General features: G+C 41.0%; 1 protein-coding gene and 1 long non-coding RNA gene across 2 annotated transcripts; both read right to left on the bottom strand.

Moving 5' to 3' along the window:
* Positions 1 to 28,620: 28,620 nt before the first annotated feature.
* LOC148010513 (sm-like protein LSM2) lies at positions 28,621 to 56,120 on the bottom strand. Its single transcript, XM_087671910.1, has 4 exons — positions 55,910 to 56,120; positions 29,681 to 29,733; positions 29,225 to 29,383; positions 28,621 to 28,948 (listed from the first exon to the last, which is right to left on the bottom strand). Exons 2-4 carry the CDS (start codon positions 29,681 to 29,683, stop codon positions 28,829 to 28,831), a joined length of 282 nt encoding a protein of 93 aa, XP_087528036.1. The 5' UTR covers positions 29,684 to 29,733; positions 55,910 to 56,120; the 3' UTR covers positions 28,621 to 28,828.
* LOC148010514 (uncharacterized) lies at positions 41,252 to 42,073 on the bottom strand. The gene is made up of 2 exons (XR_015689612.1): positions 41,630 to 42,073; positions 41,252 to 41,494 (listed from the first exon to the last, which is right to left on the bottom strand). It is a non-coding gene; the product is annotated as an uncharacterized LOC148010514 (long non-coding RNA).
* Positions 56,121 to 72,089: the final 15,969 nt, after the last annotated feature.

Genomic DNA, 72,089 nt, shown 5'->3' on the forward strand with positions numbered 1-72,089 from the left:
GTATATACTCTGTATACAGCAGTTCAACCTTCTGTCCTAGGTCTCTGTACTCTGATTTTAGCTCATAACAGAGCTCCAACACAAGCAATGGCTTCTTGTAACCTTGAACTACCTTTCAATGTATGCTCACAAGCATTTGATGACTTCTTATATAGTGCTCATGTCAATTTTGCTTCAGCAGGAGTCATGCCTTCATCAGGCGCAAACACGTAGGTCTGTCAGGAGTGTACAGCAGCACCATTTGATGATAATGATCATGATAGGGCCCACACTAATTCTCAATCAAGCCTTGGAAGACTCCTCAGCAAGCTACAACTCCTCCTTCAAGCAATAGGAATCCAATGCTTCACAGTACATACCTCTGTGGGACCATTGATGAAAATGACTGTCAGTCCTCTTCCTTTTCTAGCTCTTCAGGTCACTCTTCAAGTCTTCTTCTTGAGTGCATTCCACCAGTGAGCCCATTCATGGCTCTGATACCATGTTAGATTTCATGGATGCAGGAAGGAGAGCAACACGGAGTGAAGCAACATGCTTCCTCTGTCTATTCTTCTTATTATTCATTTAGCACACACATAGTGCATATACAAACTAAGGTCATAAAGACCATTCACACTAGAAGTAGAACGCGACTTATTTAATATACCTAACTGATCTAGCCAGACTAGCTGTGTCTGGCTCATGTCGGTCAAACACACATGTACGAGCTTGATATTCTAACAGGAACCACCTGGTAGTCGAGTGTCAAAACCCTAGGTCACAACCTTGTGCTTATTGTGGTAGGTTCAGCCATAATGCCATGCATTGTTGACTACCCCGAAGACTTCCATACTCGCAATCTTATGGTCAGCCCTACCTTGCGAAGAGGCCATCGAACTTCTTTGGAAGGGGAGCCCTGTTGACCCTCCTAGCACCTAATGACACTAAGCCATCCATCTCTAGGATGGATATAAACCCTATGGGTATCCCTAGACCACCTGAACCCTACGTAACTCATCCACTGAGTGACACTCCAGTCCACTATGTGGAGGAGCCTGAACTGTGATGGTGAGGCTTATGTACACCCTTATGTATCCTACAACAAAGAAGGCAATGTAGTCCTTATGGACTACCGACTGGTACCGATGATGGCGTTAGGTAGAGGGAGAGGTGGAGGTCTAGGGGGACAGACACAAGAGCCAATTGTGTGTTGGATTTGCGGTCAGCTAGGGCATGTTTCTTTGCACTGCCCCGAGAGGGAGCAAGCAAATAGAGATAAGGCTGACCTAAGTTGCGCCGAGTGTGGAATCACACATCTCTTCGTCAATTTCCCTAGATGGAAGTCATCCTCTAGTTCAGCAAATGATCCATTGATCCCATTGGGTGTCGAGACACTTGATGGGGAGGCCAGGCCTATACTATTAACACAATATTAGTGAGTTTGGGAATCTCCCAATTTCCATTTTTTGAATACTAAAAATGTGACACCTGGATAACATGCCCAAAAGTTTCTTAAAACCATATGATATGACCTATCATTGGAAAACACTTGAAAAATGGAATCTATTGAGCTATAGAGCACTCGATTTGGAGTTATAGTATTCAAGGTATGACAAATCCAAAGATTTGACCACATGTCCCAAACTTATGGGAAATTCCCATATTCCCCAATATGGTGTTCATTACATGTCATGACGTACGTGCAAACGAAGCAAGCTAATATATCATTGCTAGGGCCTAGCAATCTCAATGCAACCTCAATCAAAAAGAGGAGCCGGAGATGGAGGAAGAAGAGACTAGATGCTAAGGTCACGCTCAAAACTAAAAGTGACATGACACTGCATGCTGAAAAGAAAGTCACTGATGTAGAGGCAGAAATGTCTGCTCCAAAGACATCTAAAAAGGGAAATGCTAAGGTCTTCCGGGAGTAGCCCAATCCAAAGTGCCAACTTGAAGCCATCAAGAAAGTGAAAGAGTGGGTGAAGGAAGCCTAAGAGCACCTAAAAGATGCTAAGCCCATGCTAGAAGACGAGATCCATGATCTCTCAAGCATAAGCATGGCAGTCTCACCCCCATGACCAAAACCGAGGGATGCAACTGCACCACAAGTGGTGGTGCCACTTAGAAAATTTCTAAATGCTATTGGTCAGCAAATTAGTCAAGACCATTAGCCAAGAACCACGGAGTTGGGAATGAGGCAAGCAGCTACCAACCTCCTTAATACATTCATGACCACCCCTGTGACTCTAAGCTTACGAGACCTGCTTAGGTAGCATTCAATGCTATGGCAAGAGCTGAAACAATGGGTCAAAGAATCAAATGAGCAAGCTGCCACAAATTTTCACGAGCATGATGCACAAACGCAAACACCAAGCTTGACACTGCACTCCATGCCTAAGTCCTTGCACATCAATGCCTTCTGGGAAGGCACAGAGATGCATGCAGTCATGTTGGTCTTAGCTCTTGTAGATGATGTCACAAGGAAAGGAATCATAGACACGAGAGCAGGAGTTAGTGTGCTAAGCCATACAATACTCCAAACTTGGGGTAACCCGTCGGTCGAGATTGCTAGGTTCAATGTCACACTGGCCAATGGAATGAAGGTGAAACCATTCGGCATGTTAAAGAATTTTCCAGTGAAGATCACAAGAATCCAATTCTGTATTGACTATATAGTCATGAAGTGAGTGGACTAGGACATCTTGCTAGGCCGACTAGATGCGCAATGCAAGAGTCACAGAAGACTGGGGCAATGACCTCATCTTCCTAGGTAATCGAATGGAGGCTGTAAGAGTAGAGATGGACACCTGGAAGACTAGGCCGGTTGACCAAGTTGCCATCTCCACCATGCTGAAGGGTGATGGTGTCGGAGTGTTTTGGGTCGAAAGTCTACCACAAGGGTAAGAGACAACAGGGTGAAGGGAGATTCAAGGAGAGGAGTAGACGAAAGAGAAGGGGCTCAAAGAAATAGAAGATGTAGAAGAATACTCAAAGGAGAGAAGCCTATCAATTTATTTTCGTATTATGAGGAGATAAAACTCTTGTAGAAAAGAATGTGCATAAAATAATACCTTCTTCAATGATTCTCAAACCGCCAACCTGATGCTTCTATTGGCTCTGAAAGGGAGGTAAAATACCAGGACACCTGGCCAAAATTCTACCAGATCACTCCTTCTTCATCTCCGAGTTCAGAGTGTTGTTCATTGCCTAAAAATTGCGATTGCGCATCGTGTGATTTCGCCACTCCTTATTTTTACATAAAATCCTCCCAAAATGGTTGAAAGTTACATGCTTTCTTTTACATGTCATCCTATTCTATAAGCTTTCAATAGTTTTTGAATTTTTTATAAGAGACAATATCTAAAATATCAAAAATTGGCTAAACTTGTCCAAAAATCTAATATTTCTAGACCATCCACATTACAAACATTGACATTAATGACTAGTATGGCATTGGCTCTCTAGATCAATAAGAATCCTTTTGATGATGCACTCTAGAGTTTTTCACACTATGTACGTGTGTAGCGGAACGACAATAACCAAATTAAGAAATCCTATGGGGCCTTAACTAAGTATATCCCGTGTCCTGAGACGTGCAAGACTAGAAGCATGTTCTTGCTACCATTGACTTGCCATTCTCGAATAATGAGGAGTACAAACAAGCCATCAATGATTGGCAAGCCCAAGGACACACCCTCAATAGTACCAGTCTACATGATGACTGGAAGCCTATGCAAAAGACCCAACCCTATCACATTCCAAGTCCCAAACAATAGACGAGAGCTCCTAGAGATCCTAGGATATCCAACTGACAAGTTGGCTAGCAATCCAACAATGAATCTCAAGCCACTCCAAGATCTCTTGGATAAGCCTAAGTGGTGATGGTCCAAGGTGCATGATTTAAACTTGATGTACAATTGGGCCCTAGTCAAGAGAGACACCCTGACATGTCTTTATAGCCGATGACTTGACTGAGGAAGAGAAAGAAAGTCTCACTACTCTCTTACAAGAGTATATAGATGTCTTTGCTTGGTCCCTAGAGAAGCTCAAAGGGGTAGACTCGAGTGTAGTCACTCACAACATACCCATGGCACCTGACACAACACCGGTCAAGCAGCAACCGTGTCCTATGAATCCAAAGCATGCCCACGCCGTCAAGGAAGAAATTGACAAGCTAATGAGAGCAGTTCTCATCTACGAAATTGAGCACACAGACTGGGTTTCGCCCATAGTCATCGTATTGAAGAAGAATGGAAAGATTAGAGTATGTGTCAATTACAAGAAGGTAAACGATGCTACGAGGAGAGACAACTATCCATTTCCATACACCGAGCACATACTCAAGAGAGTGGCGCAAAGAGGTCGACAGTTTCCTGGATGGCTTCTCTGGATACAATCAAGTGCAAGTGCATCCTAAGGATAGGCATAAGACCGCATTTTCCACTGAGTGGGGCGTCTTTGCCTACATAGTCATGCCTTTTAGGTTGACTAACATGCCAGCCACCTTTCAACGACTAATGTGCACTATATTCAAAGATATGCTTAGGAAGGAGTTAGAGGTCTTCGTGGATGACTTGTGTATTCACTCTACTTGGACGGAACACTTAGACAAACTCCAAGCAGTCTTTGAACGGTGTTGACTATATCATCTCTCATTGAACCCCTTGAAATGCTAGTTTTGGGTAAAGCATGGATGCATCTTAGCGCACATAGTATCGAAGAACAACATTGCCACACAAACTTCTCAAAGGTCAGGATCATTGTCGATCTTTCACCCCCAACTAATTACAAGGGCGTTCAGTGCTTCTTAGGACATACAAGGTATTATCGACGATTTGTGATGAACTTTGTATTGATGGCTAGATCTCTATACAAGCTATTGATCATATTTGCATGGGCCGAGGAATGCCAATGCATGTATGAGGAACTGAAAAAGGCTCTGACCACGGCACCAATCCTATGAGCCCTAGATTGGACACTCACGTTCCATGTGCACATTGATGCTTCGAAATTCATCATAGGAGCTATGTTGTGCCAACCTAGTGAACACAACCTGGATTACCCAATGAGCTTTGCTAGCAGGAAACTCATTGAGACCGAAATAATTACTCAACGGAGAGGAAGGGCTTGGCCATGGTATTTGCTATAAAGAAATTTCAGCATTATCTTTTGGCTACGCCTTTGACCTTCTTTGTTGACCATCAAGCCTTGTTATATATTGTTAATAAACCTTATGCTACATGACGCATTGCTCGATGGCTACTTCTACTTTTAGAATTTTACTTCTCTATGGTGGTACGTAAAGAGAAACGGCACTACATGGCTGACCATATGTCTCACATCCCCATAGGAGAAGCTGTTGGACAAGGCATTGTAGACAAACTACCAGATGCACATCTATTCAACTTCTTGTCAACGAAAGGGATTTGTTTAGAGCCGACATGATACCGTATTGGGCAGATGACATAGTTCAAGTGCTTGAGTACGGACTATCTGAATGACCAATAGAAAAGGCCCGACTTAGGCGGCTCATCCCAAAGATCCAACCCTATCAGTTAATAGTAGGACAACTCTACAGGTTGGGGCAAGACGGATTGTTGTGCAAATGCATATGTGAGCATGAAGTCCATGACGTACTTACAAAGGCACACGATGGAATCATAGGAGGACACTTTCATGGAGATATAACAGCCCGCAAGGTGCTGCAGTCCTAGCTGTGGTGGCCCCCTCTTTTCTAAGATGTAACACAATTCATAAAGCATTGTGATGAGTGCCAATGGACTAAGATCCCTATTTCAAAGAACCACATGGAGCTAACCCCAATCGTTGCATGACAACCCTTTGAGAAATGAGGAATTGACTTTATCAGACCCATTAATCCCACTGCATAGTATTCACAAGCTAAATACATCATTGTTGCCATCGATTATCTAACAAAATGGGCAAAAGTATATGCTACAAGAAGAAATGACTCTAGGACCACTGCCAAGTTATTATGGAAGCAAGTGATCTCATGATTTGGTTGCCCCATAGAACTCGTTAGTGACCAAGACACACACTTCATCAATGAAGTGATAGCTCATCTCCTATCCACCTTCCTAATCATCCATCAAAAGTCTTTGCCTTATTACCCTCAAGAAAATGGCCAAGCTGAATCCACAAATAAAATCTTAGTGAATGTCCTAACAAAAGTAGTTTCTACTTCACGCAATGACTGGGATAACAAGTTGATGGTGGCCTTGTGGGCCTACCACACGGCCTATAAAATGGCTGTGGATCAAACACCCTTTAAGTTGACCTATGGAATCGAGGCAATTCTACCCTTAGAGTTATTTGTTCTAGCCTAAGGATAGCCCTTCAAGAGAGATGGGATGGGAAGGAAGCATAGATGGAACGCCTGGTTGAGCTTGAACGCTTATCGAAAACTCAGATTCTAGCCATCCATGCTCTAATATACAAGAAGGCAAGATGCAAAAACTGGTTTGACAAGCATGTCAAGCAGTGATACTTTGAACAAGGTGACTTAGTGCTGCTATACTCAGTCAAGGGACATAAACAGAAAATGAAGTTTAGGGGGTTAGGACCTTTCAGAGTTTAGGCCATCAGTCGAACTGGCAACGTAGAACTTGAAACCCTAGAAGGTGAGGGCATAGGCTTCTTCAACGGCAGTTGCATAAAGAAGTACTGCCCTCCCATGCACCCATTGCATGAGCCCCCAACACTAGAGTCCCCTATCAATGTATGAGTACCCACTATCACTAAGATCAATGATGAAGATGAGGAAGCTATAGAACCAGTTTTCCTAAGCATAACAGTCACTACCAAATACACATGCACCTTCAATGCATTGATCCATGAGGGAGCTGACTTTAATGTCTTAACTCACAAACATTGGATCCAAATTAGCAAACCGCAGTTATGGTTCACCAATGCTAAACTCAACCCATATGGGGGCTGATCATACACACTCTTGGGAAAGTGCAAGGCTGCAGTCAAATATAAGGCCCATGAGCCAAAGTTTCAATGGATGCCTAAACTGCAAGGACCGCCTAGGAGTAGACACCAATAGCCCCGCAAGGCTAGAAACCCTGCCTCACGCCCTAAGAGGCCCATACACAACTACAAACATTGACGCATGGTCCAGTTGCAGTGGGTCCCCAAGACCCTCTTGCAAGCACAAGGCTATTATGAGGGTAATGCTTGGAAATGGATTCCTAAGGCCAAAACAGCCAAAGGCACTACTCGAATGCCACCCTCAAGTGCGACCACACAAGCCTACATGATACATCCAAGGCCAAGGCCATAAGAGCCTCTGGACTCAAAACCTTCAGAATTACAACACCCAAACTAGTGAAAACTAAGCAAGTATGTTGACCCAAACCACAATCTACTACCTATACACAGGTCATGACTAGTCCTACAGCTCATGGACCGTCACCCGAATGTCACAGCACATCATCCAAAGCCGCAATCAAGAGCCTACTATACAAAAAACCCAACCACAAGCTCAAGAACAACCGAAGCAGCCATCATCAGCTGCTAAACTCTCTAGTTTTGTCAAACCCCACCCCCCGCTAACGTTCGACCCTCATATGAGCAACGGTCAATTCTAACTATGTCCCTGGATTTAGCAGAGAACACTGGGATGACTTGGCTGCATGTCTTCAATGCCTAGATGCCACCTCCATGTCTCTTGCTACAAGCTATGACCGCTTGGACTTGGGACTCTTGGACAAGTCTATGGCAATGGAAGTACAAACACTCCCTTGTTCTTAGGAAGAATCAGAATTTGTGTTTGTCAAGGCTTCCGAGGCAGCTCAGGAGTTGATTGCCATTGATGTTTCCCGCGAACAAGCATAGAAAAAATGCCTCATCACTTCATATGACAAACACACAATTTGTTGAGATTCAGCAATCACACTCACTGACAGCCTCTTTGTATGGAGCTTCAGGGCCAAGGACATGCAGGCTTACCTATCCCATATGCATAGTGGTGCCTACTGCAGTTTCCTACTTTCCTATAAAGCATTGTACTTGCTTCCTTTTCTTAATGCAATGATAGTACTCTTTTCTTATCAGTAAAGTGTCAGTGTCATTTTCCACATACACAAGATTGTGTTTATGAGTCCAAGTCTCAATCTTGGAACCTAATTCACTTGTGTAACAAACAGTGTCCTTGTCTCCTCCATCATGAGTTTACTCTTCTCCTTTCATCCACCATAACTTACTGCCATGTCCTAGATCCAGCTCATTCTGACATGGTATTAGAGCTCAGTCGGGCATGGCCTAGCTCATTTCACTCCTCTCTCAGCTTCTCTTCACTTAGGTCAGCTCAAGTCCAGCTCAGTCCCAGATAATGAGCTCATTTCTAAACTCTATCTCCACTTGACCTGTGGTAGCCATAGCCAAACCTGCACCCTGCCTCCTTGGAGCTTCTTGATCTCCCTCCATAGTCAATATTTAAAACACGTTTTCTTCTGGAGATATGTTCCTTGGCTCATGGCGCTACCTCTTGTCACGTCAAACTTCAACATTGCTCATCGTGTACTCCAGGATTGCATGAATACAAGCTCACTGTCCAGACTGCGCCATCTGTTGTTCGTATGTCGAATGCCGCCTGCACACGTCGCGATGCTGACGAAAGTCATAGGGCTTTGATAGGCCTTGGAAAGAGCTAAATTTCCATAAAAAAAGTTTTGGAAACCACAACTCCTGCAATCTGCAAAAAACCAGGCCCCTGTCTGAAACCCTAAACTGTCAGCCATAGCCAATTTCATCAAAGCTCAAAAATCTCGTCATTTTTCTCTCTCCTACCATCTGGAGCAGCCCACTGCCACTCTGATCTATTGTCCCAACACCAAATCAAGGAGGGGAAGGACCTGAGAAGATTGAAGAAGGATCGACGACCCTGAGCAAGGAAGATTCAAGCTCAACATCAAGTCTCTACATAGTGTGTTTTCACACTACCATTACTTGTGTCTCTTGACACATTGTAATCTGCTCCTTCACATGTAACATCTGAGAATCTTGGAGTTGATTTGCTACTACTTCAGCATCCAATATGGGAAAAGACTCTCCAAGTGCTCGGTTCAAGGGAGTTAGGTTTCACACCTGGCAAACCCGCATCAAGCTCATCCTGATGAAGAAGGGTCTCTAGGCCATCACAAATGGCAAAGAGAAGAAACCTCGAGATGCGGACCTTGCAGTTACTTGGCAGAAGAATGATGACAAGGCACAAGCCATCATTAAATTGGAATTGGATGACAGCTATATCCATCATGTGGATGCGTGTGACATGTCCCATCACACTTTGGACAAATTGGATACCATATTTGGTGCACAGTCAAAGTCGTCTAAGTATGGTCTATTAATTGAATTTTTCCGACTTGATATGAAGCCTCATACATCCCTAGCATCCCATCTGAACTACATGGAAAGCCTGCTTACTCAACTTGCATGGATAAAGCTAAAAATGGATGAAGATGTTTGTATTGGTGTCTTGTTAAAAAGTCTGCCTCTTGCCTATGATAATGTATCAACCACTCTAACCAATATGCCTGATCCTCAACTTGTTGACATTAAAGCCTCTCTGCTAGAGGAAGAAAAGAAACTTAAAAGCAAAGAAAAGCCTAGCACTTCAAAGGATGAACAAATGTTATATGTAAACAACAGATACAAAGGTAAAAAGGAACCGCTCTTCTGTGACTTCTGCAAAAGAACCAGACACACTGAGTGTCAAGAATCACATGGTGGGGGGAATTGCTCAAGATGCTACACCGAACAGACACAGAATGCACAAGGAGAAGCTCACTCAAGAGACAAGAAGAGAGATGGAGGCCAAAACGTTTTCTTGCTAAGTTCTTCTTCTTCTTCCACACACTTTACAATGTACACAAAGTATAGATAAGATACAACATAAAGGAAAGTGGCCTACTAAGTCAAACAATGCATAACTGACTACACTAGTCGAGTGGCACTATAACTATGCCAGCTATAAATAGGTATAACAACCTGAATATAATAAGTAATGAGTCACTGGCCATGTGAGAGTCATAATGACCACCGACGTGCTAAGTGTAGACGTGTGGACCCATCTAACCAAGCGGTCCATCATCAATGTCCACATGTGTTGAGCTTGTCATCTCAACACTCCCCCTCAAGCTCAACTGCATCTCTACAACTCCAAGTAAGCTTCGAAACTTTTGAAGCTTCTCTGTATCCAATTCCTTCGTGAATATGTCAGCTATCTGATCCTGTGTGCTAACATACACCAAGTCAATCTCACCTACTAGTACCTTCTCTCTCACAAAGTGGTAGTGTACCTCAATATATTTTGTCCTGGCATGGAACACAGGGTTCCTAGCCAACTATATACTGCTCATGTTGTCACAATAAATGACAACTGGACCTTTCACCTGCACATCCAAATCAACCATTAACTTTTATAGCCATACTACCTCACATGCTGCAACAGCAGCACCTCTATACTCAGCCTTTGTACTCGACAAAGCAACTGTAGATTGCTTTTTGCTGCTCCAAGCAACTGCTGCACTACCAAGAGAGAACATGTATCTGCTGATAGATCTTCTATCAGACATACTACAAGCCCAATTTGCATCTGTGTATCCAAACACCTGTACATCTATACCTACCTCATAGAAAATTCCATAATTTAATGTGGACTTCACATATCTCAATATGCGTCTGACTGCATCCAAATGTGGCTTTCTAGGTGCTTGCATAAACTGACTCACAAGACCAATAGCATAGCTCAAGTCTGGCCTTATAATGGTCATGTAGATCAAACTCCCCACTATCCTCCTGAACATAGTAGGGTCTTCTATCTCATCCCCAACATCAGCACTCAACTTTACATTCTGCTCCAACGGGACTGAAAGTGGTTTGCATGTAGTCATACCATACTTGGACAACATATCCAAGCCATACTGTCTTTGGGACAGCCATATACCATCATCACATCTGATCACCTCAATGCCAAGGAAGTACCTTAGCTCACCTAAATCCATCATCTCAAACTTCTTCTTCAAGAGGTCCTTGACTTCAGCAATCCCACTATCAATATCACCTGTAATAATCAAGTCATCCACATAGATGACTATGATGACCGAACTTGCATCTCCCTTTCTCACATTCCCCCACCTCTGTCAATTTCTACAATCCACCTCTTTACTTCATATTGCGTGCTCAGCAACCCTCTTTGAGATAAAAATCTTTATACATTAAAGCTATGTAGGTGATCAACTTACCTTTTGATCAAATCTACATCTTGTAGCAAGGTAGCTTAGAACATAAATTGAATAGCCTAAGAGGAGCTAGCTCAAATGCTAGGAAAAAGGTGTGATAAATTCAACACAAATCCAAGAGACATTACATAAACCAATATTAGTACCTAAGACATAGATTGACATTGATGTAAATATTTAAATGTATCTTGGCACATGGAATGTGGTCATTATGCACGCTTATGACATAGTTTATGAAGCTTTGCTTGCATGTTGACTTTCCTCTTCTTCTCAAGTTTAGGAAAAGATTTCAATACCCTTTCATGTGCCTTAGTCCACTTTTGTGACTTTGAAAGATTTTGCTCTACAAATAGCTTTGAACGAATTACCAAGTACCAAGAACTATCAAAAAGCATCCAAGGTCTCAAATACATAGATGCAAACAACAATCCATATCAAGCATGTATCCACCATTGACAACACACTAACAATGATAGGTATAAGGTATCCATTAGGGCCAAAACAAAAAAGTTCCTTGTAAGAAAATGATTAAGTTGCGAATTAGTTGAGATTTTGGAAGAACGAAATCGCCAAATTTAGTTTCTCATGTGTGATTAATGAGATAATATTTGGTTCATTGAAGGGGTCATCCATTAATTGCTCTCATCTTTTCATTCATGTCACGGTCACATTTTCAACCAACTTTGTCTTGAAACTTGAGAGATTTTGTATTTTCGAGATATTTGCACTAAAGTCACATTCATTTGCTTGGACATCTTTTTTTCACACATTATTTCGCCATTCTCTTTTTTGTGCTTACTTTCTTATTACTATGAGATTCATTTATGGTTGTAGAGGCAATCAACCGCCAAGACCCACGGACTACTTATTGTTTCAAGTGTTTCAAGCCTAGCACTAATGGCTACCTCTCACATAGCCGATGCGCTATCCATCTCTACAAGTGTAGTGAGCTTACCTCCATGCCCAATCGAGTTGCCTCCTCTCCCAAGCACTCCGAAAGCTCCACGATCGAAGTGCGAGCTTCAAGAGAGCTCCAAGCTCCATTGCCGCGAGCAAGACAAGAGAAGAGAATAGAAGAGAAGAAGAGAGGAGAAGATGGAGAGCTTCTCCACCATGGTCCCTCACCCTCACACACTCACTCCCTCACACTCTCACACTCCCTCTCTCAAGCACAAGCAAGCAAGAACAAGAAAAACAAGAAGAAGAGGAGAGCTATTTTTTGCCACACAAAAGAATGAGCTTTTTGACCACACACAAGAATGACCTTAGCAAACTCTAAGCAAGCTGAGAGTATTGTCCTACACTTGAGGACCCAAACTGTGTATATATTGTGGTGCAGATATTATGTGAGTGCACATGCATACTTAGATATTACGTAGTTAGAATATTGCTAGTCTGGTTCCTCGTAGCAATGGGTGGATGAAGCAAGGGTTCGATGGGGTGGGAAAATTTATCAATGTTGAGGAAGTACACTTGAAGGCTTCTTGAGACATCATTTGTAATTTTGACAACACGATGTAGCATAGTTGAGCTCGTTGGTGCTTTAGCTTTGGTAGCTGGGGCTACTAGTAGTGGTTGAAGAGTACAATGTACTTTCCATGGTCTTCCATGCCTTACTTACCACTGTTGATTGCAATGGCATTGAGATGGAGTGCGAAAAAGACTTGTGCAAATGGTTCAAGGTGACAGGTCGAGCACCATGGGCAAGACGAGCTCCCTAGGTATGTCCTGCCCTTAATGTGCCTTGAACAATTGTGGGGGATGTGTAAAAGGGCTAGGGGATTATGGACGGAGTCGGCCGACCACATGGTCATTGGACATACCTAATTTGAGGACCCCTAGGTGTTGTGCTGTGATCGTGGGTGCTTTTTTCTTTATTTATTTCTTTCTTTCTTTCTTTCTTTTCTTTTCTTTTCTTTTGCTCCTTCTTTTGTGTGGATAAAATCAATACAACCATTGCAATACATTGAGGCTATCAACCTTTCATTTGGATTGGGAAATGTCGAGATCCAAAGGCTGTGAAAAATGGATATTATAGAGATGATGGTGTTACTAGCCTAGATGCTAGAGGAACAGTTGTTGAGATGGAGAGATACACTTGATATTTTGCAAACCTATTTGTACTATGTGAGACATCAATACAATTGAGGTAGAGACTGTAGTAAGCTATGCATGGACAAGGGATAGAGCATCTAGTGGTGAATTGCATCTTGGTAGACGAAGAATTGTTTATCATTGTTGAGAGTATGGCTCTTACCCGGATGTTGAGATTGGCCAAGAAAGAAAGAATAGCCAATGACTATGCTTTGGGCCATGCTCAAATGCACTATGTGCCTTTTGCATGGTTGATTTTCTCTTCCAACGGGGCTTCCATCATGGCTCTTTGCTCTTGGTATTTCTTTCACTTTCTCTATAATGGTTCTTTGTGGGGTTGGTGGTCTTGTGGTGACTTGGACCTTGAACACTTTTGTACCGAAACCCGTATCATCCTACATTCACCTGGCAACTCTTGAGAGTGTATGCAAGTCATATGCTTCAACTATAATCAATAAGTGCAACTCAAAGAGACATCACTTATCTGAATCCCATGGTGTTGACTTCGATGTATATCACATGTGCTTGATTATCATTGCTTGTGTGTGTGATGGCTTTGTTTTTCATGTGCTATCTATACACAGCCACAAAACACATTGTTTATTTATATACATGTTTAAAAATCCATGTCATTTTGTGAGGATAAAAACCAATTGTAGAACCCAGGATTGTACTAGAGTGTGGCACATGCATCTAGTACTCGTGGCAACCTACTCAATAACAACAGATATTTTGCAACATTGAGTAGCATGGTACCTTGTCCGAGTCTACTGGCAACATGTAGCTCCTCCTCAGTGAGAATATTTATCAATCAGAGAGTTCTCTTGGCTAGTTCTGACTAAGTCCATATCCTAAACGGTAGTCAATACTCAAAAGGAAGTTGGTGCCACGTAGGTCGAGTCTCTTTCAGACCGCCACATTGTAGCATGGTTTTCAAACCAACATTTTTCAATTTGACTTCGACCCTCTAATTGTCGCTTTAGCTGCTTCGTATAGGAGCTTGTCATAGTGCTCATTAAGATATTCTTGCTCTTCCCAAGATAGCAGATATGGAAAATATTCCCAAAGCTACTCCCTAGGGAATGTGCCCATGTCTGCAAGGAGATAGACATGTGCAAATGATTTGAGTTTAGCATCCAACTCAATCAAGCAATCTGTGACACTTCTATGTTCAATGAGGGCTTTCTCGGTTGTTATCTCATGCAAGGTTTTGGGAGTTTCCCTAGGCTTTAGCATAGCTAGGGGCTTAGGTTCAGATGAGCAAGATTGGTCAATGCTAGGATTGCTTATGTCGTCGTCAAGGTTTTCATGTTTCTCCTCTTGAGGCTTTTCTACTATTGTATCATGGTTTCCCTCGAATGTGGCTAGTATAGTATTGTCAACCTATTGTGACAGTGTTGTATCCACTCTTGATAGGTCAATGTAAGTTATGTTGTTGGTGGATTGAGTGTTACAAGAAACCATTGATGGTAATGGTTGCCTTGACTTATCAGAACACACAAACTTGTCTGAGGTTTCACCGTTGTTAGGAGAGATGGAAATGGGTTCATTCATGGGTGGACTCAATGCTTCATTCCCAAGCTCTTCAGCACTCTTGTTCTCAATCTTCTTGGCGTCTACTGCCACTTGCAACAGTCGTTGTTTTCGTTGTTTTCTCCTCTTTTTCTTGGGAAATTGAGGTGTATCCTTTAAATACTCAAGTCCTTGAACCACACCAGCTGTTGATGTTCTTGGTTGGGCCTCAACATTCTCTTCCTCTAGTGTGTCCTCGTAGGACATAGCTGCGGCCTGCTGAACAACCTTGCTAGGTTGTGAGGGTACAATTGCCTCTCTTTTTGGAGATTCTAGCTCTTCAGCTAATTCCCCTCCATTTAGCTCCTCATCTGATTGCATTGGAAGTTTCTCTTGGTTGGGCATTTGCTCTAGATTCTTGTCCTTACCCATTGGAACATGCCTCCATTGCTTCTTATCAGTGCAAGTGTTGTGTTTAGAGCTCTTTTTCTCTTTCTTAGGAGGTTTGGTGACTCTAATGTAGAACCAAGAGATAGTCTAGGATTCTTGTCCAGTAATTTTGGATGAAACCAGCTAAAGAAGTCAGGGTTGTATTGATGGGAATCATAGAGATCTAGGATTGCAAGGACTTGAGTGAGGCAGAAGACATATGCGCTAACATCAAGTACCATGCTCCCTACTCCTAACCTGCAAGCCACATGAAGATCTTCTTCTAGAAGCAGTTTATCACACAACGGATGTTTTTGGACAGTGGGCAGAAAGATGGACCTCATGGACCATTGCCAACACTCTTAATGAGGTTAGGGCAATGTACGTGGGATCATGTATTGATGTCCAAAGGGCTTTCCTCTGCTTAGCGAGTGTCATTAGTATGTGGCCAATTTTGGCTACGCGACTCTGATTTGAGTATCATTTCTGCACAATGTTGCCTTGTCCTTTCCCTTTTTGTTTGATTGCTTCTATTTTCCTTGTTTATCTCACATTGATTAATATAAAGTGAGGGTATCAAGTACAATTCTCTAGTTGTGGCCTTTGGGATGCCCTTTATGACTTCTTCAACAACAACTACATAGCGGGAGCAAACATGTTGTTGCTCATCCCAAGTCAGGGGTTCGGCTATGAGCTTTGTGTGCTCTAGTGTTGGCCTTCCGATATCCAAATGGATGTACGCAAATGTGATGGCCATCGGCTTGTGATCAAGCTTCATCATACACTTTATCTTTGGTTCATTGGTTAGATGCGCCATCTCCTTGGCCAAATCTTCGAGAGATTTGTCCTCAAGCCTAGGCTTTAGGTGCTTTAAATGTGCTAGAGGTGTCAAGGATGTTGGTTATGACATCTCTTGTGCAACTAAATTGCTAAGGACATGTTCTGCAAGGGGCATCATCATGGCCAAAGGCTGTGATTGCTGTGATTCCTGATTGGACATAGTAGTAGCTAGTTTAGTGGACCGGCTACTATTAGTCGACTGCAGTGTCAGGTCCTTAGGCACATTGGAAGTTGTCATGTTTTTTGTTGCCCTTTGAACATTCATTTGTGCAGATCAAGCATTAGTTGGAGCTAGCCACGATGGATTGCATAGGCATATCCCTAGGTTGAGAATTAGGATTGCTATCATGTCCCTCATCTTGGACATTTGGAAGCTCAAATGGAGATAGAGATTGGGATTGAGCAGTTGTACTTGACAACTATTGTGCTTCATATGTCCATTTAGAGAAAGAGGGTGTAGGAGACTTGGAACTCCTAGGTGGACTTGGCATTGGCTGAAAATTTTTCTCATGGCTATTAGATGACTCTACCATTTGCTTCATTGAGTGATTAGCCTTATCATGAGCAACATTGCCCTTGTGGTGCTCATTATCCTTTTAGGAAGCCAAAGGCTCCTTGGGCACTGGTGGCTTTTGTGCACACTCAACGGTTACATCTGATATCCACTTGTTAAGCACGCTAGTAGGCTAAGGATCTACCCTTCGAATAGTCCCATTTGGTTTCTTGATTTCAATCATGAGGGGTTTGGTCACTCCAATGTTTTTGACTCAAGACTTGTTTTTTTGTTTAGATTTTCTCATGCACTTCTTTGCTCTTGATACGTCTTGGCCTTCAACTGACAGAGGTGGTTTAGTAGGGGATTTTGGTATCCAAATCCATTGGTTACTTGCATAATACCCTTAAGCACGTAGCAACGCTTTGGATTTCCATCACGGCATTGTGCTGGATCTCCACCATCGATATCTTCGTCTGTAAGGCTTGCCTTCTTTTGTGGTCTTCTACGATATTTGTAAGTCCAAAGCCTTTCCTTGGCATTGTCTCCTGACCTTCTTGTTTCAAGCATGGCCTCGCTCACTGGTTCTCTCTGTTCAAGATGAGCTTGTGTCAACTCTTTCAACAAGTCCTTGCTCTTGTTACTAGGCTTTCCTTGTACATCAAAATGTTCCTTGCCTTTTCCTTGAGGTTCGATAAGGTCACCCTTGATATCTTGGGTGTTCTGTTCAATGCCGTTCAAGGTGCATCTATCATCAGGATTGTCATGTCTAGTCATCCTCGCAGTTGTAGCTTGATGTTGTTGCATTTCGCTTTAACTAGATGTCATCCGAATGCAACCTATATGTTTTTTTGGTGTGGCCTTTTTGCCCTTGTTGGCTAGATTAGCCCATTGAGGTTCTAGGGTCTCTGTTTGTCTTTGTTTGGGTATGGGCTTTTGGTTGTTGTTTTGCAAGTGAGATTCTATGCTTGTGTAGAGCCATTACTACACTAGGATCTAATTTAGAGGAGTTGTCACGGTGCAAGTTTTCTCTCCAACCTACTTGGTGGAGGTGTAGAGAGACAAAGCCCCCTCTGTGGGGGTCCGGGGATGGGGGGAGGGGGGGTAGTTTAAAATACCATGTGTAATTTGAAGGACCATTCGTAGCCAAGTTTTGAACTACTTGCTCTAGATTTTAGCTCGATGATAGATCTATGATGTGCTTTCAACTCTATATGGTCTCTCAATCGGTTTCAGGGCTTAGATGTGTCAAATCTGTATTCTATTCACCTGTCTGATTTTGACGGTTTTCTATCTGATTCTCAGAGGTCGGATTTTCAAGAGTCCGATTATCAGAAGATGTCTGATTCTAGATTGGTCCAATTGGCCAATTTGATAGTCCAAGTATGATTTAGGTGGTCTGATTTTGGGTTGGTTCGATTGGGGTACATCTAATCAGACAAGGCTGCTGGTCCAATCGTCACAATCGGAGGTCCGAGTCCAAGTGGTCTGGATGGGTCCGATTTTTGTATGTCCAATTCTGGGAATTGGACGTACGATTACGGGGTGTCCGATTTTTAAAATCGGACAAGTTATGTCCTATCGGACGACAGGATGGATTGGTCCGAGTCCAAAAATCGGACCATCCGATTCTAGGAATCGAACCGTTAGAGTCCAATTCTGGGAATCGGACTCTGATAATAGTGTCCGTTGATGAGTTTCTAGGGATGACGAAAATCACTAGATTCTAACAATTTTGGTCACAAGGGGTCGCGCAAACTTCTTGAACAAAAGAATGGACCCTAATGAAGGATTGTGTATACTTGGAATAGCAAATAAACTCTAAAATACAAATCGGAAAATGAATCAAACCCTCTTGCTCTGTTATGACAACAAAAACCTTGATGCTTGTTTTCCTTCTTTTTTCTTTGTTTTTTCCTACCCTAATGCATCCAAATCGCAAAGAAAGCACCTACCCTGATCCAACCTGCTTTTCCAAATCAAAAAAACCAAAAACCTACTTGCTAAGGAGATCGAATGCCTCTTCAAACTCCCTCTCTTCCTACCTTTCTACCTCAAGCACTGGTTCAGGGAAAACCGTACTTCAATGCTCGATTCGAAGCATGCAAGTGCTCAAGGCTTGAATCCGTTAGTCCCAGCACAACAGAACCAAAATGTAGAGGCAATCACCTGCCAAGACCCACGGACTGCTTATTGTTTCAAGCATTCCAAGCCGAGCACTAATAGCTATCTCTCACATAGCTGACGCACTATCCATCTCTACGAGTGTAGTAGCTTACCTCCATACCCGATCAAGTTTCCTCCTCTCCTGAGCACTGTGAAAGCTCCATGATCCAAGTGCAAGCTTCAAGCAAGCTCCACACTCCAAGCTCCATTGCTGCGAGCAAGACAAAAGAAGAGAATAGAATAGAAGAAGAGAGGAGGAGATGGAGAGCTTCTCCACCACGGTCCCTCACCCTCACACACTCACTCCCTCACACTCTCACAAAGTTTTCATATTTATGGCTCAAAACTTATAATTGTGGGAGGCAAATAACTCATACAAGAGAAAGTGTGTTTAGCTCTTTTTCCAATTGTTTTACCATTGACTTTGAACTTATATCCAAGGGATGTATTGTCTAGCAACTCCAAGGTATCCCTTACATCCTTTAGACTCCAATTGGAAGTAACATTTGCCTCATTTTCTTATTTATGTGCTATAACTTACACCTTAAGTTCAAAAGGCATGCAATTTGTATCAGAATCTAAGGGAATCCAAATACCTAGTTTAAGTTTTTATCTCCTATAATCAAAGCCCAAAGTAAGGGTTCGTCAAGTGATGTTGTAAGAAAAAGCCAAGAATTAGGTACACACAGTACACCTCATAATATCGCCCTTATGGTCATACTCTCTAGATTTTCAAAGCTTTCCTATAATCTTGTCCAGTTTCTCTTCTGCAAAATTTCTACTTAGCCAAGATTCCTTTGTCCTTTGTAAATGTACTATTTTGAAGCACACCACAAAGATATGTAAGGATATAAACCATGATAGGTGTATTCTTCTTGAAATCCTTCCAATTGTCATGGACTTTTGAATATATTGACATATTTTGAATTTAAAACTATGCATCGTTGCCTTATTAGGAATCTCCCAATTTAGAGATGAAAGACTTGGCAATGGCAATTCCTCGATATATCCATATGTACCTGCTCTAGAGGAAACCACATATTGTGCATAATATATAAAAACCCTACCCTCACTAAAAGAACCCATAGTCTGATCAACATAGATAATGTCTACAAACACCTTATGAATCGCATAGAAGGTTCCACTTAAGCTTTCCACATGTTGCCATATAGTACTAGTTGAAGGAAATATGTCTACAACCAAGAATTCATTATTAGTACTTGATTAAATGAAAAAAATATTATATACGTTATCAACTAAAGACTTATAATGTGTTTGCTGGGAAACATGTTCGTTTGGAAGCAAGTGCATATCCTTAGTCATGTAAACATGTTGCACTTTGATAAACCACCCTTTAAGCATAATTTTGAAACCAATGATACGTCCTTTCCATTGATCTTTTATATCCTGTTGTTTTCTTCTTTTTACCTTGTAAAAGCCCTTGGAAGAGGAAAGCATGGTAACCCAATCATTTATGCTAAAGGTTTTGGGCTCCCGATTTCTGTCAGCTCCTTGGCTACAGATGGTGCAAGAGTTTACTAAATGAGAAGGGTGCCTTGTGGATGTCATACATTTAATTTGTAAGCTCAATGGGAAAGGTGAATGAACTAAAAAGGAATATTAAGAAGACTAATGAAAATATTTGGGTGCCAAAAATATTATTTAAAGCTCTGGACTTTGAAAAAAGTCATTATTAACTTCATCTTTATCATGTCCTTTGTTAGATTTTATAAGTAAATAAGGACTTTGGGACTACCAAAACATATTAGACTTTGGAGATTTTGGCTAAAAAGGAGGAGAGATTCACAAAGCGGACTCTGCGATTTCCAAAAAAGAGGAGACAAGAATAGCATATTCTTGTACACGTGGCAAACTCTCTTTGGCCCTTTTCTGAATCCCATGATTATCAAAAGTGCATTTTTTGAAGTGTTTTTTGCCCTAATGTCAAGCTCAAAAGAAAATCAGTCCACAGTCATGAATATCCGCAATGAACAGCATGGCATAAACCCAAAGAGCATAAAGAGTATCCCATTGACTTAGAGAACCAAGCCCTACAACATAAATACAAATGGCTTCCATTGGAAGCTAATCTAAAATGCCTAAGAGCACAACAAGGCTCAATACATAAAGCACATTAAGAAGCATAAGCTCATCAATGATACATCTTAGACTACATACATCTAATATGTCTTCAACTCGCTGAAAAATCACTGGAAGAAAAAAATGGCTAACACCCAAATACATCCAACAAAGCTCAAATCCAAGCTTCAAAGGTAACCATAAATATATCCAAGCATAAACATCAATGCTGAGCATCAACATAAGCATATAGAATGTTCGAATAGCATGTAGGCATGTGATACATAAAGTTATGTAACCTATAAGCTTGTTGTCCAAACCAAAACTATTCTATTATGCAAAATAGAGATTTGAAAACTCAAATGGACTAAAATGGGGTTGCCATGAAAGCTATAAGTCAAGCTCTCTTCCCAAGTTGAATGCAATGTCGATAAAGCTCCTCAAATGCCTACTTTGATACCAGTTGAAAGGTGGAGCAAGAGTGGAAGCACAAGCAAAAGCAAGAGCTATGAAGGTTCAAGCAAGAGAGAGAAAGACAGTATGTGGAAACTCGAGCAGTCACAATGTGTGACCTACCTTGCCTTATTCTATTGCCACTGAAAGAATAAAGACTAAAGTGACAATGATGGGTGCTCTCTAGGTACAACGTATAGGTATGCAACTAGTGTACAAAGTAAATACAAGTAGTGAACAAAGTAAATGCAAGTAGTATACCCTCAAGAGAGAGAGTGTGTGTGAGTGAGTGAGTGAGTGAGTGATAGACAGAGAGGGGGGGAGGGCGGGGGGTAAGAGAGATAGATAGAGTGGTGGTGGTGATGGTGGTGACGGCAATGGTCGTGGTTGTGGTCGTGGTCGTGGTCGTGGTCGTGGTCGTGGTCGTGGTCGTGGTCGTGGTCGTGGTCGTGGTCGTGGTCACGGCAATGGTGGTCGTGGTCGTGGTCGTGGTGGTAGATGTGGAAAGGGAGGTGGATATACTCAAGAGTCACATAAGTGAACTATGTGAAATAAGAATAGAGGGGCTGCCCAAAAAAGCTTGCCCAAAAGCTCACTCAAAAATCTCTCTTCTTGCCCTTTTCCAAGTCTTTCATGTCAAATTCATCGTTAAGCATCTTCTTTTCTCTTGCAACCTCTTCAATCTCACTTTTTGTGATGCTAAAATCATCTATACAACTCACAATTATAATGTTGCCAACGCTTGTCTTCTTCACATACATTGAATGATAATCTTATTGACTTCAACCCAATATTTTTTCAAAAAGTATTGGTTCTATATGTCCATGCACAAGGCTCTTGCTTTATTCCATGTGAAGCCTTTTTCACCTTAGATACATAATTTGGAAAATTTGAATGCACATAGCTCTCTAGTTGTTACGTGCCTTTTCCCTTTTCCGCCTTGCACCCTTTCTCATGTTCTCTTTTTCCATTTTCCCGCTCCTCTGCACTACAGTAATCAACTGGATCCCCATATCGAGACCCCATACAAAAGTGCTAGTGTGACTAGGGTATCGAAGAGCCATAACTTCGTCCGAGATTCTTGCGCTTACAATTTGGAGTGATTTAGATTGGGCTGGCGATGTGGACCACAGGAGGTCCACGGACAGGATATTGCTTTACTTTAGGTGTAGGTGTTATTTCTTGGAGTAGTAAGAATAAACCCACCGTTGCTTTATCTTCTACTACATGCGAGACAATGTGGCTTTGGAGGTTATTAGAGGAGCTTGGTTGCCCAATACAAGAGAAATTATGTACCCCTTCTGTCCAACAGAAGTACACAATCCAAATCACATGGCACCATAATTTCCATCCATTATCTAGAATAGGATCTTCCAACGCCCTAGACGTTGGGCTCACAGCAGTCCAAAAGTCCATTCCAAACTAGGCAAGGGGTGTCCAGTGATGCCAAGTGGCCTAGGAGTGAAGCACAACTTCCGTGGTTGGCCTTTTCACCACTCAACCTTTAGCCTGTGAATCGAGCAGTGCCCTCTCGGGTTAATCTGTAGTGCGAACTTGGAGATGATCCACCCATGCAAAATATCCTTCCTTAATTAATCTATTTAGGGATCAAGTAGCACGAACAAGGCATTCATCCCTAATATCATTGTCCAAGAAAACATTCCTTTATTTCCATGGCAACTTGTCATCACGGACCCTTGCCATGCATTTACTATCAAGCACTAGTACTTGGAATAATCATCCAAATCACATCCAACAATCAGTTTAATGCAAAAGCATTTAGGACATTATTTGATCACACAACAAAAACAATGGTATCCTTTTCTAAACATTGCAAGAATAGTCGCGATAACTGTTCCATCGTGTATTTGCTCTCCCCCTTGGGATCAGGAGCAGATCTATGTAAGATTTACTTAACACACCCTTCTTTCGGCTGAGGCATATGTTAAGGTTTCAAACATTGTACTAGACCTAAATTCTATTAATCACTTACATTGATCGATAACCCAGCCTTCTTCAACAAGTACAAAAGCATCAGTCTTTCCTTTTTGACTTAGGGTTTCCTAATTCCATGAGCTCTTCGTTTGCTCTAGAGTTTTTGTTGCATCTAGCCCAACCCCGAATAGGATTGATAAACATAGTCACTATCAGACAAATCACAAGCATCGTAGTTTTAATCCTAATGATTGTCATTTGTACTAACCACACACAACTTCAAGATCCCAATGAATTAATAGTTCATGATATTAGCAAGACTTTAATACAAGATCAATTTGTGTACCCTCAATGTATGTTTCATATCATATTTCCCCATGCATGCACTGTTTATGTGCATAACTCTTAAGTAACATTATATGCTCTTTATGCTACGTATGATTTTGTCGCGTAGCACTGGGATGCAATGATTGTATTTGGATACAAGGGTTTGTGCGAACCTCAATGCGTCATATGCATGACTCTATACAAGGTCATCTATGATCACGGAAAGAATTATGCTAAAAATCCCCTATGAGTTCATTAACTATTGAAAGATAATTTCCGATACTTATTAAAATGAACTCATGCGCATGTCAAGGCAGTATAATCTATGTCACAATTATTACCAAAGATGGCAAATGATACCTGGATATCCAAATATGAATTATCCATACCCGACGTTGTGTTCGTATTAGTGATATAGCCTCCATTGTTGGATGCAGGATTACCATTGGTGCGTGTCTCCCTCCGTTTGGGGGCCATACTTTCGGCTTATAAATCTCTCTCTCTCTCTCTCTCTCTCTCTCTCTCTCTCTCTCTCTCTCTCTCTCTCTCTCTCTCTCTCTCTCTCTCTCTCTCTCTCTCTCTCTCTCTCTTGTTGGGAGAGGTAGCATGCCGAGGTTACTCTCCTCTATCGCGAAGGGGGTTAACCTGTGGAAAAAGGGAATAAGTTGCGAGGGGGAAGAGACGGAGTGTGTGGTCACCCTCTAAGGAGGGGAAGAGAAGGAGACCCTTTTCAAAAGGCTCTCTCCTCTCTCTCTTTACCTTTCTTATTCTCCTTCTTCTCTCTCTATCTCCCCTTCAGTGTGCTACTCAGCATGTTGAGCCCCTCCAAGGCTTCTTATCCCCCTTACGATGAGGGGGGAGAGTAAGGTGGCACACGTGTGCCCCTCCCCCCATCAAAATCATCATCATGTCTGTAGGTATAGCTCCTCCACGTCATCTCCCCCTTGACTGCTATTATGTTCCCCCTCCCTCCTCCAGCTAGCAATGTCGCCAAGGAGGGGGTCGTAAAAAAAATTCACTTTTAATTGATTTAAAAGGTGGGTAACAACAAACGGAACATTACATCGAAATGTTACAATGTGACTATGTTTGGAGAAACCCCCTCTAGTTGCATTCTTTGTAAGCAATGTAGTGCTTGCTCATAGAAATCATGTTCAACATAGCCTGCATTTAATGCAATCCATGCAGAAAGTAGTGTAATATGGGAGTGTATCTCTTGGATTGGTAGCTCATAAAAAATGTTACATGCCTCATCAATAGATGTTCACCTCTTGTAGCTTGCCATTCAAGAATGCAATCTTTGTACCCATTTGCTACCTTTTGATGCATCCATAGCAATCATTGCTCTTATAGTCACCATTTTATAGTAGTCATTTCTCTTATCATTGCTCCTCTTATAGTCACTATTTTTGCAATAGGGTTGAAAGTTCCATTATATTCTATAACATAGATCTAAGTGTTAGCAATTAGTCTTGCTTTGTTCTTGCTCATTGAACCATCTCTATTATACTTTATATTGTACACCCAATTATCTTATCATCCTTCGAGCAATCCTACGAATCATTTACATATAAACTATATATTCCTTCATCCATAGCTATATCCCATTTATCTTTACCAAACAACCTCCTTAAAGCGTGCTAGTTCTTTGTCTTGTATCACTTTAACCAAGATGTCCACTTAATACTTTACATGACTCGAATTTTATAATTGTGTATCATTGTTTATTGTAACTTTTGCAACATGTTTTTTTATACACCTACTGATTTCTAACTAGGTATTCCAAACCCTTCATCCAAGCTAACTTTACCACTAGAATGTCTTGCACTTACATCAAAATGTGGCATGGACTTATCCATCTTTTTCTTTCCTTTTAGGTAATTTTATGTCATTTCCAACACTTCCAATCGAGATATTTGGTGAACCATTGTTGAACCATTGTTTGACCTCAATCTACCCAATCATATGTTTACTTTTGTAGGACCACAAGAACTTTCACCATGCCCACATAGTGTACATGACTCAAGCTACAGTTCATTTGCAACATATTTTTTCTACAAAGAGCCATACTTTTCTTTTGCCATACCAACTATTCATCTCATTTAAAAAAAGCATCTTTACTTGTTGTGACCTCGTGTTGAAGGGTTAAAACAATAGTACTCTTTTTTGTTGAAGGGAACAAAAGTATACTTTTCAACATTTAGATCCATATGCAATATATCCAAAGACTTTTAAATGTGAAATCCAAGTTCTCTACCCATAAACCTTTCCTCACATGTGATGCCACGAATGACTATAGTCGCAATCATGTTCATTATCAACAAAGTTGTATGTGCAACCTCAACCCAATAGTACTTAGCATCTCCTTCTTACTCATCAGCACATAAGCAAGTTTAGAAAATGTCAGTTCGTCCTTTCTACAACTCCATTTTTTTGTAAGTGTGTCTACTCATGAATTTCCCCTTTATACCATGCTCATCCAAAAACTTGCTAATGTCATTATAGAAATATTCACCCCCACCATGGAGGGTACCCACACTTTTTTAATAGGGTCATCAATAGAGGTCACATAATAATTATGACCCACAATAGAAGTTGTTCTAGTGGATCCACATACATCAAAATATACCAAATCAAGTGTCCTACTAGACACATTTTGTTCCCATGGAAATGGATACCCTAATTGCTTCCCAAGATTGACATGCACTACACACTTTCTACATTTTACGAACTTTGAATTTTAGTAGACTTGTAACAATATTCTACGAATGCATCTTTTTCAGCTTTATAGCTTTTCTGTATTTACATGACCATTACTTTTATGCCAACTATCTATGTCTCTAGTCACTTCATTGCCAATTAAATTGTGAAAGTCTTTGCAAGCATATGCACATCCAATGTGAACATTCTTTCAACTCTTTTACTTTATGCAACCAATATACAATTATTTAAAGGTGTTCAACGTAATAATCATGTCGGTTGCATAAGAAAGGGAATTTTCCCAACATTTACAATAGGATGAATTGAATCATCCCATGTTTCCACATAATCTAGATCTTCAAGCACATAAATCTCATTAAATCAATTGATATGACGTACATATGATTTGATGCAGATGAACCCACATATCATACATAACAAAGAGACGTTCGTCATCTCCCTTAGAAATACGCATAATTACCCATCTATATATATCCATAATATTCAACACTTGATCTTTGACAATGCAAATACGCAAAAAGCCCAATTTTTCCACAATTTCAACAACTTGCAACATTATTACTCGTATTTATTTCCATTCATCTCTTGCTCTTTAGCTCTCCCTTGCTCTTGTATCTTCTCTATCCCTACCACAACTTCCATGTTCCATATTTTGTTGATTCCCGCTATACTACTAATAACCACATCCTCTTCATGTACCACATCCTCTTTGAGATCTCCCCTTGCCTCTACCTAAATCTAAGTGGAAGGCTTGTGCTTGTCCTCTTACACCTCTTGCTTTAGATCTAGTGACATAAGATATGGTTTGATCATTGCTCTACAAATCGAGAAGGAAACTAGCAATTAAGAAGCCAAAAACAATGAAAACCCAATGAGGAACCACCTTGATTGCTAAAACATCATCTCCACTACAAAAGTGAGAGAGTATTGTCCTAATGACTTCATATAAGGATGGGTGATAAACTTTCCACTTCTTGTGTATTGTTTACAAGAGATCACTGATGGGACTAAAACATGAAACCTAGGCAAATTTCATTTAGGAGACTCATTGATGATTCTGTCACATTCAATGAGAAAAAAAACATCAACCACCTTGAACCAAGTATGGAATTAGCCAACCTAATTGACACCCACCTACCACAATAAGTTACATAACTTATAGGCTATAGGTTATTAGTAGGATGGCCATGATCCTTTTATGAGATAGATCCTTTGAGTACTAGTATGAACCTCTAAGAATAGTGATTATTTCTTAATAGTTTTTCTCGCAATGCAACCATCCTTAAAAAACAAGCAAGACTTAGTTACATTACTTATTAGCACATATTGCTTTAATTCCCCAAACATTACATTTAACTAGACAACATCTAATGATTACAATACTATTCATGTACACTTGTTGAAGCTACATACACAAGATTTGATTCCATAACCTATCCTAGATAACCGAGGCTCAACTTTAGCATCAAAACAATGCAATATATTAGTTTTATGCCACATGATTTGCAATTAAAACTAACATTTAACAATGTACTAAGCTCTATGATTATATGTAATTAGATATTACACATAACATTGTACCAAGCACTACAAGTATAAACAGCTCTAGAAATATAATTCCTTGTAATTGTTGATACAACAATAAGAGTTCAACCTCTAGACTATTGATTAACCCATTTCCAAAGTATACTTTTTGCGCATGAAAAGCAAGAGCTTTCTTTTAGTGCATTAAGCATGAGGACTATATGCAAATCATTGGAATTTTCTAAAAATTGATTAGGTGTTATGAATAGTTATTGATTAGGTTATTTTGATCATTTTCTTGTTTGAAAGAAAAATAACAATGCAATACTATATTAATGTAAGGTCAAGGATTACAAAAGTGAAGCCAATAGTCAACTCAATGAAAACTCAAAAGGTCATGGCAATGAAAGGTCAAGGTTGATAGTAATGAAGGGTCATGAGCATCCCCATAAAAGGAGAATGATCATTTAATCCTAAAGGCTATGCTTTCATAGACTCTATCACCTCGGGCCGTTGAACTTCTCTTGGCCATCACATAACTTTTGACTTTCCTAAATGTATCTCCATAGAACTTTGTATCATAAGATATCAGTTCCTTCTCAAAAATGGGGAAATTTTAGTTTTATGATTAGCAATATCCCCTACCAATTGCATTGTGTTTTCTCTCAATCATAAAAGAGTAATCAATCATGAGTGTTCAAAAGAGTGAACCTGTAGTACAGGTCTAACAATAGTAATTTGTAATTTCTTTGAGCCATTGTTTGAATAGGAGAATATTAGACCTTGCCACTCATCAAGCAGCTTGAACCAATTAGACGTCTTGTAATTTGTCTTTTGAATAGTAATTTGTAATTCATAGTTTAGCAAGAAGGAAAAAAGTATATTAAGCACTTGAACCAATTCAATTCTTGTACATCGACTGTGTGTATCTATTACATGTGTAGCAAAGTTTTTTGCATAACAATCAGATGTTCAAGCAGATTGTTGATGTAACAATGACTATCTACTAAGGTCAACCCCCACGGGCTTCACGACGTGTAGCATCATGCAAAATTTCAACGTCTACACCATCAGGTGGCAGCTGTACATATCGCACCACTGAACCTCTAATGAAGCAGTTTTTCACTGAAAGCTGACATCCACCACCAAGCTTGTTAGTGCTGAGCATGTGAAACAAGTACCTTGCAAATCATCAGCTTTGAAAACCTAGAGGAAGGCAAATATCACAGCTCTGATACATTAATGACAACCATAATCAACATGTTACATAAACATAACAAATTTGTCTTCATTATAATTCAACCCTCAAAAAACCAATGAATAAAAGCAAATGTGGTAGAGAGAAGAGATTTTCATTTTGACAATAGATAGCCAACTGAAAGATTCTAAAAAAGCTCAGGAATGTTACCATGTGCGGATATTTTGCTTGATCCACCACCTGAGTGTTTTCCAGCTTTATATTGAGGTACTGATCAACAGAATGCAGGGTACCCTTAATAGCCAGGTCATTCTTCAACTCCACTGTTACCTCTTTCCCCACCAGCTCTTTGAAATATGAAAAGAACAACTGCACTTGCATGATAATGACAGGACAAATATTAACTTAATAGTATTAAAGCCATCATGTATATGGAAAGATGTTTCACTGGTGTCTGTTCTAACTCCCTTGTTCTCCTAAATGCATGCCCACTTGCTTGCAGGTCACATAAAAGAGAAACTAGACACTTCTAAAGACACAGGTTTTCAGTTTGTCAAGAAGTCTGTATAAACATAAACTTTGCCAAGACATGGGAACTACATATCTTGCACAAGTACAAGATCTTTTAATGCATGATCTTATTAACATCATGCAGATGTGTATTACCATATTTATTCGATATCAAGTCCAAACTTTAGTCTGCTTTCTTCTACTTCTCCCTATAAAACATGGATGAGTAAATATCAGCTTATGATCATCAACTCGTCAAAATAGGAGTTCCAAACATGGTAGCCAGAAGTTTCGGAAATGGGTAACCACATTATTGTTTACAATGATCAAGGAAACAATGTCTAAAAGAAAAGGCATAAATATCAAACATCAAGTTAAAGCAAAGGCATGTCACGTTAGTAATAACTCAAGTGTCAAACATGAATATATCAAGTGTCAAACAAGACTCATGGACCTTGCCAGAATATTCATTATATAAAGGAAAAGTGCTAAAAAGTCACTCTTGAATCCTGAAGAATATATCATGATTCACCCTCCAAATCCTAAGTCTCCTTATCCTCACCCCCCCTACTAGAAGTGGTGGTCCCATTGAGTAATCTATTTATTGAGAGAGAGAGAGAGAGAGAGAGAGAGAGGTGAATATTCTGACTGTTTAGTAGTGTGTAACAGCAGTAAATTAAATGCACTAAATTGTATACTAATGTGGCAAAATGTATGGTAATGCAATTTATATATGTACTGTATACAGCAATAGGCTACATACTAATGCATTAAACGAGAGAGACCAAGAGGGAGAGGCCATGAACTATCACGATTCCGGAACCCAAAGGTCAAAGGTACCTTGCAATTGACATAATTTCTAATTCAAGAAGTAAGAAATACTTCATCAGATTTTTGGACTCAAAATTTTTGGATGATAGGAAACACCTTTAATTTGTAAGATACATTTCTTACACATTTCATATTTTTAGAAACGAGTTCCATGCAACTATGGTTTCAAATACGAAAGGGACATCATAGTGCAGAAACTGATTTGTAGACTTTTAGTTCATCCTTTGAAGCAACAAGCATACACGCATGCAAACAAGTTGACACCTTGCAGCTTTGTCGCTACTTCTTGTTCATGATAGTTTCTTGGTATCTAGCAAGTTCTACGATTATCTCATTAAGTTCTAGAATTTACCCAATGGTAATTTCTTTTAATATTCACAATGGTAAAAAGTAGATAATGAGATTATAAATTTACCCTTTTTTCGCCTTGAATCCTACATACTTCCTGCAGTAAGAACATAAACGTAAGAAGCTGCGGATCTCATGCACATTTCTCAAAGGTGGCCATGATCATATTGCTTGTAAGGTCCATGCGAATACCATCAAAATACCATCAATAGATACACACTGTCCCAAAAAGTGGATTTCATGCAAAAAGAATTCACTTTTCCTTTCATTGATAACCAACCTATGCTCACGCAATTCATTGAACACAATGTCCAAGTGTCTTCTATGTTTTGCCTGTAGCCAGTCTTCCTTCCATGGATGGGTGGTAAATCCCTGATTACAACTTAATTACAGTAGCAAACAATTAATGCAAATCTGAAAATACAAATTTACCTACTGATCTTGGACAATGCATACCAGATTGGCTCCAAAATTGGCGCCCCTTTCGGTATTTCTTTAGTTTTATTGAAAAAAAAGTTGATTTACAATGGGATTCTCCCGATCCCCTTTGCAATCCAAACTCCCCTTGCTGTCCAAAGTGACCAGCAAGTCTTCAATCTATTTTGCCCCTTGATTCGAGCACTTGGTTGACCTTCACCCACTTCATAGACGATGGAAATGCCCCAAATTCAATGGCTAGCTAGTCCTCCACTTGAATTTAGCTAAAATTCACCTTCATCCCTATTGATTCCAAGTCTTGGAGCTTCCAATTTCTGGCACAATTCCCAAGGCTATTGCTAAACCCTAATTTTTGCTGTAAATTAAGATTTACAGTAGAGAAATTTACAATTTCTCAACCTCCAAGGATCCAAATGCTGAGATCTTCAAAGCAAGGCTGCACAATGGTTGGAAGATGAGAGAAAGAGCCATAGAGAGAAAAAATTCAAAGTTCTGTCGCAAAGGATGACTGGAAATCAGTCAAATGCAACTGTTGCCTTGCCACAACAGCTTGTAGATGCAAAGAACTGAAGAAAATCAATCATTTACTGCTACTACCCTGTCTCAACCGCTTATAGATACTGTCACCTGCTGTTGATTGGTCTTCTATTGCCCCTGATTGCCTCCAAAGGTCCTCCAATGGATACAAATCAGACCAACAGCATCTTCTCCCTCTCTCTTGCAGGCTGAGTACACCCACTTGTATGGCAAAGCCTTCTTATCCTGAGGCAAGGAAACCAAATCCCAAGTCTAATTCTTATGCAATGAGTCAAGCTCAAACTGCATAGCCCTCTTCCAAGAGTGACAATCACCCCTCTGCATAGCCTCATCATAAATGAGAGGCGTGCCTGCATCTGTAACCAGTACATAATCCATAGAGGGCGCAAAACGGTCAGGAGGTCGTCTATCTCTAGTAGAGCGCCTCAGCCCAAGCTCTGCTGCCTGATCGACATCCTATCTAACATCAGCATGTCTAAAACCTAGGCCATGAGCATCAGGTGATGCTGCATGCGGTCTAGCTGTCCATGGAGTGGGTTGTACAGGAGCAGGTGGCTCCTCCTGAAAGATAACTCTACGTACCTCAACCACTTTCTCACGCTGCATATGCATTTTGTCCTCATGAAAGATAACATCATGGCTGAGGATCACTTTCCGCGCCTGCGGATCCCATAGACGGTAACCCATCTCTCATGCATCTCCATAGCCAATGAAAATGCATTTGACACGTTTAGGATCCAGCTTATTGCATTTGTCATTGGACACATGGCAGAATGCCTCACATTCAAAGACACACAAATGATCATAAAAGGGGGGCTTGCCTGCCCATACCTCCTCTGCAACTTGAAAGTCAATGCCACTGCTAGGTGACCTGTTAATGAGATGCACTGCAGTAGTAATTGCCTCACCCAAAAGTGCTACGGTAAGCTAGTCTGGCTAAGCATGCTACGGACCCTTTCCTCACTGATCCTATTCATGCGTTTAACCATACCATTTTGGGGAGAGATGTAAGAAGCGGTCAACTGACGCTTAATACCCCGCTCATCACAAAACTGCTCAAAAGCACGTGATACATACTCACGCCCAGTGACCTTAGGCATTTCAGCCTTTTTCCAGACTGGTTCTCACCTAATGCAAGCCAACGCTAAAATGTGTCTAAGATATCGGATTTTCTCTTTATGGGATAAGCCCAAACCTTACGTGAGTAATCATCTATGAAAGTAACAAAATACTTTGCCCCACCTAGTAACTAACACAGCATGGGTGCACATACATCTAAGTGCACAAGTACCAAGGGCTTACCCATGCATTTATTACCAGACTTTTTATAAGTATTTCTGGTCTGCCTGCCATACAAACAATGATCACAAGAATCAAAATGCGAAGAGTCAAAAGGCGGAAGATACTGCAAAGCACGGAGCATTTTCATTCTTTTAAGAAACATATGCCCCAAACGAGCATGCCAGAGGAATACATGGGAAATAGAACCCATAGACAAAACATGATTCAATGTAGCTCCAAATACAAGTAAGGGATAGAGACTGCTAGACTTGGCACCTCTTGTAAGCACAAGCCTGTCACAAGTAATCTTTCATGTAGAGCCTTCAAAAGACACAAAATACCCTGCATCATCAAGCTGTCCAGCTAACATAAGGCTGGGAGTCAACGCAGGTACATAGCGTACATCATGCGAAACAAAAGAACTGCCAGAAGAAAACTACAGCCTAACATCTCCAATGCCCATACTGTCAAGAGACCTGTCATCACTAAGACGCACAGAACCAGAGATGGTACGATAGGTGTGAAACCAATCTTAGGGTGTTACATGAAATGACGTACCTGAATCCAAAAGCCAACACTGCGCATACATAGAATGTGTCTTAGAAGCTTGTAAGACATCGCATGAAAAAGCTGCAAGTATGTAATCCTCATCTAAATTAGTGGCTTGCATGACATTAACCTCTTCTATCTTCACACTAGACTTTGCAGGAACAATACTGCGCTCAAAAGACTTTTCCTGCACTTTCTCTTTTCTCTTTTCCTTGCGCTTATCATCGCGCATCTTTAATATGTCTTGCTTTCCCACAATAATAACAGGCAAGATCAGACTTCCGTCCACGGAACTTACTGCGGCCACGTAACTTTGACCTGAACTTCTGAGCGTCCTTGCCCTTATGATCATTATCATACCTGTCATGCCTTCCATCTCTAACGGTCAATGCATGTGAAGAGCGGGAAGCATCATTGTTTCTCCTATTAATTTCCTCAGTCAATAAAGCACTCTCAACATCTTTGATTTTCAGCCCATCAAGCTTGTTCGTGCATATGGCAGTACAGAAGACATCCCATGATTCAGGCAAGGTACCAAGCAAAAACAACGGATGCAAGTTGTCTTTGAACTCAATACCCTGTGACAACAAATTATTCATGATAGCATGAAACTCACTGAAATGAGATGATAGGGATGTCCCCTCCATGCAAAGGTCCATTAACTGCTTCAGCCAATACATCTGTGACGCAAAACTTTGCCACACATAAAGCTCCTGAATCTTCTCCCATAAGTTCCATGCACTCTGATTCTCATCTTCAACAACATTATGATAGACCTCTTCTGAGAGTAACAAGATAATGATAGACTTGCATAGCTCATCAACTTCTATCCAAACATCATCATCCATATCCTCGGGTTTAACACCCTTGAAACGCAAGGGTTTAATTTACACCTTCTGCACCAAAACCTATCATATCTAGGACTTCCAATACCCATAGTTGGTACCATCCAACTTGGAAATGTTAAAGAGAGCTGTGTCTTTTAGATAACCAGTCATACTGTCCCAAATCAAAGCAAAAATGTAAAATTACAGGTTGCTGTAATGAGCAAAAAATGCACTAAAACCACTGCTAAAACTGGCTGAAAGAGTGGATATGACCAAAAGAACCACCTGTCCATCAAATATGACCAAGAGAACGTCAAACAGTAAGCATTAAACTCATACAAGTGCTCGAAATCTGCAAATTTCAGCTTGCTGGAATAAATTACAGAAGTATGTAAAACTGTCCCAAAGTGAAGCAATCACTGATACATATGTCACTGCAACTGCCAAATAGCAAGATACATCCAACAATGAGTGTCAAGGGGCAAGAAGGTACCAAGAACTGTGAAACTAATAACCTGTCAGACAAAAGGCATCTCATAGATATAGAAGTCATGCATATAATGGGTCTCGGGGTAAGAGAAGAGACCAAGCACAAGCACAACTGATAGAGCAAGAAGCTCAATGCATAACCATCCAAGACGCATACAAAATTGATAAACCTGTGACAGAGATAGGTGCCGGCCCCAATAGGCATATCAAATCAGCCCACTACAAACTAACTGCAGACATAAAGCTCTCAAGAGAGCAAATGCATGTAACTGTCCCACAAGCTCAAGCTCAAGTGTAAGTAAAAAACTCTGTGTACATTCAAATATGCCAAGAGACTCCCACTGGAAGTAAAGTCAGATACAAATAGAGCAAGCAACGCTCAAATACATCGAGTGCATAGCATCAGACATTCCAAATCCCAGTAGCGTACATCCGGAGCATAAATCCCAAGCTGTCTCAGACCCGTAGAGCATAAGCCTAAAAGCAGTCAAATAGCATGTAACTGACAACCAAATGTAATGCCCAATAGATCCAAAATGCTCAAATACATCCAAAGACAAAGCTCCAAGTGACTGTCAAGCATGGGCAAACCAAGTAGCATCCATATCTGACCAAACCATAAATGCAAGAAGCCTAAATGTCAAGCAGTGACAATAGGCATAAACCGGTCCAAAGCATGCCAAACTGAAGCCAAATGCCAGTGAATGACAACCAAGTTAGACCCTAATCCAAGCTCAAAAGCATTCCGGAACCAAAAAAGAAGCATTTGACAATCTCCAAATACATTGGTATGATCATTCAAATCTCCGGTAAGCACTCCATATCCAAGAGCCAATGCATACACCACGTAAATGAGCTTCAGCCCACTGTATTACAGCAGCATATTCACTATCAAATGAAGCTCAATCGGTGCCCAAATCTACTCCAAATCAGTCCCAAAGGATAGACATAGCATCCCATAACATCCAGGCATCACTGGGCATCAATAGGCATCAAATGGGCAATGCCAAGAAGCATCAAACATTAAATGTCAAGTGCTGCCTTGCTTGTGACAGTCCTGGGACTGAGTATACAGCAATGGCTGAAGGTGAAAGCACTCGTATCGATTGCTGGAGCCAAGATCCAATGCCAAGGAGTCTGAAGATGATCAAAAGGTTGCAAACAGTGCCGGGAAGCTGGTGAAGGAGCTGGAAATGCCAAGAGGAGATCAGCCCAGCCCCCTAAAAATGTGCCGCATTTTACGTTGGCTGCTCCTGGGGGCTGGAGGGTCTTCAGCAGTGCTACTGAGCACTTGGCAAGGATTAGGGGGCTCCGATGTAGCCCTGCAAGTTGCCAAATGAAGGCCGGAAGTTCGGGGAGGAGACGAGAGTCAAAACATACCTGCAAATGAAGGTGCCATGACTGCCATTGAAGCTCGAGTTGAAGCTCTTCAAATCCGGGCTGAAGAGAATGCCGAGCAAGCTCCAATATCTTTGCTCTGATACCAGTTGAAAGGGAAGTAGAATCCAAGAGGAAGAAGCTTGGCGGTGAGAGCTATGGTGGATGGAGAGCAAGAGCAAGAGAGAGTAAAACTTAAAAGTGAAAACTCCAATAACCACAATGTGTGGCCGGGCCTTCCTTTATTCAAACTCTCACTAAAAGAATAAAGAATAAGTGACTGTGACAGACACTCGCCACCTGTAGTGTGCAGTGGCAAGTACTATCAGTGTAGTTAAGTGTAGTAATACATGGCCGGCTAGGCGGAGGCACCTTTACCCCCAACACATCAGAAATCCATCTCTTAGCACAAAGTGTCCATGCCTTTGGCCATTGCAAAGCTGATCATAAACATTAGCAAAGTCCGAATCAGCAACATATTACTATTTCATAGCATCCAACTTAATGTGATAAACCATGCTTACAGTTGAAATTTGTGGCTTACATGACAGTGCATCAGCCACAACATTCTTTCTACCATTAACATGTACAATCTGAAAATGAAACATAGAGAGAAAATTTGCCCATCTCATATGCTTCTCTAACAACTTTGTCTACATCAAAAAGTACCTCAAAGTTTGATGGTCTGTCTGCACTGTAAAATCAACCCCCAACAAATAATGTTTCCATGTAGACAATGCATGAATTACAACCAAGAGCTCTTTCTCATAGACCTGCAAATTATTTTCTGCACTGCGGGGAATTCAGCTCTCATAAGCCACAACTCGACCATCTTGCATAAGAACAACCCCAATGTTGTTACCACATGCATCACATTAAACTATGAACGACTTCCTTAGATCGGGCAACATAAGTACAGGATCAGAAGTCATCTTTTTCTTCAACTTTTCAAATGCTGAAATTTCCACTACTGTCCATCTAAATGGCATATCCTTCTTTTGCAAGGCATGCAATGGAGATGCAATTTCAGCAAACCCGCGTACATACTTCCTGTAGTAAGAACATAAACCTAAGAAGCTGTGGATCTCATGCATATTCCTCAAAGGTAGCCACGATCGTATTGTTTCAACCTTTGCACGATCCATGCGAATACCATCAGCCGATACAATATGCCCCAAAAAGTGAATTTCATGCAAGAAGAATTCACTTTTCTTGTCATTGATAACTAGCCTATAGTCACGCAATTCATTGAACACAATGTCCAAGTGTTTTCTGTGCTCTGCCTCGTTCTTTGAATAGATAATCATGTCATCAAAGAAAGTACCCACAAATCCTCTATGTGGCCTGAAGATACGATCCATCATCCGATTAAAAGTGACAGGAGCATTCATAAGTCCAAAAGGCATAACAAGAAACTCATACAATCCAAAAGATGTCCTAAAAGCTGTCTTAGACACATCTTCTAGTCTAATGCGTATCTGATGATACCCACTTTTCAACTTTATACGGCTAAATATGGCTGCCCCTTGTAATCTATCCATAACATCATCGATCCGAGGAATCGGAAAGCGATTCTTTATTGTGATCTTGTTCAAAGCACAATAATCAATGCACATACGCCATGAACCATCCTTTTTCTGCACCAAAAGCACTGCAGAACAAAAAGGAGATGAGCTGGGCTAAATCAACCCTTTTCCTAACAGCTCATTTACTTGACTCGTAATCTCCTCCTGTTGGGCTGCACTGACTCTGTAGGTGGCTTATTAGGTGGACTAACTCTAGGGATAAGATCTATGCCATGATCTTCTGGCCTTTCAAGCGGTAGCTACCCTGGAAGTGATTGAGAGAAGCAATCAGCATACATTTTCAAAAATGGCATGTGATCCTTCTCTAACTTAGACATGTTCCCAACATTCTTACTATCATCTTTATCCTCAGTGAAAACCAAGTACGCTGAAAGATGATTTTTCATTACTTTGGAAATGGCAACTACAGATACAAAAAGGACAGATTCACCTTTCAACTTTACATCAAGTGTCAGTACCTTTCCCTTATACTGAATAGTAATCTTTTTTGCATGAGAATCAATCACTGCATGCATACGGTGACACCATGGCATACAAGCAATCGTCACAACCCTCAAGTGGAGCAATAAAGAACTCTTTGCTGTCCACATATCCTTATATATGCAATCGAAGTTTTCCAATGAGCAGTGTGACGGGCACTGCATGGCCTTTACATGCCATTTTAACTTCCCCCATGGGTCCCATCTCATCCTCTCTGATGCCTAGACGGGCAGCCATGTCAACAGAGATGAAGTTGGCTTGTGCCCCATTATCAAAGAAAATCAATGCATGTTGATCCCTAATTTTGTCCCATGCTCTGCACAACTCAATACATCATCATTGGGCTGATCACTAACAAAATCGAGCACCAATCCCACTGATGTTTTGGGCTTCTTTCCTTTAGAATCTCCCTGATTTTCTAATTTTCCAACTTGCTGCCTATTGGGGTAATCCCTTGTTCGCAACTAAAACATTTATTTGCAGCCATCAATTCCCTACGTTATGTTAATGTTTTCGAGCCCTTTCTTTGTTGTTTTGGCCTCTTTTCAAGCTAATTTTCAAATCTGCCCCTTCTCTCAGCCTTAAACAACCTTTTATTCAACTTCTCCCCACTCTTCAGGAAGCCCGAATCCTTCCCACGCAACAAAGCATCGGCTGTAGCAAAAGTCTCTATAAGTTGAGACATGACACGGTGGATTTAATGCAAAAATCCTTGATTCCTTAGGGCAACCCACAAACATATTTTTCCACTTGCTCATGAAGGGATACGAGGCAATAAGAGGTAATAGGCAGCAATGTATCCCAAAACTTCTTATTATATTACTCCAAATTTTTACATTCCTTAGCATCCAGCTTATTCGAAGCTGTCATGATGTCCACCTCAAAGGTACTTGTCAACCAATTCGATGCAAACATTTGCTTGAATTGTACCCACGTTGACGGTGCTCTACGTTGCATCAAAAGAGTGGACCACCACTGTAATGCATTCCCTTTCAAGAAAGTGGCTACCTTTTGAATCTTTGAGGACTCCATGAAGTTCCCCCCTAAATAGGTTGCATCAAATTGCTGAATGAAAGTTAAAGCTTTCAGCCTATCTTGTACACCGCCGAAGGACTCAAACTTCCCTCCTTTTCCACCCTCATCATAGTCTTTTGCTACCCCTTTGGCCCTTGGGTGTCAAGGGCTGCTGCAAAAAGGGTGCATTTGCTAAATTTACATCAAAACCAATGCCAAACAGAGAATTTGCATGACCAACATTCATTCCTTGAGCCCCATAAGCATTCGGGGGTGCAAATGCAGTACCAAGCATACTACTTTGTGCCCCAAGCAACAAGCCAATGCTGCCATACATAGGGTTTTGCATATTTCCAGTCATACGCGAATACATTGCGCCTTACACACCATGCATTGGTTGCTGCATACCATAGGGATTTGTACCAAACATTCCTGTATGCGGTCCTTGTCTAACCATAGTATGAAAAATCGTGCTTCCACAGAAATATCCTAGCTGCCCCATCATAGCATGCCTGCCTGGCTGTCCAAAGTCAATGGAATTGGCACTTCCGTAATGGCCTTGCATTTGCATTCCTTGCACGGTAAGTACCAATTGTTTTATTTCATTAGCATCTTTAGGAGCTTCAAATGAAGGGTTTAGCATTATTTTCAATGCATCTTGTTGTTCTGAATGTGTAGAAGATGTCTTCTTCTTTTTGCCTTTGTTGTCCTTCTTTGGGGCATTCAAAAATCGGGTAAATTGAGGATCCTTTGCCAATTCAGCAAAGAGATTTGCTACTGTCCTCATTCGATTCTTAAACTCGTCATCAAATTCCTCTTCACTTTATTGGTTATCAGTTTCCTTATGCCCTGAAGGCCATGCACCTTGCCCAACAGCAACATTTTTAGCTTGTTGTCCATAGTTTGAGCCTTGTCCAAGGTCAGGCATTTTGCATTTCCTTCATTCCCATATGAACGTTCATACTGAGAGGCATCATCATTGCTCGAGTCCATCTCACTACATGAAGACATATTGCTGTAATTTCTCAGCTGAGAGTAAAAATCAGCACTAGCACAAAGCTTTGGCTTGCAATCAGGTGCTTTGGGCCCACCAAATCAAGGGATTGAGTAGTGTCCCGGCAACGGAACCATGTAACCAGCCTTCCTTCCGTGGATGGGTGGTAAATCCCTGATTACAACTTAATTACAATAGCAAACAATTAATGCAAATCTGAAAATACAAATTTAACTATTGATCTTGGACAATGTACACCCGATTGGCTCCAAAATTGGCGCCCCTTTCGGTATTTCTTTAGCTTTATTGAAGAAGAAGTTGATTTACAATGAGATTCTCCCGATCCCCTTCGCAATCCAAACTCCCCTTGCTATCCAAAGTAACCCACAAGTCTTCAATCTATTTTGCCCCTTGATTCGAGCACTTGGTTGGCCTTCACCCACTTCATAGACAATGGAAATGCCCCAAATTCAATGGCTGGCTAGTTCTCCACTTGAATTTAGCTGAAATTCACCTTCATCCCTGTTGATTCCAAGTCTTGGAGCTTCCAATTTCTAGCATGATTCCCAAGGCTACTGCTAAACCCTAATTTTTGCTGCAAAGAAATTTGCAATTTCTCAGCCTCCAAGGGTCCAAATACTGAGATCTTCAAAGCAAGGCTGCAAAATGGTTGGAAGATGAGAGAGAAAGCCATAGAGAGAGAAAATTCAAAGTTTTGTCACGAAGAATAACTGAAAATGAGTCAAATGCAGCTGCTGCCTTGCCACAACAGATATAGATGCAAAGAACTGAAAAAAATCAGTCATTTACTCCTACTGCCCTGTCTTAACCACTTGTAGATGCTGTCACCTATTGTTGATTGGTCTTCTCCTGCCCCTGACTGCCTCAGAAGGTCCTCCAATGAATGCAAATCAAACCAATAACATCTCCTCCCTCTCTCTTGCAGGCTGAATACACTAAAAATGCCTCTCTCTCCAGCTTCTAAAGACATTTTTCAGTCTTGCATGGGCATTTTTTACAAATGGCAGCCTTCCCAAATGGTTTTTCAGCATTAGCCATAATTAAATATTACTTTTCAGTCTTTAAATACAGAAAATTAATCTTAAAAAGTCATTTTCAGCATGCTGTTCATGCTGCACAGCACCTTCATTTTCATTACCAGCAAGTCTATTTTGTTGTCCGTGACCTCCTTGTGCTCCTATTTGCTGTCCATCATTATCTGGCTCAAAAATAACCAGCTGATCATCAGTTTCAGCATGTGGTACAACACCGTGAGGCTCATTATCTGAAGTAATAGATGGCTGCAAATTTTGAAATTTGACCATTTTCATATCTTCATTAGAGGCTTAAGTACCTTTCAGCAATTTTGTCTCATTAAACACAACATTACGGCTGCGAATAATTTTCTTGGATTGAGGTAACCACACTCTGTAGCCAAATTCACCCTCATCACCATAGCCCATGAAAATGCCTTAAGTGGATTTTGGGTCAAGTTTGTTCCTCAGCTCATCTCTAACATGCACAAAAGCATCACAGCCCCCTCCTCAAGGATGCCATTATTTAAGAACCTGTTTGGAGAGCAATTGCAAATGTGAACCGCCGTTTTGAGTATCTCTCCCCAAAATTCATGAGGGAGATTAGCAATGGATAGCATGCACCGCACTCTTTCACATAAAGTCTTATTATATCTTTCAACTACCCCATTTGAAAAAGGGTTATAAAGAGCTGTAAGCTTCCTCTTAATTCCATGCAAGTCACAAAAGGACTTAAATTCAGTAGATGTGAATTCACCCCGATTATCAGTTCTCAAGCATTTCATCTTTCTACTTGTCTAAGTGATGAAAAGTTTTAAAAACAACAAGCACTTCACTTTTCTTTTTCAATAGGTATACCCAAATCTTTTTCGAACAATTATCAATAAAGGAGACAAAGTATGCAACACCACCCAAAGATTTCACAGGCATACTATATACATCAGAATGCACTAATTCCAAGACATTGGACTTACGAGAGACACCACAATAAAAGGAATTTCTTATTTTCTTTCCAAACTGACACTCATTATAAAAGTCAAGTTTAGAGCCTTTTCCATCAGCCCTCTTCCGACAGATAAGGACATCAAGTCCTTTCTGGCTCATATGGCCTAATCTCTTATGTCATAACTCCAAGTGACTGTCAATTTCAGCAACTGCAAGAAACTTGCCATTCAAAGCTTTACAATGCAAACAATACAAAGTGCCCTTCTTGGTTCCTTTTGCAATCAGCATGGAACCCTTTTTCACTTTCCACAAACCACCACCAAACAGTGTAGTGTAACCATGCAAGTCAAGCTGACCAACAGATAGTAAACTCCTTTTAATGCCAAGCACATATCTAACATCTTTCAACACAAGCTCTTGCCATTGTCTAAAGACAAGTGTACAATGCCAATCCATCGATGTTGCAAGCATGTTTATTTCCAAGATACACCTTTTCATAACTACTTGCATTGAACATAGCAAATGTCACGAGGACGTGAAAATTTGATGCTTTGCTTATGTTTAATTGACATTTGATTAAAGGATTAATCAAATGTGCAATTAAAAGATGCACATGTGAGGTGCAAGCTACTTTTTCACAGTTGAAGGCCGAAGGACCCTGTGAAAAAGATGGGTATCAAAGCCAAAAGTTGTAACAAGTTACACTTATTAGATTCTAGGTGAATTTTAGTGTCAGTTTGTTCTTAGGACCATTAATTGGCCATTAAGTGTTAGTGGTGACACTAGGGACTAGGCATTAATTAATGGATTAATGCTTGTCTAAAGGTCAATTAATGCATGGGACCACTTTGGGTTGCAAATGGCCTAGCCAATTCATTTTTGGATGGGCAAGGTCAATTTTCTGGGCATGGATTAAGGGCTGAATTAATTTTCAGATTTAATTAATTCTAAAAATTAATTAAATGGCTGGAAATTGCTGAAAATGGATTAAGAAAGCTGCCACTTGGCAAAACTTTCCCATGCAAGTGGGGGAAAGGCTAAATAGGGCTGAAGGGAAAGGAAAATCTCGTTTTTTCATTTTGAAGTTGTTGGAAAGAGGTGTTGGACTGTTGCTGCTAATTTTGGGGCCAACAAGGTGTCTATTGTCCAAGAATGTTATGGTAAAGTGTGTATTTCATTTTATGTGCATTTATTTATTGTTGTAATTAACTCTTAAATCAAGTTATCACCACCCATTCCAAGAAGAAAGGCTGGTTTCAAGGTTCCATTGCCGGGATACATCAAATCTCTTGATTTGGTGGGCCCGAGGCACCTAATTGCAAGCCAAAGCTTTGTGCTAGTGTTGATCTTTGTGCTCAGCTGAGAAATTACAGCAAGATATCTTCATACAGTGGGATGCAATCAAGCAATAATGATGCCTCTCATGATGCACATTCACATGGGGAAGAAGGAAATGCAATGTCTGATCTTGGACAAGGCACGAATCATGGACAGCATGCTAAAAATGTGGTTGAAGGCCAAGATGTTGGACCCTCAATGCAAAAAGAGGATGATGGTCAACAAGGGGAAATGGAATTCGATGATGCATTCAAGAATCGAATGAGGGCAGTAACCAATTTCTTTGCTAAATTGGCAAAAGATCCTCAATTTACTCAGTTTTTGAACACTCCTACAAAGGACAACAAGGGCAAGAAGAGGAAATCCCCTTCTAGAACTTCGGGACAGCAAGATGCACCGAAGAATAAGCCAAAGCCTTCTCAAGATGCTCATGGTGAAAAGCAATTGGTGCCAGTTGGGCAAGAAATGCAAATGTAAGTTCATAATGTAAATTAAATCCTATGGTTTTTGGACAGCAAGGTTTGCATGAGAATTTGGGGCAGCCAACTTACTTTGGTGGTAGCACAATTTTTCATGCTATGGTGGGTGAGTGACCGAATGTGGGAATGTATGGCACACATCCCCATAACTTTCAACAACCAATGCATGGCTTGCATAACCCAATGTACTCGGGTATGGCTCATGGAATGCATAATCCAATGTATGGCGGTATCGGTATGATGCCTGGTGTGTAAAATCAGGCATATGGGCAAGCATCGGTACCCCGTCGTGCTTTTGGGGCTCAAAGAATAAGTGCTGGTCATGCAAGTTTAATGCTGGCTATCATGGAAATGGCCTCTACACTAGTGGATACACTGTGCCTTTCATGTGAGCTTGTTGAGGCCTGTTTATGATGATGTGCATAAGGATGTATCTGCTGAAATTTAGTCCAATGTAGAGGAGCTGAATGAGATATTGGTATCCGAGCAGATTTTGGCACATAAAGAGGAAAGGTCAAAGGTAAAGCTTCCATAAGCTATTGGGTAAAGTTTCACAACTGTTCACCAATGGATGCTAAATGGATGGAAGAGGATGACTTGGCAGACTATCCTCAGTTGTTGCAGCTTTACCTTGATGCCTTTCACTTAGAGCCGACTTTGGATCGGGCTCTTTTAGGTTCAACAGGGCAAGAGTCCAAAGTACCACTTGACACTCAAGGGGAAGGTAGCACTTCCACTCCTTCAAGAATGGACTGCTCTCGTGTATAGTGGATCTCGGATGTATTTAGCATGCATCCAAGGTACTGTGTTGACAGTATGTCTGCCATGAGGTCACTATTCAGTGTACTAGTCACTGTGGTATGTACGCAGATGGGTATGGTTTTCATTGCAGCTCTGAAACTGTACATTTGCATCAAGTTGTGATCATGAGAGACTGATTACCGAGTGCTAGTTTTCAGTGTATGATCATTAGTTTCAATGGTATTCAGCTGGTTCTATGGACAGCAACATGTGTACTAAATACCATTGACAATTCAGCCATGGTTTCGGCTCGGTTTATGCTTTACTATGGTTGTGTAGTCAGCACTGTTGAGAAACAAGAGTTTGGAATGCATCCGATGAGTTTTTGACAACAGTTCTGGACTATAGTTGAGTTTTATGCTATGTTTATGCTGGCTGGAAATTTTCAGCAAATGGTGGGCATATGAGATAGTTAGCCAACAATGGCCAATGTTGTGTTGACTATGATGCCTTGTGAAAATTCTAGTGCAATATTGTTTGCTTTGACACATTACAGTGCAATCGAGGACGATTGCAAGGATTTCAAGGGGATGGTTTGTCATGAGGACGTGAAAATTTGATGCTTTGCTTATGTTTAATTGACATTTGATTAAAGGATTAATCAAATGTGCAATTAAAAGATGCACATGTGAGGTGCAAGCTACTTTTTCACAGTTGAAGGCCGAAGGACCCTGTGAAAAAGATGGGTATCAAAGCCAAAAGTTGTAACAAGTTACACTTATTAGATTCTAGGTGAATTTTAGTGTCAATTTGTTCTTAGGACCATTAATTGGCCATTAAGTGTCAGTGGTGACACTAGGGACTAGGCATTAATTAATGGATTAATGCTTGTCTAAAGGTCAATTAATGCATGGGACCACTTTGGGTTGCAAATGGCCTAGCCAATTAATTTTTGGATGGGCAAGGTCAATTTTCTGGGCATGGATTAAAGGCTGAATTAATTTTCAGATTTAATTAATTCTAAAAATTAATTAAATGGCTGGAAATTGCTGAAAATGGATTAAGAAAGCTGCCACTTGGCAAAACTTTCCCATGTAAGTGGGGGAAAGGCTAAATAGGGCTGAAGGGAGAGGGAAATCTCGTTTTTTCATTTTGGAGCTGTTGAAAAGAGATGTTGGACGCTTTTGGGGCCATTTCCCAACCATTGGAGACCATTTTGGTAATGGAGATTGCATATTCTTGACCTTGGGAAGCTGGCAATTGCTGCTGATGCACTTTCTCCTGAAGATTACAATCTCTGATGCTCCTATTGTTATTGGGGCATCCGTTTGGGGCTGGTACAGTAGGGCAACAGCTGATTTTGATCAGTTCTTCGCGACAAATCTCAAAATTTTCTCTCTCTACAGCATTCTCTCATCTCCTTCAGCCTAAGCTCAGCCATCCTCAGCAATTCTTAGCCATTCGGAGGAGATCTCACTCATTTTTGGTGGGCTGATCTGTAATTTCTGCAGTAAACCCTAATTTACAGCAAAAATTAGGGTTTAGCAGCCACCTTGGGATCCGTGCCAAAGATTGAAGGCTCAAGGGACTGAAATCAGCAGCTGATATTTGAAGATTATCAAGGGATTTCAGGAGCCAACCCATCCCAAATTGATTTGGGGCAGCATTTGGCCAGCCAAGGGTCAAATTGGAGAAGAAGTCTTGGGTGAATCAAGGGGCAAATGACCCAAAAGGCTTGCAAGAGCAATTGGCTAGCAGGAGGAGATTGAAGAATCTCAAGTTGTACTCCTTCCAATTGAATGAAAGCTAAAGAAATACCGCAAGGGGCACCAATTTTGGGGCCAACAGGGTGTCTATTGTCCAAGAATGTTATGGTAAAAGTGTGTATTTCATTTTATGTGCATTTATTTATTGCTGTAATTAACTCTTAAATCAAGTTATCACTACCCATTCCGAGAAATAGGCTGATTTCAACAAAACACTCCAAACAAGGAGTTACATGGAAAGAGGCACCAGAGTCTACAATCCAAGTCCGAGTGGCACCATCATCAACTGACAAAAGTGCATCAATCACATCAGCCTTGGTAATCTGCATATCCTGCATGTGACATACAAGGGCATCATAATCAGCTGCACATAATACATCAGCCTCTGTATCTGAAAGCTCCTCTATGACCACACTGGAGGCCACATTGGCATTTTTCCTTTGGCTGCTTCACATGCATCTATCTTATCCTCCTCCTCCTTTTTGTCTCCTGCATTCTTCTTTCTCCCTTGTTCCTTCTTGTAATACCTGCAATCACGTTTCTTGTGGCCCTTTCGACCACAATGATAGCAAGTAATGTCACTCTTTTCCTTTCCTTTGCTTTTGCTTCTGTTTCTCTCTCTTGCATTTGCATTTTTCTTTTCAGCCATGCCTCTTACATTATAAGCTGAGTTGTTGCCTTCTCCAATAGACATACGTCTAATTTCTTCATTCAAGATTGAACCCCTCACCCCATCATATGAGAGATTGGGGTTATTGCTAAGAGAAACTACCAAGATCTCCCAAGAATCAAGCAGTGTCATGATCAAAAAGATCGCTCTCAACTTATCATCAAAGTCCAAATTTGCATCCTTGAGCTGATTTAAAATACATGCAAATGCACTCAAGCGGTCAGCTGCAGGCTTTGACTCATCCAATCGCATATTCACCAACTTGCACATTAAATGCACTTGATTAACAAGTGTGGTGATCTCATAGGTAGTTTTCAACATCTCCCATATTGCATAACCCCTATCTAAACCCTTAATGTCTGTCAAGATGTCATCAGTGACACCCATCTTAGTGTAAGCCATAGCCTTTTTGTTTACTCTGGCCCAATCTGCATCAGACATTTGTGCGGGTTTATCTTCTTGCAAAGCATCCTCACAATCCTTTAGGAACAATATGCCTTGCATACGGTCTTTCCAAAGGTCAAACCCATGATCATCAAACCGTTTGATTTCCATCAAACTCTTGATGTTTGAACCGGAAGAAGTTGCAACCATTTTATCACGAACACAAGAGTAAATGCCCTGGAATTGTAAAAGCACAAGCTGAACCAAAAAACACACTATTGTTCTTCCTCAAACAGTAAAAAATCTCTGTCGTTTGTACATGAACCAACCACCACACGGATAAAAAATGTAGAAATTTACCAAATTCTGCACAAAGCCCCAAAATTTCAGGTCTAAAAGTGCATAAATGTCAGCCAATCTGAACCACCTGAGAAAAATTTTGCCAATACATAAAAAGCCCAAATTTTCTAGGATCCAATGTCAAGAAATTTTGCTCAAAAGAGTGAAATTCTGACAAATTTGGCAAAATCCTCAATTTAATTGAGATCTACACGCACAATGTCTACAATTACTGACCTGAATGTCGCTGTCAAGCATGGGCAAGATCAAAACTAGGAAAAGCCCCAAATTTCTGGGCCAGATTTGCACAGATCTGTGACCCGTGCTTCAACACGTGAACTCTTGTCAAAGAAAAGGGAGTAAGTGTGATTAAAGGAATTTCTAGGGGGAAAAAAAAGACCGTGGTGGTGGTTGGGGAGGGGGGGGGGGGGGGGGGCGTTCCGTTGACCCTACCTCACGCCTATCCGCTGGTCACTGCAATGGTCAGCCATCACGCAACAAACTCCATCCACCTGCATACAACACCTGCTGCCTGGTCCACATTGTTCCCTGCTGGACACCCCGACTCCCTGTAACTATCTAATCGCCTGGTTTCGCGAGCACATGGTCAACTGCGCATCATGTTGGTCTTCAATAGCCCACGTCCCTTGGTCTCCACATCGACCTACATCCATCACTTGTTGGACTATCGCATGCGCCTGCTCAACTGGACTTCAGCCCTGTCACGTCCCTTGGTCTCCACGTCGACCTACATCCGTCACTTGTTGGACTATCACATGCGCCTGCTCAGCTGGACTTCAGCCCTCTCACGTGTCAGTCGGTTGCACCTTGATCCTAGAAAGCATGCAGAACCTTAAGCTCTAATACCAGTTGTTGGAGCTCAACTAGGGATGTGTAGCAGTTCGAGGAGTGAGAGTGATGGCAAGAGAGAGAGAGAGTGAGTGAGTGAGTGAAAGTACGATTAGATTTGAGTGTACCAACAATGTGTTGGTATACAAAAGAATAAAATGTATTTATACTTAGGGCATATAAGGGTGCATTTGCATGTACAACTAAATAGTGTGTGCGTACTATACACGGAGGTCAAATGGGCCTTTATCCCAACAGGATCGTGGATCAACATCGCATCTCCTTCTCCTTTTATTCGTGCCAAGTTGAAAGAACCAATAAGAGCAAATCTTGTCGTGCACTAGAGGACACATGAGATTGAAGCAAGCCAAAGTGCTCATGGCGTGATCAAGGTGAAGATTCTGTTAGAGATCAGGTCATAGCCTGATCAGGGGCAGCAGGCTGGTGCAGTCGGACTGGCAGTCGGACTGCCACGTGGCAGTCCGACCTGCAGCAGCCAGTCGGCTGCATTTAATGCAGCCGCCTGGCCATTTCTGGCGCCCTATTTCCCCCGATTTTTCGGCTATTTATACCTGGCACTTTCAGCAGTCTGGTACACTTCTCTGCTCGCAGATTACGGACCGGTGACACACGCAGATTCCGTCTCTGTTCGCAGATTTCAGACAGCAGACAGTGCAGACTGCAGCGGACTTCGAGGTGGACAGCAGGTTGCATCGTCGAGGTGGAGACACGCAGTCCAGCGCACTGTGCCCGTGTATATATCTGCATATCTTTGTATTCAGCATTCTTTATACAGCAGATCTTCATTGTTCACTGTCTCTTTCTCTCTCTTCTCTCTCTGCGTTCTCTCTCTCTCAGTCCTACGCTTCTGCACCGCTGCACTCTAACATGGTATCAGAGCAGTGCTTGAGGGCTAACTGAGCGCAGAAGCAACCTGAAGAGGAGTTTCCATCGCGACACAAATTTGCATTTTTTGCGTTTAAGGGCAGACAGGAGGGCTGCGCCTTGGAACAAGGCTGAAACGAGTGTGGGCGCACAGGAAAGGAGTACAGGTGGTGGATTTGCTGCTGTTTACTGCTGTTTGACGCGGAGGAAGTTTGAGTTTTCAGCCTACAAGTACAGGTTTTGCTTTTTCATCGCCTCCGGCGGGTGAAGAAGGTTCAGGACGCGGAAGAGCCTTAGCAGGCTGAGTTTTCCCAATTAGAGGGGGCTGCTTTTGCGTTTGTGAGGGCATTGCAGGTGAAGATGTCTACAGAGATTGACTTGGAGTTCCAGGCGATTATGGACCGGAAGGTGCCTGTCTTACCGGCTCTTCCTACAGATCAGAAGCTCGACGGCGACAACTACCACATTTGGCGCGTCATGATGTTGGCCATTCTTGAGTCCTATGATTTGGCGGAGTTGGTACAGGAGGAGATTGACCGGCCCTCAGTAAGAGATGAGTCCAAACTCTCTTCTGATGCTCGTGCGGAGTTGGCTAAGGCCCAGTCTCATTGGGACAAACTGAATGCCAGGATTCGATCCTTTCTCTTTCTATCATGCACTACAGCCGTGATCGCTCAAATCGAGCACTTGACGGTGGCTCGGGAGATATGGCTGGAGCTTGATCAAATGTACAATCAGATGACCCTAATTCTTTGGAGGTACAGATGCGGACCTTGTCCGTAAATAAGTCTTCTTTGCTACGGGAGCACATTAACAAGCTAAGGCAGCTACAGATGCAGGTTCAGAATGCGGGGAAGCCGATTTCCTCCGAAGACATGGCGATCACACTATTGTCCCAGTTGCCGCCACGATTTGGTACATTTTACTCTGCCTTTATTGCTTTGGAGCGAGAGTCTACTCTTCGGTGGGAAGAGTTGGTTCCTATGGTCTTGGACCAAGAGGAACACTTAAAGGGACAAAATGCTTCCAAGTCGGAGGCGCTGACAGGTCACGCCTCTCAGAAGAAGGGGAAGGACCAAAAGAAGAAGAAGGGGGATAACAAGTCCAAGAAGAACAAGGAGAAGGACAAGGATAAAGACTCCACATGCCATATTTGTGGAAAGACTGGCCATTGGAAGAAGGATTGCCCTGACAAAGATACGAAGGACACCAAGGATTCTGAAGCGGTGGCTGCACCCTCATCAGCTGCATTTCTTCATCTAGCTGTCATTGAGGACGCTTCACCGAATGCTTCTGATGCTGCGATGACGGCTCCCCAGGCTCGAGAGTGGATTGTTGATAGTGGTGCCTCACGGCACATGACTCCTTCATCCGATGGTGTTGCACAGCTGCGACCCTCGCGTGGGCAGATTCTCATTGGAGACAGCTCTTCAATTTCTGTTGCAGGTCGGGGTAAGATGCAGCTTATTCCGGATGGACGAGGTGGTACCCATACCTCAGAGGTTTTGCATGTACCAGGCTTAGGGTACCATCTCCTTTCAATTCATAAGATTTGCTCCCTTGGCCTTTTGGTGGAGTTTGACAATACTACAGTGCGAGTTCTTGATCGTGGATCGAGAAAGGTTCTCTCATCCGGATATGAGGAGAACGGCATTTACAAACTGAAGTCTTCCACCGCCCTCTCTACTCTTCTTCTTACCTCTCAGTCACAGTCAGAGTTATGGCATGCTCGGTTTGGTCACCTGAACTATGACTATCTTTGGAGGGCGTCACGTGGACAGCTTGTTCGAGGGTTGCCGGATATAGTGGTGAGCCAGCAGCCATGTGTCTCCTGCATACGGGGGAAACAGCATAGGGATGCCATTCCCCACACCGCTTCGCGGCGGTCTACTTCACCGATGGAGCTAGTATCTACGGATCTATGTGGCCCTATGAGGAATGAGTCCCTGCGTGGGAGCTCGTACTTCATGCTGATCATGGATGACTACAGCAAGATGACATGGGCCTATTTTTTGGCACTAAAGTCAGAAGCTTTCTCGCACTTCAAGGATTGGCTTCTCTTTGAGGAGAACCGATCGGGCCGGAAGCTGAAGACCTTGCGATCCGACAAGGGAGGTGAATTTGTTTCTAATGAGTTTGCTCGGTTTTGTGCAGATAGAGGGATTCACCAGGAGTTTGCCAATACCAACACTCCTCAAGAAAATAGTATTCTTGAACGGAAGAACCGCAGTGTGATCAAGATGGCACGCACCATGATGGAGCACCGACAAACCCCTCAGGTTCTGTGGGCCGAGGCTGTGGCTACTGCAGTCCACATCCTTAATCGATCCCCTACTTCGGCCGTGGAAGGGATGGCCCCATTTGAGGCTTATTTTGAGACGAAGCCAGATGTTTCTTACTTTCGGGTCTTTGGGTGTGATGCCTATGTTCACATTCCCAAGGCTCACCGTGATAAATTTGAAGCAGCTTCCCGCAAACAGGTATTTGTTAGCTACAGCTCCCAGTCCCAAGGCTACCGACTGTATGATCCCGTCAAGCGGGATGTGTACACTAGCCGTGATGTGCGGTTTGTGGAGGTTCCGGCTACTTCAACGGGTGAGGAGCATCCCGTTCTTGGAGATCCAGGGGAGAGTTGGGCTTCTTCAACAGTTCCATTGGAGCCCGTGCCTTTTGATTATGATTCTGTTTCTGACACAAAGTCTATTGTTCCACCGGACACCTCTGAGGAGTTACCGCCGGTGGATATTCCAGAGTCTTCTGCTGATGGAGAAAGACGAGGGGAGGTTCGGCCTCCTCCTCGCTGGGCCCGTGACACACTCCGTGATTCAGGGATCGAGGGGGTTCCTGAGGAGTTGGGACCGCAGGATGGTCCGCAATGGTCACGGCAGCACCAGGCACATTCTACGGAGCTTGTTTGCTCCAACTATTGTTTGATGGCCCGTGTTATGCAGGATCGAGAGCCCACCTCCGTGAAGGAGGCTTTACAGTCCGCACCATGGAAGAAAGCTATGGAAGCCGAGTTGGAGGCTATTGAGAGGAATGGCACTTGGTCACTCGTGCCTCGCCCCCCGAAGAAGAAGGTGATTGGAGTCAAGTGGGTCTTCAAGACCAAATACCTAAGCGATGGTACTTTGGATAAGCACAAGGCTCGCCTTGTTGCTAAAGGTTTTGCACGGCGCCCAGGGATTGACTATCATGACACTTTTGCCCCCACAGCTCGTCTGGTGACCATTAGAGTTGTTCTTGCTTTGGCTGGCCATAGGAGATGGCCTGTTTATCAGTTGGATGTGAAGTCCGCCTTCCTTAATGGTGATTTGAAGGAGGAGATCTATGTTGAGCAGCCTCCTGGATTTGGATCTTCAAATGGGAAAGTCTACAGGTTGAAGAAGGCCTTGTATGGCCTCAAGCAGGCTCTGCGTGCATGGAACGAGAAGATTGATTCGTTCCTCCAATCTCAATTGGGATATCGGCGGTCCAAGGCCGATCCGCAACTATATGTTCACACTTCCGAGGATGGTTGTGTGCTGTTTGTCTTATATGTTGATGATTTGATTGTCACAGGTGATGATGCACAGCAGGTCCAAGAGACGAAGTCAGCTTTACATCGGACGTTCGAGATGACGGACTTGGGTCTACTCCATTTCTTTTTGGGCCATGAGATTTATCAATCTCAGAGGGGGATCTTTATCTCTCAACAGAGATATGTATAGGAGCTCTTGGTGTCTTTTGAGATGGAGGATTGTCGGGCCCTATCTACTCCTATGGATCCGAACTGGAAGGCCACTTCCCATTCAGCTTCTCCTTTGGCGGATGCGTCCCGCTATCGACAGTTGATTGGGTCCTTGATTTGGCTTCTTAACACAAGGGTTGATCTATGTTTTGCTGTTGGGCTCTTGGCAGGGTTCATGAGTGAACCTAAGACGGTGCATTGGCAGGCTGCTCAGAGGATACTTCGGTATTTGAGGGGGACGTCTGATTTAGGGATTCATTACCCCGCAGGGACAAATGGGTCAGATCTTGTACTTGCAGGTTGGAGCAACTCGGATTGGGCCGGTGATGTGGACCACAGGCGGTCTACTACAGGTTACTGTTTTACTTTGGGTGCAGGTGTTATTTCATGGAGTAGCAAGAAGCAGCCCACGGTAGCCCTTTCGTCTACTGAGGCGGAGTATCGGGCCGCGTCTTCCACCACATGCGAGGTTGTGTGGCTTCGGCGATTATTGGAGGAGCTTGGGTGCCCCCAGACTCGTCCTACATTGCTGCGATGTGACAATGAGAGTTGCATTGCCTTGGCAAGAAACCCTGTTTTTCATGCTTGGACGAAGCACATAGAGATCCAGTACCACTTCATCCGAGAAAAGCTTCTGGATGAGACCATCACTGTGGAGTACTGCAAGACGGAGGACAATCTTGCAAATTTGTTTACGAAGGCGCTTCCTCAGGCTCTCCTTCGGAGACATTCCAGATCCCTCAGGCTTCTGCCCTGCCCAGGCTCTGAGAGGGGGTGTTAGAGATCAGGTCATAGCCTGATCAGGGGCAGCAGGCTGGTGCAGTCGGACTGGCAGTCGGACTGCCACATTTCTGGCACCCTATTTCCCCCGGTTTTTCGGCTATTTATACCTGGCACTTTCAGCAGTCTGGTACACTTCTCTGCTCGCAGATTACAGACCGGTGACACGCGCAGATTCCGTCTCTGTTCGCAGATTTCAGACAGCAGACAGTGCAGACTGCAGCGGACTTCGAGGTGGACAGCAGGTTGCATCGTCGAGGTGGAGACACGCAATCCAGCGCACTGCGCCCGTGTATATATCTGCATATCTTTGTATTCAGCATTCTTTATACAGCAGATCTTCATTGTCCACTATCTCTTTCTCTCTCTTCTATCTCTGTGTTCTCTCTCTCTCAGTCCTACGCTTCCGCACTGCTGCATTCTGACAGATTCAAGGCCAATCGAGACATGGTGAAGAGCGATCTCGGATAGGGCAGTTGATCAATCTCATTGAATTGAAGTGCTAGTTCATGCTTGGGCTCTCAAAGTCGAAACTCATATGAATCTCTATTAAACTACTCTAATTAAGTTTTGAGGATCCCTTCTACATTTCCTAAAGGCTCTCATCTTTTGTAGAGTTGTGCATTCGGACTACGACTCTTATATCATTTGAGATTAACTTAGGCTAAGATTTGCAGTAGGTTAATACCTCTCCACACTAAAAATCTACAAGTCCAAGACCATAAATGTAGCTAGACACCCTTCATCTATAAACAAAAAGGTGTGATGACCTCAAAGAAGTAGTTGTCCAAGACTCAAGAGACACCACCAATGAATTAGGGTTTGGATCCCTATGAACTTGTGAAATGGCCACTCTGAAGCCACCAACAAGCTAAGAGGAAGGGCATGTCACATGCGCCCACTAGTACTTGGACCACATGGACATGTTTGAACATGTAAGGATGCCAAAGGTCTCGAGGTTCTCTCCTAACAAGATTCAATTCAAGGTTTGCCTAGTAAACTTCCAAAATCTTCACTTGCTCTTTGCACCGCTGTTTGGAGGTCTCTTTGTGGCCATCTTTGCCATGGCTACAACCACAGCCCTCAAGAACAATGGCCCTCTCTATATCTAAGAATATTACTCAATCACAACGTTCTAGAGGTAGTAATCTTATTATTCATCTTGCCATTGTTGTGGACAGCCATGGCATTAGCTAACAAGTTACCCTTAGAGGATTGAGGATGACGAAACTGAAACACAGGCCCCATGAGCCGTTACAGAGGCTAAGGCCACAAATACAGAGGGGGTTGCCCTACCGGCCCACCTTATGCTTATAAGGTATGTTAAACTACTCCTACTGAGGAGAGTTCTTTCATCAGCTTGAATCCTATACTAATCTCAAAAATTGCCAAGTTAGACAAGGCTTTGCTTTTAATGAGCATTATGTGAAAGAGTATTTCTTAGATTTTAGGTAAAGGTGTTCAACTTCTACAATGTTAGATTTTAGCTAAAGATGTTCAGCAGAATAGTCCATACAGACTCGCCCCTTATCATACATCTTTAGCAGAATAGTCCATACACACTCGCCCCTTATCATACTCCGAATCACTGCATGCAGACATTTACCTGGACAATGCCTGACAAAAAGAATGGTGGAGAAGAGAAACAAAGAGCAAGCTCCTTTCTGTGCGTGAAGACATTTTAGGAAACTCACAGGATTTAACAAACAGGTATTTGCGCCCACAGCTCAGGCCGCAAGGGATGAATGATCTGCACAAATGGCTCCGCGCAAATCCTGCTTTGTCGTACAAATATCCTTCATCTTGTGTAACAGAAGGGTAGAACGATAGGCTAAGAGGGGTTTTGTTTTCACCTTGGTAAGCTCTGTTAATTAGCCTTGACATGGAGTCAGGCTCTACCCTTGATGGCACTCGGAGGGTATCTAATAACTTGCCAAACATGGCATTGCATTTTTTAGTGTTTAAAAAAGTATAGGCTATTAAAATAGTGAGATGCACTTGAAAGTCAATATGTTGAAAAATTAGCCCTAATTTAAATAAATTGCCCACACGCTAGTACTCATGCAAGTGTGGGGTTAATAGTCCTAGTGCGAAGCGCTAAGTTTTGCATTAGAGTGGATCATTAACCCCCTCTTTTTCACACACACACACATCTCTCTCTCTCTCTCTCTCTCTCTCTCTCTCTCTCTCTCTCTCTCTCAACTCTTTTCTTGTTATCTACATCCCAAACCCTAAACTAAATGTTTGGGATAGGACAAGGAAAACTTTGAAATTTCATTTCAAATTATCCGCACATAAATATAGCAAAGGTGTCCACCCTCGCTTGGCAAGCACCCCATTCCTCCTTCCCCACTTCTCATCATGATGTGAGATCTCTCATTAATGAAAGAATGTAGTATTAATAAAGTCAAGACAATTAGTAACAAACTAGTGACCACCACATCCGGCCAAATGGTATTTCATTTCTGCCTTTTTTTCCAAGCCCTTCTACTTGCATTCCAAACTCATTGAGTAGGGAAACTTGGTATAACAATGTCCTCACTTTGCAATACTATTGATTGTATGAAAACCACTCCGTAAGAGTAGTCTTCCTAGCATTATGATTAGCAACCACATCTTGCACATTGTCACCGTCTTTGAATACCACTCTCTTTTCTCCTGGCAAATGGACTTGCAATCTTTGAATATCATGCTTCTCATTGTAAAGATGATAATCCAAAATATGCCAATAGGCCTTAGAGGCAAGGATGTAGCAATCATCAAGGTATCTTTCAATTTCATCAACCATTTGAACTATAACATTTGTATTGTCACCTCTTGTTCTCACATATTCAAGTCTAATGATAGCTCTATCATGCCCTTTATTAATGTACTTTGTAAAGATACTTCACTACTATGAGTGTTGCGCACATCTCAACATTGATGTGTGCATTGTATTTTTTTGAAAGATGGGGATTGTAAGGCACAATCCAACAATTATTGACCAACGACACTACCCCTAATGTCAACACATTTACCATCATCATGTCTCCTATGAACAAGATAACCAATCTCATTAACTACAATCTCCTGAACAAACTTCTTTGGGTACCCCTTCGTGCACTTTCTTTCCTTCATACATGGATTGTGTGAATTAAATGGTCCACATGGTCCGTAACTCATAGTCTCATGCAAAGCATGGAATTTCTCTCTATTTGTTGGCTTTGCGTAAACAATTCAATCATAATGCTATGTTGTCAAACGCTTGAATGCCTCCTCCAAAATCAACGATGTATGAGAGTGAGGCAACCCTCTCTTTTGAAACTCTATAACATCACATATCCAATACCACCACCGAAAAGTTTTTTCTTAACACTAGACTTGTAATTTGCCACAAAAGTGGTTGCATGCCACTTTAACGGCTCAGGTCCTATTTCACTATATTCAAAATAACATATGCATATGATACCAAAATTGGATGGGACTTTCCCAAATTGTAAGATAGTAGAGTTAAATATTTGAAACAAGTTTCAAGGGAAAATTCATTATCTACAGAAAATGGATTCTCAAAAGTGCATGATAAATTGATCAAAAAAGCACTCATCAATGCTATTTGGAGCTCTTAAAAAAGTTGACAGTGTTTATTTAGTTCCAAATCTCTTAATGGAAATACATATTATACATATCAAAGTATATTTTATGAATGCTTTAGCTTGATTTTAAAAAAATTGAGATGGTTTTGAGTAAAAACACTATAGGTTTTTTATCTTATGCAAATATGGCGTTAAAGATTAACATTAAAAACTATAGTTCCCAACTTATTTTGACCCTTTTTAATTTTTTTCAACGGGTACCTTGTGTTGTTCACATTTTCTGAAAATTGTTTATTCTTTATCTTTCTTGTTGATGAGAAATTGAATTTTTTGTAGAGGGTCCAAAATGCCACAAAAGTGGCTTTTTTGCTGTAAGATTAGTGTTAATAAGTGTGTCCGTCAAATCCATATGCTTTTCACGAAAGACCTGAGCAATAAAGTTCGGGCAATTGTGTGCTAATTGCCCTTGCAATAGTGCTTTGACCAGTTCGAATTGCAAGTAAATGTTATAAAAAGGTTGAGCATCCCCTTTGCATGAACAATTCCCATAGCATTGATGCACGAACCTTGGACCACCCATGAACGAGAAAGGCAAAACAATTCTCTTCCCAACATTTACTCCCATGACATGAATTTTAGCATTGTTTGCGTGACATACCATTTCAAGTAAACCTTAATATAGTTCTAAATGCAATATTCAATGATTTTGATACCACCATGCAAGTCTACATTACTTAATACTATAGTATACATCAGCCATTCATTTTTGCACATGTTGCCTTCCTCCTCTTAGAAGACATGCATTTGAGTCATTGCACACTCAAATATGGTATGCACATAACTACATTTGCATGACATATATATTATTTGTTAGTTGCTCCAAAGGTACATCATCGGGCACATCACTCTATGGAATCCTTGTATGCCAACCATCTTCATCACTTGAGAAAAGCAACACATACAACATTGCCATATATGCTCAATGCAAATTTGACATATGAACGCATCGGCCCTCTCATGTAAATACATGGATATTGTGATGGTTGAGCTCATCCTCATCACCATTATCAGGCATAATTGTAGTGATCTCGTTCCCAACTGGTACTGCATATTGCCTTGACATTGAATGGCTCTCTGTAATTGTCATCCTTGCTTACAATCAATTTGCCAACTCATGCTCTGTATCATACACATAAAATTGTGCAAATTGAGGACCCAATGCATGCTCTGTGTCAGGTAGCATTGGAGCAATGCAATGGTATATTGAACCATGTACATGAAAAGTATACCCATTTCTAGTAGTACCCAAAAGCTCATCGACATGTGCACCCATTAAAACAAACAAAAGGGCATTGTTATATGCTCAAATGCTATTTTCAAAATCGTGACTATGCCTATGGCAGCCATTCAACATATTTTGCAATAGTAGGCCCAATTCTCGCAAAGGCGGTAGCTTGATCTTACCATTCTTGCAACAATGTTTTCCAAAATTTCAGGAATGTACCACCATTGTTTCTACACTCCACAACATTGCAAAGCAATGGAGGCATATTTTATCAAGGCCACCAATGGGAAGCAATTTAGGATCTTTAAACACCATTACAATCATTTAGGGATGGTTGTCTTATGCAAGCAAGTCATGCAAAAACAGACCTATCAAACGCCCCAAGAACAACTTAAACTCCCCAACTTCTCTTCAGAGCATTGAAAAACCCACCAACAACTAACAACAAATGGCTTGTAGTAATCATTGTTGGCATTGAAGAGGTGATCTCATGATGGTCTTGTGTAGAATAACATTCTCCACATCATTGTAAAAGGCACGGAATTTGATCATCACACCAACATTGGATTGACCTGTACCAATTGGAAGCTCTTCCAAGGGCTCATAAAAGTGCCAAGAAATATTTTAAAGCAAGCATAACTCTTTCGCAAAGCACACCCACTCCATTTGATACTACACATGTTAAGCATGGCCTTAGAATACTTCTTATTTTTCACAAAAGAAGCACCTTACCATGCATGTAGTGCACTTTTCACTATCTTGCGTGAACTGAGTTGCAACTTCTCCGTACACCCATGTTTGCCATCGGTATCCTCAAAACTATGTGAGGAAAGACATGCTCATAGCTCATTGATACGATATCATTGTTCACCATCCCGACAAAATTTTTATATAAAAAACAATAAACCGTAAAACAATGAGCCAAACACCCTTTTAAACAATAAATTTTTCAAAATGTAAGGCATTAGATGATAAAACTATTGAAATTTTTATCTCAAATAGGGAGAAACCAAAAGAATTGTTGTGAATCAAAAAAACTCCAGAAACACAATTAGAAATCTTTTCATGAGAATGCACTTAAATGAACATGAAAACCATCCAAGGACCATAGTCATTAATAGCACGACAAAAATGTCACAGATCAGCTGAAGATAGTCCAACATCTATTGTTGCTACAAACCATATGCAGCAACAAGTAAATCACATTCAAGATGATCTATGGCTCATTAACGATTCAAATCCTTTGAATCTTTGCATGCAAATCTTTAGGGAGGCAACCTCCTCAAGCAAAGTGCTTACATCCTCTTTCAACTTGGTAAAAGGTAGGATGCATCCACTACTGCACATGGTAGGCCCTCGAGGAGAGTCTTCCCCCTAAAGTATGTTCCACATATCATCAAAGATTATATGCACAAACCAATTGGTTTTCACAGTAGTGGTAAATAAAGTATTTACGTCCTACTTGACTTTAGAAGACCACATATTAAATATGGTCTCCACATAGGTGTTTAAGATTCCATAGGCCTTAGCCAAAGACTTCAAGTGCCTTAGATAATTGAGGTACTTATCATTAGCATGATAGGCACATCTAACTTGGGAATGCCTTTTTTTGACAATCCCCTCTTTGGGAAATTTCAATATCCTACATGTGTTTTTGTGTGCCTGCTCATAGCATGCAAGTTCCTTTGGAACACCACTAACATCCCCAAAAAACAATAAGTATGTGAATATAAGGCAAACAAAACAAAAGATGACACACGTGCATACTCTCACACGCACACATACACAAAGAGAGATTAGATGCATTGTACACCAAATCATAAATATTATGAAGAAAAAAGGAGGTAAACAAACCATAGCACAAATCCATATAAACACACATGCGTGCGCGTGCGCGCGCGCGCACACACACACACACACACACACAGAATGCATCAAACATTGAATCGTGAAAGCAGTCTTTGAGAAATAAAAGGGAGAGAAGGAAATACTTAAACTTACACAACAAAAGCAATTCACAAAGTTTGAATTGGAGAGAGAGAGAGAGAGAGAGAGAGAGAGAGAGAGAGAGAGAGAGAGAGAGAGAGAGAGAGAGAGAGAGAGAGAGAGAGAGAGAGAGAGAGAGAGAGAGAGAGAGAGAGGATACACTAGATATTAAACCATCACACACACACACAGAGTTTAGGTGCATTGCACATTAATTTACCATTAAACCATAAATTCAATGAAAAATTGGATGTGAACATACAATTATACACATCCATATAAACATAGCTTCTATTGATGGAGAGAGAGAGAGAGAGAGAGAGAGAGAGAGAGAGAGAGAGAGAGAGAGAGAGAGAGAGAGAGAGAGAGAGAGAGAGAGAGAGAGTGTGTGTGTGTGTGATATGTGTGCAGCAAACACTTAACCATGAAAGCAATCATTGTGAAATAAATTAGAGAGTAGGATACACTTTTACTTACACAACACAATCATTTCACAAAGTTATTATTCTACATCAATATGAGATATAAAAAAGTTAAGGTAAGAAGGATAAAATATAAATCTAAGAATATAAACATAGAGAGAGAGAGAGAGATAAACATTGATAAATGAACACCCACATTTAAACTATTTATTAATATACATGAACTAATGGAATACATTAATTTACAAATACATGTTTGCATAGGTCTAATATTAAATATTGAAAAATGGGGGACTAGGTGATGAAGTGGGGAGTGGTAATTTAAAAAAAACTAATTAATAATTTGATTAGTATTGGGGACAGGAGGGCGATGAAGCGGGAGTGGGGGGAGAGAGGTGTGAGGGAGTGGGGAATGCATGGCCGGTGCAACGGGAAGCCATGCATTCCCCACAATCTCTCTTCCTCTCCCCATACGGTAACAATTCAACGGTCTCCTTCCCCTCTCTTTCTCTATTTGGACCGCCTTCCCAGAGGATCGTCCTCCCACCATTGCAGCCCTACTTCAGTCATCCTACTATGGAACTTCTGAGTAAGCTTCACAACGAATGCTGCTGCGATGGTGGCTGCTGCACGCACCTATCATTGGCGAACAGGCTCATGCTCTCCGTACCTCAACCTCTTCGACATACAGCAGCTCCTTTAAGACTTTAGAGGTAGTATCAAGCCCTTGTGCTAGCAATCAGTCCCCCCCATTGCCGGCCTCATGCTTCCCAGCATCATGCGCCTACCTGCCAACACCCTTGGCAACCTCTCTTGTCTATTTGTATATGTCTCCTTCTCCCCTGTTTCTCTCTTCTTCCTCTCCTTGTATCTGCCTATTTGTGTGGTTTTTTAGCCTAGGCTACTCTAGTTTAGGGGGGAGTGAAGTGGTTTTTTAGCCTAGGGTACTCTAGTTTAGGGAGGGTATTTGCGAGAAACAAAGGCTTAATCACATTGCCCCAATGAGGTTCTAATCATAAAGAACAATCTCGATTTTTGTGATTTGCCTAACACTATTTATCTTGCATAGCATAAGGTTGGGGTGACAACCAAATGAATGTACCTCTGATGCCTTTGGATGCACACATAATCACTCCAAGCTACTCTGCATAGAATAAAATATATTAGAATTATTAGGACACAAAGAAGAATTGCACTAGCATTCAATGCAAAAAACAACAAATACATTGACCTCTAGATGACCTTGCAAAAGCAATTGTAATAGGGGGATGAGGGGGTTTTATTATACATCACTTCAAAACAAAGTTGTCGGCACAAGGATCATCATAATGTCTGTTTTCTCCTTTGTAATCGGCCCATAGCATGTGGATCATCATAAAGATGACATGTAAGTCTCTTCATTTTTTGGCAAACTAGGCCCCATTCCAATCGGTTAACTCGGCTCATTTGTACTTTTTGAATCAATATTTCAATTGATTTAGCTTTGAAATCTAGAGTGCAAAGTACTTTTTTTCCATCGATTTCAAGAATGCAAAGTACTCTTTTCCCATCAATTTAGGTTTTAATTCTAGAGCCAATCAAGACTCGTTTATTATTTCCATTTTACTATTTCTATTGATTCAACTTATAAATCCAAAGTGGAAAGTACTTATTATTTCCATCGATTTAGTTTATAAGTCTACAATCGCAAGTGATTGGCCAATCAGGAGGTCTTGTGTTCATGTTGTACGCTTGGGTTTTCTCTGATATTGCCATGTAGGTTTGGTGGCTTAGCCTTGGGAGATATGAAAATAAGAGGTAGTATAGATGTTGTGCATAAATGCGGCAAAATTTGCATTCAAGAGAAGAGGGGAGAGTCCTTAGGGTGATAATAATAATTATTGGCTTTTAGTATGACTTTTGCCTTTAACCAACACATGTGAGCTTCCCAATAATCAATGACACGCCATGTGCCTCCTCCCATGCAACTCTCTACATAGGACCTTGCCAAATGTACTATTATCAATCCGGCTAAGCAAGGCAAAGCAATGGCAAATGGGAGCATAGCAAATATGGGTGCGATTTTAGAAAACTCAACAATCATGCATAAGAGGAGTAAATGCGACAAAGGCTCTAATGGTACCAAAGTTGACACATTAACCTTGTTGTGACAATCAAGCAAGGAATTGGAGATGATTCAATCAGCACACAAAAAAGAAATATAATTGAGCATGGAGGTGAATCCACAATTGGTTGCTGAGTTATTTACTCTAGATGAAATATGGAGGATCAACTTGAAGGGTCTTCCAAGAAGGCGATTCTTGATACTGAGAAGGTATGCCTCAATGTTCTCCAATTCAATGCTTGAGTTTTGTAAGGGTGCTTTTCATGGGGAAGCCTCTAAAGGCAATGGACACAATAGCCTAGTTCAATGGTATCTTTAAAGGTGATGGAAAAGTGGGTCAAATCCCCTATGGTGGTAAGGGGTTACTCAAACTGATCTTTGACAAAAAAGAGTTGCACAAAAGGCACTAGCATAAGTTGTTTATTCTAGGGCCTCAAATTGGTCTATGTTATGCCATGGGAGCCTATTGATACAAGAAGGGACACCCTCATGAAAGGATGTCCAATCTAGGTTGAAGTCTTTGACCTCCCTACATACTGTATGGAATCTATTGCTAGATATTACAAAGCAGTTGGGGAACCCCTTATACATTCCACCCTTGACCAGTCCTTATAGTGTTATCCACCTTCATTATACAATACTAGCAATTAACAAAAAATTGAGAAATCATACATGAGAGAAACAATTTCATAGAGACAAAGTGCATGACACGAGAATGGGTACAAACTTCCCTCGTGCATGAGCAAGCACCTCGCTCATGCATGTTTTTTGTGAATTGTGTTGCTTGCTTTTGTTGAGAAATGGAACATAGGTCAAGTCATATCCTATGATTGTATTAAAGTGGAACATACGTTGTGTGTAAAGTATACTAAAGTCAAAAGTATTTATCCACTTTGGAAGATACTCATTGTGTATGCATTGTTAGAAGAAGGAGAAGATGGATTGAGTCTCCATATCTTGTGCCATCTCCCTTTTGTTGCACATCTAAATCGAATTGTTTCAGTTAGTATCAGAGTAGGAGTATAGGAGAGAAGAATTAGATTGAGGAACGTGATGAATTGAGGTCTACATCGGATTCAAATCTTGTTGTGAGAATTTAAATCAAGTATAAATCCTTGTCTTATCAACTCAAAACAGGTATATGGATTTGAAGACACATTGTAGCTTAGATTTGGGACATTATTGTTCACTTTGAATGCATTTGGGAAGCCATTGAAAGCTGTAAACAATGGATTACAACAATGGTTTGGTTGCTTTTGGTCTCGAATTGATTCATGTATTAGATGCTGGAAACTTGCAAATTGCTTAAGCTTATGGCTTGCTTGAGCAAGGGGCTTGCTTGTTCCCAAAAGCACAAGGGTAGCTTGTGAATCAAAGCACATGGCCGGCTTGGTAGATAAGAAGGGGGGTTATGTCACAGGAATAGAGAAGAAAAAGAAGAGAAGTTCGTGTTGTTAGAAGAGAGCTTAGAGCTCCAATTCGATTTTCTAAGATAAGAGGACATTCAACTTTGATTCAGTGCCATCTAAAACATGCTGCCATCTTGTTGAATTGAAATTGGTGACACCAAGGGCTATCACCCCGGTGTGGATTAATTTTTCATCAGCTTTTTACTAAAGCTTGATACTCTTCAACCTTACTTTCGACATTATCACATTTTACACTATGTTGAATTGAACTGGTTTTCCCTTTTTTTGGAGATTATTATTATTATTTATCTCAAATTTGAGTGGTTGATGCTTGAGACTTGTTCATACGCTTGAATAGTGGTTTGACATACTACATAATGCTAGCTTTTCTAAAATTGTAGTAGTCATAATGTAAGAAACAACACAAATTACTCAAACTATTGGTGACAAGTTGACAAAAGATAACTACATTGTGTAGTCCTATCACATGGAAATTTTTCTGATGGAGAGAGGTCTATGGACCTCATAATAGGTGAAGATGCATACCTTGAATTTCCTGAAGAGCCCACGAAGAAAGAAAAGAAGGTCTAAAAGACTAGACAAGTAAAAACATGAAGGTTTTACATTAGATTTCTATATGCATTTAAGAGACATTGATTTGGCACATCAAGAAGGCTAGCACATGTAAAGATGCTTGGGAGATCATTGAGAAAATGTATGGCACTTACACAAAGGCAAGAAAGATAAAGCTAAAGAAAAGCTTGCATGGTACATGGTGTAAAAATAGAAGCATTAGTGATTATGTTACATAGATAAAGTAGATTGCAGAAGACCTTGCTTCAATAAATGCATTTGTGGATGATGACGACTTAGTTTTTGTTACTTTAAATGGACTTGGACTTGCATACAAGTCTCTTGACACCTTTATTTCTATGAGAGATAGTTCTATGCATGGTTTTGAGGAGTTGGTTGCCTTTTTGCTTACTGAAGAGATTAAGTTGTCTTAATGCATCTAGTAGTGGAAAAAATGCCAGTCATGACAATGTATTCTACCATCAAAGTGGTTGTGGTAGCTCATCAAGAGTTAGAGGATCTTCATATAGTCGTGGAGACAACTTTGCTTGTTGTCATAACTCTTTTGCTCATGACGACTTTATGCCTAGAGATGGGGAATATCTTTTTCTAGAGGTAGAGGACGATTTAGTTCATAGAGATGGTGCTTATCATTACTATGGACCATTTGGCCATTTTGAGAAATAATGCTACCATGAGAATGCTATACCTAGAGGTCATGGAAAGACATAATATGGTCATTATGGAGGTGGTTATGGAGGCACAGGCTATGGTTCTAGAGGTGTTTGATTACCTAGAGGTCATCTTTTTGCTATGGAACATGTACTTAGCAGCATGACACATCTTTTTGCTATGGAGAGTGTACTTAGCAGCATGACACATCTTTTTGCTATGGAGAGCGTACTTAGCAGCATGACACATCCCTCTAGAGAGGATGATAGATTTTTGAACTTAGGAGCTACAAACCATATGACACATCATGTAGAATGGTTTGATAGGAAGCAACAAATACAAATTGAAGAGTATGTGGCTATGGGAGATGGTACCTTGCATAGGATAACTCACAACAATGTTTCTTTGGCAACTAGAGATGGGATATACAATAAGCTTGGAGACATCTGGTATGTGCCTTCCATCACTAAGATTTTGGTTTCAATTGGATAAATGGCCGCGATTGAGGGTTGCAAGTAAGTTTAAAAAATATTGTTGCTCCATTGAAGAGTTAGAAATGGAAAACTAGATAGGTGGATATGGAGAAGACAAGGATGTTGAGTTATGGTATAGAGAAATTAGGCATGTTAACTTGCAAAGGTTGAAACAAATACAATCTGGACACATTATTCATGGCCTTCCATAGTTTGGTTCATGTTAACTATGATCATGTATGTGAGCCATGTCAGTTTGGCAAGCAATCTAGACTCCCATTTTCAAAGAGGAGAAGAAATATCGCATATCCTTTGAAAATGGTAAATTTGGATATTTTAGGAGAATGTTTCCTTGAGTGGGAGATGTAGGTTTTACATTACTTTTCTTGATGATTTTAGCAAGATGACATGGGTCTATTTCTTGCAACATAAAAGTGAGGCTTTTGAAAAGTTTTTGAAATTTAAAGATATGGCTAAAAAGAAATTTGGAAGTTACATAAAGTGCTTGAGATTGGATAATGGAGGTGAATATATGTCAAATGAGTTCTTCGCTACTTGAGAGATCATGGGATTAAGATGCAGGTTACATGCAGATATACACCACAACAGAATAGTGTTGCTGCAGAAAGAAAGAATAGGATCATTGTTGAAGTTGGAAGAGCTATGATGAACCAAAGGTAGTACAGTATGTTCATATTATGAACATGACTCCTACAACATTGACTCATCATGTCACTGTATGAGAAGATGTTTGGAAGAACATGTACAATTGTATGTTCCAATGTATTTGGTTATGTATACTATATTCAAGTTCCTGATGATTTGAGGAGAGACATGGAACTAAAGGCTATCAAGTATATTTTCCTTGGCTATTCAAATGAGAAGAAGGGGTATAAATGTTATGATCTTGTCATTAGAGAGGTCTACATAAGTAGAGATGTAAGGTTTAGTGAATATGAGTCATAGTATAAACCTACAACTGTAGTTGAGATGGATGCTTATGAGAGCAATGATGATGATGGTTATGAAAAGAAAATTGTGCCAACCGATAATCAAAGAAATCATCAAATTATTGAAGACATGTTTGGGCCTCTAAGACCATGAAGAAAGTAATGCTAGTTATAGCCCTTGGCGTGGCAGGTTGAGGAGTGCATGAAAGAAGATAGAAATAGTACAAGAAAAGAAACCTACTGATAAGAGTTTAGAAGATGAGTCTATGGATGATTAGTTTGGGATACCTCATGTTAGAACTCCAAGCATAAAGAGTGCAAGAAAGTATGTACCACCACATGTAAGAATGATTGAGATAGTGTACCTTAATTGAGAAGATCTGAACAAGTAAGACATCTAGTTGATAGGTTAACATACAATGGCTTTGTGAAGATACATTATGTATACATTGTATCTTATCTGTAGCTTATAGAGTCTACTTGCTTCAAAGAAGAAGTCGAAAGGAGCAAAGATTGGAAGAATGCAATGGATGAGAAAATGGATGCGGTGACTAAAAATAAATATTGGGATCTAGTATAGTTTCCTTAAGGCAATAAAGCAATTGGCTACAAGGGGGTTTATAAGATCAAATGCTAGTCGGATGGTTCTTTGGAAAGATACGAAGCAAGATTAGCTACAAAAGTGTTATGCATAGACATATGGATTGAACTATGAGGAGACATTTAGTCCAATTGTAACAAAGATGACTACAAATAAATCAATGATTTCCTTGGCTTCAATTTATGTGCTTTCCTGAATGGTACATTGGAAGAAGAAGTGTACATGGAACAACCAAAAGGGTATGTGCACCCTATGCAAACTAAGGAAGGCCTTGTATGGGTCAAAGCAAGCACTCAGATCTTGGTGTGAGAGGATCAACAAGTTTCTATGTAGTACATGATTTCAACAAAGCATGGCTAATTATTCACTCTATGTTAGACACAAGGAGGATGGAATGGTGGTTGTTGCCATCTATGTTGATGACCTTATCATAACAAGTACTCATGAAAGAGAAATTACTGAAGTAAAGTGTGGTTTGCACAAGGAGTTTGACATCAAAGACCTTGGATTATTGAGGTACTTTCTAGGCATTGAAGTGATTGACTCTCATGGACTTTGTTTGGTGCGAATACAATATTCCTTGGAAATGTTGAAAAAGTATGGGATGACATAAAGATGGTAGATGATGAACAATACGTTGAGGATGTTACTATGTTTAGGAAGATGGTTGGTAGCTTGATCTACTTAACTAGAACAAGGCTCAACTTGAGCTATTTAGTGGGAGTGCTAAACCAATTTATGCAAAGGCCATGCAGATCACACTTGGATGGAGTGAGGAGAATGTTGAGGTATACCAAGAAGATAGTTAGCTATGGCTTGTGCTATGACAAAGGGATTAAGCCTATATTGTTTGAATATACAGAAGTAGACTAGACAAGAAGTATTATGGTAGGAGATCCACCATTTGTTATGCTTTTTCATGGTTCAGCCATTGTGAATTGGAGTAGCAAGAGCAACCCACAATTGCTTTGTCAAGTACAAAAGCAAAATATAGAGGAATAGCATTGGTAGCATGTGAGCAAACATGGCTAAGACTACTTATATGTGATATTGAGATTGAGATAGATGGTGGAGTTATCATTATGATAACATTATTAGCATTATGCTTGCAAATAACCTTGTCTACCATGCAAGAACAAAGCATATTGAAGTGTACTATCATTTCATATCAGAGAGAAAGTCATGGATGGAGAGATAGACTTAGTACACATCTAAGTCGCAAATATCTTTATCAAATAACTAGGTAAAGATAAGTTTGGGTACTTTAAAAGTGCACTTGGGATATTATATCTACAAGATCATTTTGAGCTTGAGGGGGAGTGTTGAGAAATAAAACATAGGTCAAGTCATATCCTATGGTTAAAGTGGAAAAGAGACTGTGTATAAAGTGTCTTAGAGTCAAAAGTATCTGTCCACTTTAGGAGATACTCATTGTGTGTATATCATGGGAAGAGAAAGAAGAAGAAGAAGATGGATTGAGCCTTCATATCTTGTGTCATCTCTCTTCCATTGTGCATCTAAATTGAATCCTTTTAGGCTTTTATGCTCAAGAAAATCGTAAAAAGCATCCTTGTTAGACATTTGATTTCCTTGCAAGAACAACCTGCTTAGCCTTTATTTCTAAGGCTTCTAACCTTACAAAAACAATTGTCTTGCCATAAGGCCCTAATATAAATGTTAGAAAAGGTAACAAATAATAAAAAATTACTGATGTGGATGTGCTTATGTGGGAGAGCTTAGGTTAAAATTGGTATGGAGTATTTTTTTTCTAGTTGCTTCAATTGCAACATGTGGGATTTGTAGTCAATCATTTCAAGGTCTAGGTGTGAGGTATCATACCGTAATTCACAATTTGTGTATGTGCTCTCTATATCTTCTGTAAGTAAGAATTCATCATCAAGATTGCTTCTTTATGCTTTTGTTCTTCTTAAGGAGAGCACAATTGTACAATAGCTTTAGGTCGTGTACCTTCTTCAAATTCCACCATCGGGCTTCTAAAATTGGTTTGAGATTTGTACTAGCATTACCTTGTAGCCTTTCTTTGAGATATTCTAGGATTTTCATCAACTCCAATTTGTTTGCATGCACATGATAGGTCATGTAAGCTCCTCTTTCAACATTTCTAGACATCATGCAAATTGGTACCGATCCCTTGTAGCATTGACAATTCATTTCTGCTTAGCCTGTCCACTCAATTTGATTATGGCACGCTTATACTTATCATCATCTGAGAATGCAAATCAATTGTAGCTAGTATATGCATTGAGTCTCACTTGTCATCAAGGTAAGGGATGTACTTTGTGGGAGGTCCGTGAGACTAGGTACAATCTTTGCATCCCCTCTAAGCAATGCAAACATAGCATCCAAGTTGATGAGTGAGGTCTTCCAAGTGCCCATCTCTATTCTAATTGTTTTTGAGCAGTTGCCAAAGAACATCAACCCATTGCCCCAATCCTAGATCACATAGACATTGCACATCCATGGATGTCCCAATAGGATATCACCATCTACCCCTTTCATGACTATGAAATTCACAAAGAATTGGATCCCTACAAACTTGAGTGACCAATCCTTCAACACTCTAAAATGCTCTCCATTATTGTAGAGAATGCCCATTAGCACAACAAATGACAATGAAGCAACAAATGGTTAGAGACAACCAACATCAAAGTGAAAGGGAAGGAGATTTAAAATTGCATAGGCACAAAAATTATATGAGATGGCAATTGGTTAAGGATTATAAAGATAAAAGTCTATGAGCTAGAAGTAGTGTGGTCAAGATAAGAAATTTTGAAACAAGGTGTCATTTTCAAGTATAGTGGGAGGAAGGTGAATGCTTATACTCATCTTAACAAGATACCACTAGTGCAATTGGACCTTGCATATAGAGGCATAGATGCTAAGATTCAAATATCGTTCGGTTCAGGGTGCAGTAGAATGCTAGGAGCCTGGATATAAGGATAGTTTGTAGCCAAGATTAATGCTAAGGACTTGTGGATGAGCTTATGTAATATTAAAATGCACCAAAGGTCTTATGAGTGGGGATTTTAGTGTGGTTCAAGATATGAATGATGCTTCCTCTCCCTCTAGTTGAGGAGTCTGAACCGAGGGGTGTGTTGTAGATAAAGTGGGTCTAATTGATGTCAAAGACTTATAAGATGAAATTCTTATACTGACCTTCAATTCCTTAAGTCATTTTGGCAACCAGGTTAGGCTTGATAGGTGATACAACACTAACTACCATAGCAAGTTTTCACTAGTGGCGCTTGTAAAAGTGGGGCCTAGCTACCCTCTATTTAATCATGCACCAGCTCTTCTTACTTTGAGTCCATCTCAAGAAAGAAGATTTGTTGGAGATTATAAATTATTCATTGGTTGCAAGAAACATGGCTATGCAAAATGGAAAGGAAGGGTTTGCAATGGGCTGAATCAACATTGCAACAACTAGTGGGGTAAGGACCAGGGTAGGTACCTTATATATGTACACACTATACAATCATATATAAGTGAAGATAAAGAAGAACAAGGGGTCTTAGTAACTACAAAAACTTCTTCTATACTTGATTTCTCTCTATCTCTATCTCTCTCTCATGTCTTCTTGACTCAAGAGTCCATCAGCTTCCTCTCAACTAGTATTAAAGTATCATTCACAGGCACTTGTAAGGTTTATCTCACTAGCATGAGGAGTTGAGATTTACTACAAGATTCATGCTTGTTGCCTAGATGAGAAAAAAACTAGTGGTTACCATATTATCTTTAGTAGTCACCCTTCAAATATATGCAAAGGGTCACTTCTTGTTGGTAGAGGGCCAATGTCTATCACTTTT

Source organism: Lygodium microphyllum, chromosome 29, assembly GCF_053477565.2.
Source record: "Lygodium microphyllum isolate KBCC chromosome 29, Lygodium_microphyllum_v1.1.10, whole genome shotgun sequence".
In the NCBI taxonomy this organism is placed as follows: domain Eukaryota; kingdom Viridiplantae; phylum Streptophyta; class Polypodiopsida; order Schizaeales; family Lygodiaceae; genus Lygodium; species Lygodium microphyllum.

What these genes read in the sequence shown, in the direction of transcription:
- LOC148010513 (XM_087671910.1), bottom strand. An exon ending in AAGCAAAATATCCGCACATG is followed by an intron (nt 28,949 to 29,224) that starts GTAACATTCCTG and finishes GGTGGATGTCAG; the next exon opens with CTTTCAGTGAAAAACTGCTT.